This window comes from Pecten maximus, chromosome 14 (genome assembly GCF_902652985.1).
Source record: "Pecten maximus chromosome 14, xPecMax1.1, whole genome shotgun sequence".
NCBI lineage: Eukaryota > Metazoa > Mollusca > Bivalvia > Pectinida > Pectinidae > Pecten > Pecten maximus.
In genome coordinates, this window is record NC_047028.1 from 12,013,505 (window position 1) to 12,085,593 (window position 72,089).

A 72,089-nucleotide genomic window follows, 5' to 3' on the forward strand; every position below is an offset into this window, starting at 1 on the left:
GTCAGTCGCGGTAAATTTGAACAAGCATTCTGATTGGTTAAACAATATTTCTATAACCAATCAGAATGCTTGTTCAAATTTACCGCGACTGACACAACATGGCTACTCAAGGGGAAAATCTGCTATCAGTTTGCATAAAAAGTCCCGGGGCCGTCGATAGGGTGCTCGTATACATAAAGTAAGTGTATGTAATAGTTGTATTCGGTGATCTGATAAAGCGTACCTCTTGATTAACCCGTGGACTTCGTATTTAAAGCTATGTCCAATAGAGTCAAAGTGTGGTGACCCCGATACGTCAACTTGTCCGACTAAACAAAATCGAGGGGATTTTGAAGTTTCACGCCCGATTTCGTAAACTAATATCGAGAAATCGACAACATGTTAATGGCTTATTTTAAAGATTGACTATTTCTCTTCAATTTAAGTCCTACTTCGAAAAAATCCACCCAATACAACCGAAGCTACGGTACTTAGAAATAAATACATCAGATTTCAAGCCTGGGGGAGTTCAGAACCTTTCTCATTTATATGTACTCTATGTGTTATTATTTTATAAAACGAGTCAGGCACCTGTGAACACAACATACTAAATGTAGGCAAACGGGATTACACAGTACCAAGGTCAATTCATCAAAATGGCTCCAAAATACTTATTGAATCGAAAGTTGGCCCTGTAGTCTGAATAAAAATGCTATATACACAGCGATTCTTAGAACTCGATCGGAAAAGAATGAAGTGTGGGTTTTAGTCTCGAGGTCAAAATCTCGTCTTATATTGATTGCAAAGACTTACAAGGTTACAAGGAATGTGAGTTTATAGATATATCACTCATGAATATGGTTTGTATAGGTAAGTATCGACAGTCATTCCCTCTTCATGCATTATTGACCATTTTCTTTCTCCTCCCTTCAGACCAAGTGCCTTTTTTCACACTACCCTTTCTTAACGGGGCCTCCGCATCAAAGACAACCCCAATCTTTGGCTCAATCTCCAGTAGCTTTCACTTGGAGCGGTCAACGACACCATATTAGTAACAGGAAAGACTTAGTCAAACATACCCTGCCCGCGCTGGGTCTACGGATTAGCTACCTTTCTGAGCTAGTATGGTGACATTTTTTTTATATAAACATTGTAGACACCTTATGTTATTTTATGAGACCTACGAGCGACATTGCTCCTTGAACCACTGGTTGGTTGGATTGCATTATAAAGGAAGTACAGTTGTATCGTAGACAGCTGGTTGTCAAGGGTAGAGTAGATCGATTGTTAGCTATCATGAAGTTAGACTAATCGAATGAATAATTGATCCGAGGTAAACAGGATTTAGCACAGGGTCAGAGAGTCAGTAATATGGCCTCGCTGTTTGTCTGTTCACAAAAATGTATTGGCAGAGCATGATAACAATAAAAACAGATTGTCGAACGTGCAAGATTCTTCGAAATCATCATAATGAATTAACCACACTACAAAAACACGTACATAATCGCACATAATAATTCTACATCCGTTCAATTTTCCAGTTAATGCTATCCGTGGACACTTGAGTGCCAAACAGGGATTTGATATAAACAACACAGTTGAAACTAAAGCGAACAACATCGACATTATAAAATCTTAGTTGTATTCGAAATTTATTTCAGAAGAGTGAATAACTGAATGAAATCAGAAGAGTCTATCGTAAAGGGCTCCACTGTGACTGGTCATTGCAATGGGGACACATTTATCATTTGAGGTGGGGAGCCTGCTCATGTTGCTTTGGTTGCTGTTAATATTTGATGTTCTATTAATATATCTCAAGGATGGACCATGCGAGCGAGCCACATATCGCTGTTAGCTATAAATGCTGAAAATATTTAGATTTCAATAACTATTAAATTGTTTAGACTTTCAAAAGGGGTCCGAAATGAAGTCGTCCCTTCTCCAGGCCGGGGGCGTACTCCACTCAAGATGAAGTCGTCCCTTCTCCCAATCTAAAATTAGACTTGTTATTTCCGTTCCTCTCCGATACACTGCAATACAGTATTGCAGTGTATCGTAGAGTATCGTAGAGGAATGGAAATTACAAGTCTAATTTTAATTAGATTGTCCCTTCTCCAGGCCGGGGGCGTACTCCGTACAAGATGAAGTCGTCCCTTCTCCAGGCCGGGGGCGTACTCCGCTCAAGATGAAGTCGTCCCTTCTCCAGGCCGAGGGAGCACACTCCCCCCCCCCCCCCCCCCCCCCCCCCAATTTCAACAGCAACTCTTATAGAGGTAACTTTTCAATCATTCCAGAAAATATTTTATGAAATATGATATCACGGTATAATGTAATAATGAGTGCTATTGTACCAGTAATAGGGTAGTTATATGACAAGTGTTTTGTACATTGATAACAGTGTTATTATGTGAAAAAATTCTATTAGATACAATTATGAAACTGTTATGTTTTGGCTCACTAGGAATGTTCGAGGTCAGATCTGTCAATATCTGACAGCTAAGGACGGGAACCGTGTCAGTTAGTTATGTAAGCGTGCTACCTAGTATCTACCAAAACAAGGCCAAGTCAGATTTCCACACAGATAGGCTACGTCAGTGTCTTACTTAGCTAAAAAGGCGGTTGGATTTGATTGGCTAATGGATTAGTGGGTTGCGTGCCATGAGATTGATATGATCAATGTTTGATGCGAGTCGACAGGAAAATCCAAATATACGTCACGTGATTGTTACGTAAAATCTATGTAGAGATTACTATCTTGGGGCGATTTGATCCCCGGTCATACATATTTTGTGTCAGTGTAAATAATCATTGAAATATCGACAGCTTAAATGGCACCGTAATGATATACAACTAGACAGTGGAGACTTGTTTGATGATAATTCAATTAATATTATTTTGAAAAATCACATTTGCCAAAAAACTATTGTTTTTTAACTGAAAAGACTCTAATACAAAAGTGTACATGGCAGAGGTATAGATTATGTGTTGTTAAAAGAAATATTTTCAGCGATAAACACCTTTTTACAGATATACATTTTTACTGTTATTCCCCTATTTTTGTGAGTATTTGCCCTTGTTCCTCTAAAATGGAAACTAGTGTGTTTCTTTAATCCCAAGTAGGAGAGAAAATAAGTTAAGGCTTCCTTTCATCAAAGAATTAACTTTTTCCGAACATAACATGAACAACATTTCCAAGCTCATACCAGTTTTAGAAGGTTTTTTCTCTAAGGACTCGTATCGCACGTGTGTTTACTAGATAACAAGGTGATCACAAAATATATGCAACATGCTAACATAGTGTGTTATGTACTACGAGGCGACTTATGTGACAATATGATGCGACTAATGAGATACTAAAAGGAGACTAATGTGGGACTATAATGCTGTGACTAATCTATCCCGAACTATTACAGCATTTCTAAGTTTCAACGGAGTCGAAAATAAAAAGTGGAACGTTCGATTTCGAGTTCTACCATTAATCCGAACATCAATAAGTGTTTCTATCAGCGGGAACAAGATTCTTATTTACGTATCGTCTAAAGAGCGCCGACCACATAACCTCAGGTGAGGAGGGCCGCGATAGCTCAGTCGGTTAGAGCGCCGACCACGTAACCTCAGGTGAGGGGACCGTGATAGCTCAGTCGGTTAGAGCTCCGGCTACATAACCTCAGGTGAGGGGACTGTAATAGCTCAGTCGGTTAGAGCGCCGGCCACGTAATCTCAGGTGAGGGGACTGTGATAGCTCAGTCGGTTAGAGCGCCGGCCACATAACCTCAGGTGAGGGGACCGCGATAGCTCAGTCGGTTAGAGCGCCGGCCACATAACCTCAGGTAAAGGTCCGAGGTGCGTGTTTCGACGCTCCCTAACCGTGTCGATTTGTGTTGCTAGGAAAGGACTAAATATTTTACCCTAATTGTCCTGGATGGCATGCGACGGGTCCCCCCATATACATGTATATGTTGTTCAATTAGGTAGTCACTAACCACTACAAGGATACCCCGCCTCAAATTGACCCTGGCTGTTCACGGGGCAATAAACCCAACAAACAGACAAAAACATCTGTAAGATGGCCTTGATCGTAATATATTCGTGACGGATAAGAATAATTCGAACTTTCACAAATCCAAATTATGCATATCGAGTTTTCTTTTAAAATTGCTGTCAGTTAATCGCATTTGAAAATCAGAAATGGTAACTAAGCCATAATTTATCACCACCCAGGCAGGTTCAGAATTAATCCTGTCTTAGCTGACACGTTCAATCGTACATCATATAGATCATTTGTAGTAGTCTCAGAGTGAGTTTTTTTTTGTTTTTGTTTTTATTTTTTGTTTTTATTTGTTTGTTTTTTATTTTTTTGTTTTTTATTTTTTTGTTTTTGTTTTTGTTTTTTAAATTTCCAACATTTGCTGTAAAGTACGTACTGGGTATCATTTCTTTAGTCCATCTCAAAACCCACAGTTTATTTTTTCTTGGTACGTAATCTTTACAGCCAAGCTACTTTCTCTGTATCCTTCAATGGCAGTGGTACATACGTATACATACCTGTCCAACAGAGACCTTTCTCTTATTCGTCTTATGGGGTTGTTTTTTTTATCCAAGTTTTGTGAGGTACAAATGTAAACACACCTTATTCAGCTGAACAGTATATAGATCCAATGGTTGAGAGTTGAATCACACAGCTTGTGCAGTTGTATCCGAAGTTCGTGTAGGTAAACACTAATTAAACATTTGTATATCCGAGGTTTTTAATCCATAAAATCCTGTTCCTCTAACATCCTTACATCGGACCATTACACTCTAACACGGAGAACCAGTATCCTGGCTTAGTCCCAGATTTTCCAAAACAATTCTCGGACAGAAACAACTGTTTACGTCCTACAGACCATCCGACAGTCGATACACTTCTCAAACAGAAACAGATAATTGGAAGGCGTTAACTTAGCTGTGCTACTTATCCTTAATAATGCAAACGGTATCCTCTAGACCTTTTCTATAAATAAACAGTAATTATATCTTCATTGAGTCATGCACTTCGAAAATAAATTAATGTTTATTCACGATCACGTGACTGTTAATTAAATTTGTCTAAATTGTCACCGGTGTAGTTTGAGTATTGTCGATGTATGTATGTGAGTCCGTCTGGCAATGTTGGGGCAAAGACTTAAAGATCAACCTATTGTACGACCAATATACAGGTACTTAAGGGATCTCATGACTGTCTACTGCAGTATCAATACGTGTAATGGGGTAGGCATTGGCGTACACTATAGTCACCCTGACGTCGTGACAGTGCCGAGAACATGGAGGAATGCCAGGAGGGACATGCCAGCTAGTCGATCAGATCTACCAGCCACGACAAAAGGAGTCTTACATTGGGGGAACCAGAGAGCTTAAATTTGAGAAGCTTCTGTTTAAACAAATACTGAAATGGTGCGTATAAATTAAACCCTTGTTGACAAACATGAAACCTCCTAGCCTTCTTATACTGAGATTTAACAATATACCGAAATTAGCTGCCTATTAGTTTCGTGTACACCACGAGCTCATTGCCATCTACGTCAATGTAAGGTTAATTTTCAGTGTTTTAAGTAAACATATCGTGTGTGAGGACTTTGGAACGGCACGTCAAACTAAGGGAGATAACTCATTAAGTACCTCGGTATAATGACCATTAAAATGATTTACAACACTTCACTATTTGAAGTTTTTGTTAATAAGCGTTTTATTTCGAGCTTATCTCCTCGTCTCCATTGATCACTGAATAAGAAAATTGTACCATTAAAAAACCTATTATTATAAATACGGAATTGGATATCTCATAAAAATAAAGGTTCGAAGCGATGTTCATCATAATTAGGTCCTGTTTATAAAACAGAATTACCTGACAATGATAATGCACGATAATTTAGTCATAACCGTTCAATATGGACATGAGCTGTCCAATATCACAAAATATTAAAATTCCACCAAGCAAGCCCACGCCGTTCGGAACTCTTCTTCAGTAGTCAAATCAATAACGAAGTAACTGACTGACAATATTGAACTTATCGGACGAGGACACCTTCCATGGGTGTCCATTCCGCCATCAAGGAGCACGGATCACCAAACAACCACAAACATCTTATTAGAAGCATGAATTACATCATAAAGACAAACCTGTAACTAGTTATAGGCGACCCCGCCACACCACTAGGAAGTCCTTTCAGGATGGAGCAACTCAAGTCGCGGACGAAATTTTCAGACAAGTTAGTGTAAGGAGGACCATCTGAACAGGAATAATGAAACAGTCTATCACCGTATAGCATCTGCCGACATGCCAACTAAACAATAACTAGGTCAATACGGCTGTCCTAGGACCAATAACTAGGTCAATATGGCTGTCCTCGGACCAATAACTAGGTCAATATGACTGTCCCCGGACCAATAACTAGGTCAAAAAGGCTGTCTTAGCAGCAATAACTAGGCCAATGGGCAATCTTCGGATCAATAACTAGGTCAATACGTCTGTCCTCGGACCAACAACTCGTGGTCAATACGTCTGTCCTCGGACCAACAACTAGGTCAATACGTCTGTCCTCTGACCAACAACTAGGTCAATACGTCTGTCCTCAGACCAACAACTAGGTCAATACAGCTATCCTCGGACCAATAACTCGTGGTCAATACGTCTGTCCTCGGACCAATAACTCGTGGTCAATACGTCTGTCCTTGGACCAATAACTCGTGGTCAGTACGGCTGTCCTCGGACCAACAACTAGGTCAATACGTCTGTCCTCAGACCAATAACTAGGTCAATACAACTGTCCTCGGACCAATAACTCGTGGTCAATACGTCTGTCCTCGGACCAACAACTAGGTCAATACGTCTGTCCTCGGACCAACAACTAGGTCAATACGTCTGTCCTCGGTCCAATAACTGGGTCAATACGGCTGTTTTCGGACCAACAACTAGGTCAATACTGAAAAAGTAAGGTAATTATACCATAGTGCATCTTATCACGCATCTTCTCGATCGATAGCGTGTTTGTATCGCCGAGTCTGACGATAACCTCCCGTAATACCAGAGTGATCGTTTGTCTGGTACAAAACAGTAGAGTTGTCCAATCAAATCAACACCGGTGGCCAAAGTTATTACAGCATAATAAGTTAATTGCTCATTCGTAATTCTTTAATTATCCTATTTTATCCGCTTATCAGCATCTTCTCCTAAAGCACGAGGTATCAAACGAAATCCATGTTAAAACGACAGGTTTTCAAAGCCATCAAGTCAGTTACATTTGTTAACTTCTCTTTTTGTTATTTTCTCGTTTAAGTCAGTTGTCAAGGTTACAAAGTACGTGTAAAAAAACAGAAGTGACGTCAATTATAACAAACAAAAATGACCAGATATTTACTGATAAACATCATACGTTTATGACCTACGATGCTTCTCCTCCATTTAACGCGATGTTTCTATAGACCCAGTCCTCCAACCATATTTCACATTGGAGTACTCTGTAAATAAGGTTTATAACCACCGGCCTTCTGTGTTTTCACTGCTCTTTTTATCTTCAAGATCTCTTAATGCAAATCCGAAACGTGCAGAATCAAAACCATATTTTTAGTTATTATTTCTGACGTCAGCTCCATTAGTTCCAATACACGTAATCTTAAATTGTGTGACAGTGGTGGGCAGCCAAGAATCATTAAGTATGCTCAGATAAAATTGTTTCGCCAACATTAATGGAAGGCGATAGTCATGAAAATAGCACATGAATGATAAACAAGTTTCGGGATGACAGCGGTCGTATAATAGCTAGATTGGTGTCCCGTAAACGCCATATGTAATCTTAGTACGGGTAATACACACGAGCATACGGTTAATATGATATACACGTGTCTGCAGCTGGTGTTTAACTAATATGATATACACGTGTCTGCAGCTGGTGTTTAACTGAGTGTGTGTAATTCGAGAAAAAAAAATAATGTTACATGTATGCAGGTGTAGTGTTGATATTTCAATATCCAACTCTTTTGTTGGTTACGTTTAAAACTAATGCAAATTAGAAAAAAAAAAAAACCCACACAAACTGTTCTGTTTGTGTACATTTGAATTTCAAATGTATATTTCCAAACTGCTGTGTACCATATTAGCATTGTAAGACAATCATTAAAGACGCTAATTATGTGTGAGTTGTTCTGTTCGAACTTGTATTGGTCCTGAACGATAACTTGACAAACTATTATGGATAGAAGTTCTGGTTTTTGAACTATGAATGGCTATCGTATCCGAGACCAGAGTTACGGTGTACATTATATCCGAGACCAGAGTTACGGTGTACATTATATCCGAGACCAGAGTTATGTTGTACATTGTATCCGAGACCAGAGTTACGTGTACATTGTATCCGAGACCAGAGTTACGTGTACATTGTATCCGAGACCAGAGTTACGTTGTACATTGTATCCGAGACCAGAGTTACGTGTACATTGTATCCGAGACCAGAGTTACGTTGTACATTGTATCCGAGACCAGAGTTACGTGTACATTGTATCCGAGACCAGAGTTACGTGTACATTGTATCCGAGACCAGAGTTACGTGTACATTGTATCCGAGACCAGAGTTACGTGTACATTGTATCCGAGACCAGAGTTACGTGTACATTGTATCCGAGACCAGAGATACGTTGTACATTGTATCCGAGACCAGAGTTACGTGTACATTGTATCCGAGACCAGAGTTACGTTGTACATTGTATCCGAGACCAGAGTTACGTTGTACATTGTATCCGAGACCAGAGTTACGTGTACATTGTATCCGAGACCAGAGTTACGTGTACATTGTATCCGAGACCAGAGTTACGTGTACATTGTATCCGAGACCAGAGTTACGTTGTACATTGTATCCGAGACCAGAGTTACGTGTACATTATATCCGAGACCAGAGTTACGTGTATATTGTATCTGAGACCAGAGTTACGTGTACATTGTATCCGAGACCAGAGTTACGTGTACATTGTATCCGAGACCAGAGATACGTTGTACATTGTATCCGAGACCAGAGTTACGTGTACATTGTATCCGAGACCAGAGTTACGTTGTACATTGTATCCGAGACCAGAGTTACGTGTACATTGTATCCGAGACCAGAGTTACGTGTACATTGTATCCGAGACCAGAGTTACGTGTACATGGTATCCGAGACCAGAGTTACGTGTACATTGTATCCGAGACCAGAGTTACGTGTACAATGTATCCGAGACCAGAGTTACGTGTACATTGTATCCGAGACCAGAGTTACGTGTACATTGTATCCGAGACCAGAGTTACGTGTACATTGTATCCGAGACCAGAGTTACGTGTACATTGTATCCGAGACCAGAGTTACGTGTACATTGTATCCGAGACCAGAGTTACGTGTACATTATATCCGAGACCAGAGTTACGTGTATATTGTATCTGAGACCAGAGTTACGTGTACATTGTATCCGAGACTAGAGTTACGTTGTACATTATATCCGAGACCAGAGTTACGTGTACATTGTATCCGAGACCAGAGTTACGTGTACATTGTATCCGAGACCAGAGTTACGTGTATATTGTATCCGAGACCAGAGTTATGTGTACATTGTATCCGAGACCAGAGTTACGTGTACAATGTATCCGAGACCAGAGTTACGTGTACATTGTATCCGAGACCAGAGTTACGTGTACATTGTATCCGAGACCAGAGTTACGTGTACATTGTATCCGAGACTAGAGTTACGTTGTACATTATATCCGAGACCAGAGTTACGTGTACATTGTATCCGAGACCAGAGTTACGTGTACATTGTATCCGAGACCAGAGTTACGTGTATATTGTATCCGAGACCAGAGTTACGTGTACATTGTATCCGAGACCAGAGTTACGTGTATATTGTATCCGAGACCAGAGTTACGTGTACATTGTATCCGAGACCAGAGTTACGTGTACATTGTATCCGAGACCAGAGTTACGTGTATATTGTATCCGAGACCAGAGTTACGTGTACATTGTATCCGAGACCAGAGTTACGTGTACATTATATCCGAGACCAGAGTTACGTGTATATTGTATCTGAGACCAGAGTTACGTGTACATTGTATCCGAGACCAGAGTTACGTGTACATTGTATCCGAGACCAGAGTTACGTGTACATTATATCCGAGACCAGAGTTACGTGTATATTGTATCTGAGACCAGAGTTACGTGTACATTATATCCGAGACCAGAGTTATGTTGTACATTGTATCCGAGACCAGAGTTACGTGTACATTGTATCCGAGACCAGAGTTACGTTGTACATTGTATCCGAGACCAGAGTTACGTGTACATTGTATCCGAGACCAGAGTTACGTTGTACATTGAATCCGAGACCAGAGTTACGTGTATATTGTATCCGAGACCAGAGATACGTTGTACATTGTATCCGAGACCAGAGTTACGTTGTACATTATATCCGAGACCAGAGTTACGTTGTACATTATATCCGAGACCAGAGATACGTTGTACATTGTATCCGAGACCAGAGTTACGTGTACATTATATCCGAGACCAGAGTTATGTTGTAAATTGTATCCGAGACTAGAGTTACGTGTACATTGTTTATATATTTGTCATAACACCTGTTTATTGTATCCCTATTTACCTGTACTTTACCTGATAGAATCATTCACTAATTAACATTATCTACACTTTTGGCGTACGTCCACACGCTGTCTGAAGTTTCCGATATCCACGGTTATTGTCGGCAGGCTCTGGTAGGTCTGGAACATGAGATCGGGAACCGCACGCTATGTACGTAAGCTGGACGCCATGCCGAGCATGACCGACTACAATATATAAGCTTTTGTAAACAATTGTCAAGTTACTTTTTCTATCAGCGCATATGTTCCCAACTTGAAATTTTGGAATTGAACTGATCCAAAATCTAAATCAATATTTTAAAGACGGAGGATTCAATCTAATTTGGCAAACACTCCGTCAGATGTTGTTTGGATCCTTGAACAATTCATTCAAATGTAAAACGTAGTTTCTGTGTTATGACGAACAACTTACAACTTCCCTGTGAAATAGTCCGAGCTACAGTATTACTAGCAACTATGAGAAATATCCCGTGTTATGACTTACAACTTCCCCGTGAAATAGTCCGAGCTATTACTAACAACTATGTAAAATATCCCGTGCTATTACTAACAACTATGTAAAATATCCCGTGCTATTACTAACAACTATGTAAAATATCCCGTGCTATTACTAACAACTATGTAAAATATCCCGTGCTATTACTAACAACTATGTGAACTTGTATTCGGGGCTATGATAACAGTTCCGTGATATAGCTATTGTCAATAACTCCGTAAAGTAATGATAAGTATTTATATATTTTGTGTTTTTAGACACAACAAACATATCCACATTCTGTCGCGAATATCGTGAAAAGCTCCCTGTAAAATAAGAAGAGATTTGGCGGAATCGGACAACTCTATAAAATAATCCGAACTTTGGCGGTTGGGACAACTCTCTAAAATAATCTGATCTTTGGTAGGTCGGACAACTCTGTAAGATAACCAGAGCTTTGGTGGGTCGGAATTCTCTGTAAAATAATCTGATCCATGGTGGAATCGGACAACTCTGTAAAATAGCATGATCTTTGGCGGAATCGGACAACTCTGTAAAATCACATGATCTTTGGCGGAATCGGACAACTCTGTAAAATCACCCGACTTAGTTCCGCGGTTGTTGTAAATAGTTTGGAGGCGTTGTCTCCTCGAGACTTTTATGCCCAGAGTAATTCCGATCAGCCACCATTGCTGAAGAATCATATTAGCTGCTATTGTTTAGTAAGATTAATGATATACTATTGGTGAGTGTCGACGAGGAAAATCTATAAATCTATAAATCAAGCTTAACAAGCTACATATATTACTCAGTACCCCTGGGTCAGGACCTTTGTACTTAGTACGAGCAGGACTGTTCTCTAAAAAGAGAATTACAAACCGTAAATATGTGATATTAAGTACCTCCGTAGGTTAAAACTAGATATCACTTTCTGTTACTTTATTACACGACCGTTCTGCGCAGAACCGGAAACGGTTTGTTTTAACCATTATGTAACTGGCACCACATTGTTGGGTTACACCCACCATATATATTTTTGCTGTATTTAATAAGAATCTTAGCATGTGCGTCAATTCGATTCACTTCAAATTGATTATTTTTACTAACTGTTGCCAGATATATAGAATACATGGTCAGTGTCTTAAAATATAAGCTGTATTTTTGGCTCGGGACAGAAAGGCGAGCCACTTTTGTCTTTCTTATTTCTTTACCCTCGACAAAATACAGCTTATATTTTAAGACACTGCACTATGTATTCTCTATATATTTCCAAAAGGACACGGGTGTTAACGCTGTATTCACAGAAAGCTATATTCTATAAAATATTGACAAAACACATGATACATATACAATATCCATACACCAGAACAGAAATAACGCAGGTTTTAAAATGAGTAAATTAATTCGTTGGAATCCATTTAAAGGGTAAATGACATCTCTCAGGGTAAGTTTTAAAGCAGTCCTAGCGATAATGTAAAATATGTACCTGTAGAGATCGAATATAGAACTATACACAGCCGTACTGGTTCATATCCCACATGTACGGACTAAGGACGTGCCATCAACCTAATTAAAAAAACTTGCCCGTGTCGAATATGGGTACTGCATTTTGTGTATAACTGCTGTGACAACAGGCGAGGACTCAACACCTGGTTAATGGGACATCAAACATGTATTTCTCTCATGTAACCTCAATATCGAATTATATTTCTAAATAGAAAATATCGAACTTATATAATTGTACAATACTATTTGTACCTGGAATTCAACCAACACTTCAATACAATTAATTCGATAGTTAATGATACAGTTTTAGATATAATCATTTTATAAATTTTAAGATTTGATGATTTTAAAATGTCTACTTCTACATTCATTCTGTACTTCATTCGCTACTCCGAAAAATTACCAGAAAATTGATGTTGCTCTCAACACAAGCTAAAATAAGAAAAAAATATCAAACTTACTTTGGCAGTGTCTTTCTTTGTTGTATTTTCGACCGCTCAGCGTTCTCAACCCGTTTTATGTAGAAGTATATAATTTACCTGTATGATACCTGTGTAGCAATGCACCTTTCCAGCTAAGCAACGTTCGATAAACTTATTTGTGATAGGTGACGAGAAATATCGATTTCTCTATCGTCTCTCCAACTTGGTAAAGACAGAAAGCTAACCCAGACCGGAAATGACGTAATCGATAGACCACAATCCATTATGTTTGAAGAACACTTAACTTGCTAATACGTTCAAACAGCCTTCTGTTCTGATCCTGGATATCCTGGATATTCCTGATGGCGGATTAGCTTGTACACTAGAGATACTGGAGGATGATGTTGATATTTCCGGGAGCGAACACCAGACCGAGATGATAGCTCGGATGACTGTATGGCATCAATAGAAACAGTACTATAAAATGACGTATGTTGTGCCTCACATCGTGTCACCCCAGAAAGTCCAGCGTTTGTCCTTAAAACGTCGTGGTCGTCATGATAACCCATCAGGATTTTATAGGAGCATGATAAACGACGAATGTATACATGGCACTCGACAGAAACAAGGATGAATTGTATAACGGTTATATAAATGTAAACTCACTCATGGCATTTGTTGTTGTTTGTTGGAAGTGTTTGTTGTTTGTTGGAAGTGCTTAGTGTTTGTTGGAAGTGTTTAGTGTTTGTTGGAAGTGTTTAGTGTTTGTTGGAAGTGTTTAGTGAGTTTTGGAAGTGTTTAGTGAGTATTTGAAATGTTTAGTGAGTGTTTAGAGAACTTAATCGAATCACTTGTACTTCCTGTGTGATGAGAGTTTTCGATTGACAACAAAGTTAATTGTAAAATGTAATGTTGGAACATCCCTGTTCTATCGACGAAACCAAAAATAACTTGGGCTTGTCCGGGATTCGAACCGGGACCTCTCGCACCCAAAGCGAGAATCATACCCCTAGACCAACAAGCCACTTAAAAATTAATATTCATTTAAACTTAATTAACTCTAAGATTACAAATATATTAACTGTGCAATATGTATATTTCTTAGGATTGACAAAATAAATCATATATAGCATGCCAGAGGAGAGGACCTGTTTACCGATAACGATACCATTGCCACGTGTTAAATACATATAAGGGAGGTAACTAGTACTTTTTACTTTTGGATTTAAAACAATATTGTTCAAAATCCATGATTGCGAAAATGGAAAATTGCATTATCATAAAAAAAAAAGAAAAAAAAATGAAAAGAAAGAAAATGAAGCTGTCCAATAAAAGAGTTTTAAACGGGTTGCTTTTAAATTTTGTGATGAGTCTTTAAGATTTATTGAAAGTGTCTGACTATTCAGCTATTACATATGGCGTGGGAAGTTTATTCTTATCGACAGGTGTATGAGCCGGTTCAGCACCATTTATCATATGGATGTATCGAATTAATGAATTAACTAACAAAAACTTTAAGAGATACAATTCTATTGTTTTCTTGCAGTTGTCTTCTTTACTTCTTTCAATTCTTAAGTTGACCAGCAATCATTTGATCAAAACACAAGGAAAACGATTTTGTTCAGATACACAAAGGAATCGTCGTTGCTCACATATTTTTTACATCTACACGCACTTGGAACTTTAACACTGTGTCCGCCAATACAGCCGTGATCAACCCAGGTGTATTTTATATTATTTGTATTTAATGATTCGATCGAAATGACACATGTCTTTAATTTGTAGATGAAGAAGTGGGATGATGATGATGCCCCCCCCCCTAACCTTATTTCCAGTTGAAATGTAAAAAACAAATTCTTTTGCGTTTATTACTGTACAAACAAAACTAATCTCCACATATCTGGTACACGTATCATTTCTGATAGGCTATCGTTATAATTACAAAAACCAAAAATTTAATGGGCTTGTCCGGGATTTGAACCCGGGACCTCTCGCACCCAAAGCGAGAATCATACCCCTAGACCAACAAGCCACTTACACAAAACGTGTTCAGTAGGATGATATATAGCTGAGACTACAAATATTTTAACTACATTAAAACTTACGTTTATGATAAAATATGTCATAAATCTATTAAAAAGTAAAGGGAGTATAAAACATGTACTTCGTATTGGGTGACAGTAATGTCTACAACATAACGATATAGTCAGATTATAGGCCAGTGTCCGGTTTGCCACGTTTACACATGATGCGAGAAGGGAGGTAACTCGTACAATCTCGAAATAGACAATTCATTTAACTGTCCCAGACCACCAGGGGATTTATTTGATATCAGATTCCTATGTTCGTGTTTATAACATGCATAGCCTTATTCGTGATATGATATGTATATCTTTATTCATAGGAAAGCATTCAAATATAATACATATGTGACAATAAAATAATAAGAACATAAACTTACACAATACTAGTACAATAAGAAGAGTATTAATTATTTCATCTAGGAATTCCAATATACACACACAAATTATATTTACCGCGATTTTTTTTAACCCTTGTTAAATTCTATGTTTGGGAGTGCGCAATGAAGGAAAAGACATTTTTGACCATCATTTATGAGAACGACACGAATTGATGACTGAATTGGAACATTCTACATTTTGTATAATATGTCAATAAGAATATAATGGAAATTGATAACACAAAGCGATCAAAATTAAACATCATATCTTTATATGTATTTTAGCTTTTTGTTATCCCTGACTTCTTAAATTGACCATATCTTTGGGAAATCAATACTCGTACTTGGAACATGGCGACTGTATCCGCCAATACAGCCGTGATCGTATAGTGGTTAGTACTTCGCGTTGTGGCCGCGACAACCCAGGTTCGAATCCTGGTCACGGCAGCGAGCTGTGGCAGTCGCTGTTACGGCACGGCGGATTGTTTTTGTCAATTTTCATTGATATTTTTTCTACTAGATGATTCAACTAATAATTCATAACTTCGTCAAGTCTGCTATGATAGTGACACACTTTTCATGACAAAACTGGTCTTTTTTATCATATACATGTAATATGTCTACGCCATAAATACCATCTTCAATAATTTGACATGCTAATTGCCTCTATAGAGTCGTAACCTATCAAATTATTGAACTCTTAATTAATTAACAGTATTCTATAATTTTGATGTTGATAGAAAAAAACAGGTATGTCGAAAAATTGACCCCAGCTAACATGAAATGACGATATTTTGTGCTGTAGTAACCATAAATTACATTTATTGTACAGTTTATCCAGGGGGCGGTCATGGGTATGGAATGCGGTCACTGGCACGGGATGTGTGTTTTTTTTTTGTTTTTTTTTGTTGATGAGAAATGCCATTATACATGTAAATTAACTGTGTGTATCACCATTATATCTATATGTTTGTTTTTTCTTTATTCATATTTGTTCTTCCAATAAGGTTTTCCCCTCATCAATTAGGATTAAACATTTCTATCTTTTTATTAGATATTAAATTTCATGTACATTTGTAGGGTACTTAGGATTTGTATACATTTGTCGTGCTATTATGTGTTATGAATACTTATAGTCAATAGACATATATGTTTTTCTCCTTTTTCATCTGAGCATTATTATTGTTACATTCTTTACACTATTATAGTGTCGCCCCGAACACATATCGGATCCTCATGCATCTTCTCTTATATTTCCTCCAAATATCTTTTTCCAGTCGTCCTGGTTTTTCCTTTGTTCTATTTCTGTTCCTAATACGTCTTTGCTTTCTCTTTTCTCAAATTTCTGTTATCTCTCTATCTCTTCCTCTTCCTCTTATGAATATGTAGCTTCCTCTGGCCACCTTCACACGTATTTCTCTAGTTATTATTTTTATCCTCCTTAGTGGGTTGTTGCACTGATACGTGGAGGTGTTCCATTGGTACCTTTTACTGTAAAACACATGGTATTGGTAAACGTGTAACGTACCTCAAAAATAAGCATCATCGTGGTTGAGGAAAATAGTTTGAATATTGGCGGTAAAATGTCGATCCATGCGAGATGAGAATGTTGGATTGAAAGAGTTGTATTTGCCTTTATAATAAGTGCGAGTATGGAAGTTGACGATCTTTGGTTGTAAGAGTATCTCATTTAAGTATTGAATCATACCTTGACAGTAGTTAAGTCTTAATAGACACGCTGTTGTAGTTTATATCTCCGGTAAACACGTCTCGTATGGCGGCCGCCATCATGTTTTTCTATAGCGTATGTGAACCGGAAGTGACGTAAAAGTGCGGGAGTTTCAAACATAGTATGCGCGAGGGCGCATTCGATAAGGGTATAAAAGGCAGAAATTTTCGGCATCTTTACCACTCTGTCAGACGACCACTCTATCAGACATTTCTATCAGACGACCACTCTATCAGAACCATTCTTAAACAGAAGTAATGGCTTCATTTGACCCATTGGTGAGTTTGGTCATAATCTAAAACGAATATTTTATCCAGATTCGGAATTAAGATAAATCATATTTCTATAGTCTTGGAGCAAATGTTCCAAATCTGGAACACTGTATATTTCAATACTAATACTATATAACAGGAGATGCTGTGGATTTCTAAAGTACTTCAACTCATGAAGTTGTGTGAATGCTGGACGTAGTATTTTGTACATATTATAAATTATAAACTTGATCCAATTAAATATTGAACTTTATTTCAACTCTTTGTTCTTTGTACTGTGGTAGAGTTGACACAAAAGGATCCATAATTTATGTAACAAATGGTGCAGCAACCGAAACGTTACAAACGGTTATACTTTACCGGCAAGTGTGATTCTTTTTTGATTTGTTTAAAACAGCTGTGTATTCAAGTGTACTTTTCGTTTATCTAACATGTATGCAAGTCTTTGTGAAGCAGAACAGTATAGTTTTTCTTTTATTACTTAAATTTGTGCTGTCATGTGATGACTTTGACAGTCGTGTAATTACTGTAAGTAATTCTACACCTCCTTATTCAAGTAGATATCAAAATCAAACTGTTAACTTTGACCATTTAAAAAAGTGTATTAATTCACTAATTATGTTTGTGTTTTTATGCTTTCGAAATACCCAGATTTAGACTTTCTGTTATATTGTAATCAAGAAATGCCTTTGAATATTAATTATGAAGTATTCTTATGTGTTCAACATTTCATAAAGGACAGTAACAGGTTTTAAGAAGTCAATCGATTTATATTTTAAAGTAAAACGTGTATCCATTGTGTCTTAAATGAGAATGTTTATCCTTATAACTTGTTTGTTATATGCGTTATACGTTATTGAATGTATGCCATTAATGCTTGTGTTATTTTGTACATTTGTTTTTCTTTTTTATTGCCCATCCATTAATTATCTCTCTCTCCCTCTCCCCCATATCTCTTCCCCTCACTCTCACTCTCTCTCTCTCTCTCTCCATCTTTCTATAAAAGTATATATCTATTAATCAATACTAAATATGTATTTTATAGCATTTTGTAATTATTTATATGGCATTGTGTTAGGAGAGGGCGTTTATAAGTTGTAATAACTTGTGCCCAATCCTGTTGTAAATTTGTTACAATAAAATACGTTTAAACTAAACAGTTTATCCGAGTCGTATCCAAAAATGTAGCGGGCTTGTCCGGGATTCGAACCCGGGACCTCTCGCACCCAAAGCGAGAATCATACCCCTAGACCAACAAGCCACTTCTGTAAAGATGTGTTCAGTTAATGACCCTAAAAACTATAGACCTATAACAATTGTCAGTTGTCTTGGTAAGTTATTTACATGTATATTGAATGAAAGACTCCAAAGGTACTCCGAAGAACATAATGTTATATCGGAAAACCAAGCTGGCTTCCGAAGGAAGTACTCTACTCTTTAAATTTCCTTACAAACATGATGAAAAAAAAAGCTTTATTGTGTATTCATAGACTTTGAGAAAGCATTTGATAAAGTTTGGAGAGCAGGCCTGTGGAATAAGTTATTAATTAATAATGTGAATGGTAAGATGTACACTGTTATATATAATATGTACCAAGGAATTAAGTCTAAAATTAACTTAATGGTCAAAAATCAAGATTTTCCCCGTGCAACATCGGATTGAGACAAGGGGAAAACTTGGCACCTTTTCTTTTTAGCATATATCTCAATGACGTAGAAGATTTTTAGCTCAAAATAATATTAAAGGCATTGAAAGTCTTAGCAATAAATTTGAAATGGAACTTCGTATATATATCAAACTTTTTATCCTACTATATGCAGACGACACGATTTTATTTTCTGATAATCCTACTGATCTACAAAATCAGCTTGATATATTTAGTGAATACTGTACTCGATGGAAATTAAGAGTTAATAGTGATAAAACAAAATGTATGGTGTTTTCCAAAGGAAGATTTGTCAATACACATGTCTTCAAATTCGAAAATGTCGTAATTGAATGTGTGAACAAATTTACGTATCTTGGTACAGTATTTTCAAAGACATCTTCATTTAATGATGCCAAGAGTCAGAATATTAAAAAAAACCTCAATTGCGATGTATGATGTTTTGAAAAAAGGAAGAAAGTTGAATTTATCGACCAGGTGTATTTTTGAATTGTTTGAAAAAACAGTGAAACCAATTTTGTTAAACGGTTGTGAGATATGGGGTTTTACAAATATACAATCAATTGAGCGTTTTTATTTAAAATTTTGTAAATTACTATTAGGTTTGAAAAAAAGTACACCAAGTTACATGGTACACTGTATATGGCGAACTGGGTACAAACCCACTTGTAATTGACATAAAAATAAAGATGATTAATTATTGGTTAAATATGATTATATCAAAAGAAAGTAAATTGAATGTTGTAATGTATAATATGTTATATCATGTATTTATTAATGAACATAGAGTTGTTCCATACTTAAGTTTTATACAAAATATTTTAAATGATTGTGGTCTGATGTATATATGGAATTCTCAATTCCATAATAATTTGAACCCACAATGGGTTAAAGCTCAAGTTAAGCAGATATTGTGTGATCAATTTTTACAAAAATGGAATATTGACCTTTTTAATTCATCGATGTCAGTCTGTTATAGAATAAATAAAAAAGAGTGTAATTTTGAAAAATATTTTGATATATCAAGTGACAACGACAGAATTTTGATGTGTTGATTTAGAACAAGTAATCATAAACTCATTGTGGAAACTGGTAGATGGAATAATGTAAATTATCAAAATAGAATTTGTCCTTATTGTGATACCAATGACATCGGTGATGAATTTCATTATCTATTAAAATGCCCATTTTTGACTTTGGAAAGAAAATTATATATTAATAAATACTATTATACGATACCAAATATTATAAAATTTTCACAGCTAATGAACTCTACAAATATCAAAACATTAAGAAATTTATGTAAATTTATCAAAGTTCTGTTTAAAAAAGTTATATAATTTGTCCTCCTTATATATTGTAGTTGTTGAATGTTGTAAATATGTTTCTCTATACATTGTATTTGTTGAATGTTGTAAATATGTTTCTCTATACATTGTATTTGTTGAATGTTGTAAATATCCTCTCTCCATACATTGTATTTGTTGAATGTTGTAAATATCCTCTCTCCATACATTGTATTTGTTGAATGTTGTAAATATCCTCTCTTCATACATTGTATTTGTTGAATGTTGTAAATATGTTTCTCTATACATTGTATTTGTTGAATGTTGTAAATATGTTTCTCTATACATTGAACTTTTGTAAAGAGATTGAATAAAGAAAGTTGAATAAAGAAAGTTGAAAGGTAAGTTCTATAAAGTCCGTAACTGGTTAACATCATTAGAGTGTGAACAGGTGATAAACATTTAAGGAATATGTAGCATGTCTCGGAATCTAGCAGCATTATAAGGGAGGTAACTCGAACATACGTACGCTATGTATAACTAGTATACGTACAGATTTTTAACTCCATGTTAATTATTTCGTTACACATAACGATCCATGTTCAAGTTCTTTATTATCGTTGAGTCTTCCGACTTATCGATATCACACTTAATATGGATTATCATAACAATGTCACGACAATAAAAGATAAATAAAAAAGGTAGATAGATAATTACATGACAGAAACAATACAAAACTAATCAAGGTAATAAAGTATTAGCCGCTTATCAATCTAAACATGTTTGACTTTTTAAAATGATAACCTATCAAACATTTACTACGTGTATCACAATAACATGGGCATTTAAGTATAAAATGAACTTCATCTTATTCTTTCTATATTATTTTGTTATGCTCTGACGTCTTTATTACATGATTTTAAAATCCAATATCAGAGTTTATAATCTTTATTCAATACTTGGATATTTCCAATTAAGCTCTAATTAAACCGTTTCATCACAAGTATTTTTACGTACAGCGTTAACTGTTAATAAAAGGTAGTATGTATTTTTAGATCAGATCACAAGCCCATTCTGATTTATATTTTGTAAACATTTTGATTTATCTAATTAGCTGTGTGGTATTTATCAATTAAGAACATCTACAGGCATAATGTTGGTGAGTTATTTATTAAAATCAAAATCGACACCAAAAGTGAATCGAATTCATTTCAATATAATTTTGATTAACATTTATCATAATCATTATTGTTCAATGTTTAAACTAAAAGTAGCACATGTAAATGAAATTGATTGCATCATAATGATGAAAGAGTACAAATTATACGTAGTATGGTCGATGTTTATCCGCCAATACAGCCGTGATCGTATAGTGGTTAGTACTTCGCGTTGTGGCCGCGACAACCCAGGTTCGAATCCTGGTCACGGCAGCGAGCTGTGGCAGTCGCTGTTACGGCACGGCGGATTATTTTTGTCAATTAAAAAAAATCTTTTATATAATCTATTAAATATTTTTCTGCTAAATGCTTCAAATAATAAATTACAACTTCATCAAGTAAATTCGCCTGCTATGATAGTGAATTACTTTTCACTACATTACTGGTCTTCTCTATCATACAATATGGCTATTCTAAAAATTCCGCCAGAAGATCATGACATAAAGACATTGTGACGTCATAACTCTCTAAAAATGAAAAACCAAACAGTCTGAGCCGAAATCGCATGTATTGTCAGGAAAATAATGTCAGAGTTTCGTTTCTTTTCTCGTGATAATCAGCGATAACTAGAATATTTCACCAGTATGTAATATAAAATTTTTAAAAGTCGTCAATAATTTGATATGCCAATTGCCTAGAGTCGTAACCTATTAAGTTATTGAACACGTTCATAAACTCCGTGTTATACACCCGAGTACAAATATATTTATAGAAATTAAAACATAGCATGGCGTAACAGTATTTACATCAATATGATATTGAAAACGAGGTGTGAAGTATTGATGGCAATTTTACAATTCACCAAACACCGGTGTCAATAACTTATTCATACCAATAGTTCTACAGTGGCCCGAGATAACACGTATCCCGAGGTGTGTAAATGAATGGGAATAACAGGTATGTCGAAAAATTGACCTCCGCTAACATTCTTCTGAAAAAGAAGTGTTACATTTATTGAAGGTGTACATGGTTGATATCGTTGGTAAGGACGATATTTTGTTCTGTAGTAACCATAAGTTACATTTATTGTACAGTTTATTGGAGTCGTATCCAAAATTGTAGCTGGCTTGTCCGGGATTCGAACCAGGAACTTCTCGCACCCAAAGCGAGAATCATGTACTGTCTTCCTTAAAAAAGTTATGTAACTTTATCAAAAAAATCAATTTCGTATGTTCCCCGGAGTAGATATTTTAATTCAAATATAAATTTACATCTTTATGATACTTTCATCCCTCTGTATATCCACGCATGGTCAAATAAAATGAAATGAAATGTACATAATGCTCTACTAGTCTCGCATTCCCCAGACTCTCGTCCTCGCTCGAGACTCAAACGAGAGGCAGTCTCGAGCGAGGGACGAGAGTCTGGGGACTGCGAGACTAAACGCTCTACATACACATAAGTACACTACATATAAAGTGTATCTGTAATGTTGAGATCAAAGATCAGGTCAATAGATTGTGATTTACTTCAAAATGCATATTCTGAGGAAAAACGTTATTGTCATTCTGTAAGTATTGTGGTACTTACCAAATAACAACTAATCTAACAAAATATTTTGCTGGTATCACTGAACAACGTGCACGTGGTTTTCCCAGACTGAAAAGACCGGTCTATTATTAGAACGTCGTTACTGTATCCGACAATACAGCCGTGATAGTATAGTGGTTAGTACTTCGCGTTGTGGCCGCGACAACCCAGGTTCGAATCCTGGTCACGGCAGCGAGCTGTGGCAGTCGCTATTACGGCACGGCGGATTGTTTTTTTTTCTTAATTCTTATTTTCTTCCTATATATTTACCAGACAACTTATTAAAATGCAGAAACCGACATGATTGTTTCTTTTTTATAGATGTATATGATATAATGATGTGGTATAAAGAACACTTCAGATCTGAAAGCGTCAGTTGTCAGGGGCAAGTTCCTATGTATGATTCGTACGACATCTACAATGTATAACAGCGTTGGATGGGGACCATACTGCATTTACAAGTAAAATTATATATAAAACTCCAATGACAAAACACATAAACACCTAACCATATAATGTAATCAGTTAAGTGTATTGGAATTGTGAAAAAAATATCAACGTCATTATTTTATTCGCAAGAGTGAACGACAAAGTCCCTAACACTGGTGAAAACACTGTTCAAATGACAAGAACTAGGGCTCGCTACTCCCGTACCATTATCATGATCGGAGACAAAATGAAACACCTTAGCCAACAACACCACATTCAGACTATAGACTCGGACGGTCCCACATGTGTCGGGTCCAGTCGGAGATGTCGGTTTCCGTTATGGGTGGATGAAGTCGAACCGGAAATTGTCGGGAAAACGTCATCCACAGATGCGTCAAAATCTGCAAACAGACTTCCGGGCTGTTGTTGGACGGCTATTCTCTCTCGTATCACACTGAATAGGTGATCAAAGTTCGGCCGACATGGATTGAGGGGAGGAGCCGTGGACGTGTCTTTAGACTCGATATCGTGTTGCATGTTGACGTATTTCCGGTAGGTGAGAATTTCGAGTTGATCTAAGGCGTATTTCCTTGTCCTGATCATGGTCAGCAGGCTCTTGGCATCTGTGGCAGTCTTGATGTTCGTGAACCGTCTGTGGTATAACGTTCCCTTACGTCGGACGTCCGCCTCGGCTTCTTCTGTCACTAGAATGTCAATTTTGTTTTATAGTGGGTTATTGCTGCCTCATCCACAGGTATCTACACATTTGGTTAGTGTTTATAGAAAAAAAACATCAGTCCCTACTTCTAATACATCAACAATATATTGCATTCGAAAAACCAGAAATGGAAGGGAGCTTCGATTCACTTTGAATTTCAGTTCAATATCAAATGCACACAAACTTCAGTAAAGTACTTGGGTTTAAAATTCTTAAATATCAACACTTGTTATTTTTTTGTGGTCCTAACGGAACACCATAGTGATAAGATATCGTGTGGTGACTTGGTAACAACAGCTACATGTTAACGACATATATGTCAACATTACGTGTAATGTAAATGTTTGTTTATATTACCCGAAATCTTACCGTTTGGAAACATGGATATAAGCTCTAATTTCTTGAACTGAACTTCCTCGTCCAGAGCGATCTCCCTAACATCTATATGTTTGAGCATGCGCATCACCTCCTTTATTTCAGCGTCGATCTGGAGAATCTCGCGCTGTTTCCGGTCCAACTTCAACTCTTTCTTGCTGAAAACGGTTTGAAATGAAAACACTTCAACTATAGCTGTAAAGGTTTCAATTATTTTCTGCTACAATTTACCTTCATTATTCTATGTTTTGTTTTGTTTCTTTTGTGTTTTTTTTTGTTTCATTTGGACAGCTGAAATGTTCATGTATCTTTGCACTCGATATTTACTTTTTAGTTTAAAACTTACACATTAACCACAATTACAGGTTTTTAATTATTTTTATGAAAGTGTTCCATTTTGATACTGATCCAATAGGAGACCTCCTATTGAACTCCTAAAAATAAAACAAAACAACTGTAGCAATAAAACCTTATCGACTTGTACTGGTGAATTTTACCTCTTCCGCCTTAGAAGTGAGCTCAGTTTCCGCCGTTTACGTCTACAGTCGACACTCTCTGATGTGACATCAGATGACGAGTCGTGACAGGACCCGTCTGTAGTAGAACTCGTCTTCGCCGAATCAGATCGACCTGTCTTTGTTGGGACCGTGCCAGCTGATTCACTCGAGGTAATAGAACTCATGTTCATAACATCTACATCGCCACTGGCAATCCGGTTTGAATGCTGCCGAAGTAGCCTCCGTATGAGGGACATCGTCCCAAGGGAGACAATCACTAAAGTAATTGTTCCACTGATAACGTAAAACTGAATCCTCATGAAGCGTTTTGACACTTCATATTCCAGAAAAAATAATCAGACGTTGTTGATCCGTCGTCAAGTTGTTTATGGGGTTCGACGTCAAGTGACGTCACATACAATAGCACTTCCGGTGATTGTTACGTCAAGTAAAAAGGGAGGTAAGGCATTTTAAAACAAGAAATGTACATTTGATGATGACAACATATTAATTTTGTTAATAAACGACAGCATGGGTAAAACATCCCCCCTTACTCAGACTGCTTGTATAGTGTGGAACGAAACTACGTCTTGACAATTTGACAGCTGACTTGGATTTCGCCCATCGCCGAATAGTGAATGGTCATCAGGACTTTTTTCATTTAACTCTTTACTTGGCAAAAGAAACCGACGACTTCGAAAACTCGCACAGAGAAAGCTATTTGTGTTAAATAAACAAAAAATATGCTTAAATGTTAAGCATATACCCGTTTATTTCTACACTATGACGTATGTTCGTGTAGGCAAACTGGACTGGACTGAACGGCGATGGCCAGGTAGCAGTAAATGGTAAGAGTTCGGAAGGCACGGTTCGCTCGTTGCATTTTTTCTCTCCTTTTACATTTGGCGTCCAATCAAATACCCACGAAGGGTGATAGAGTGTCTTGTGTGTATTTCCGGGTTGTAGGAGGGGGTATTTAGTGGAACTTAACGGGCTGAGCGTCGGTGGTCAGGCATCTTCGCTAGCCAATAGCTGAAATGGTTACAGCGTTAATAAAAAAATCGGAGGTCCCGAGTTCGAGTCTCGGTCGTTGCATTTTTTCCAATCCTATAACTTAGGTACACTTGTACACCATGACATCGCAGTGACACTAGACAAAACGTATACACACTTGTAACCATAGCATCAGAATGTGCATCACGTCTACACTGATATAACTAAACAAACCTGTACATCATAGCACATATACATACATTATGGTATGATATCTACCAACGTGATTATGTGTGTTGTACGTCAGTATGATTTGGGTGTGTTGTGCGTAAGCCTGATTTTGTGTGTTGTACGTCAGCATGATTTTGTGTGTTGTACGCCAGCATGATTTTGTGTGATATACGTCAGCATGATTTTGTGTCTTTACGTCAGCATGATTTTGTGTGTTGTACGTCAGCATAATTTTGTGTATTGTACGTCAGCATGCTTTTTTGTGTTGTATGTCAGCATGCTTTTGTGTGTTGTACGTCAGCATGATTTTGTGGGATTTACGTCAGTATGATTTTGTGTGTTGTACGTCAGCATGATTTTGTGGGATTTGCGTCAGTATGATTTTGTGTGTTGTACGTCAGCATGATTTTGTGTGTTGTACGTCAGCATGGTTTTGTGCCAGTACGTCAGAATGATTTTTGTGTGTTGTACGTCAGCGCGATTTTGTGTGTTGTACGTCAGCATGATTTTGTGTGATGTACGTCAGCATGATTTTGTGTGATGTACGTAAGCATGATTTTGTGTCCGTTCGTCAGCATGATTTTGTGTCTTTACGTCAGCATGATTTCCTGTTAACCAGTAATATGATTGACTAGGAGTTCCTCTTGTTTGATAGTGGATGTTATTATGAGAATTTTTGTCGATATCTTTTGTGTTGTTGTTGCGGACTTTTCATCACGGATACAATGGCTGTTTTATGCATGGCAGCAGAACTGACAAGAAGTCTATAAAATATGTACAATACCCTACATAAAATGGTCGCTGAAAGGCTGACGGGCGCGATCCCTCAATACCTATCTGTGGGCGAGTGTCGCTTCATGTCTCCGTATGAAAAGCCAGACTTATAACCAAGTCTCTGATCAACTTTTAAACTCAGAGACCGAGGACAAAACAAAAGAGAGATATTCCCTTAGCTGTCATTAAACGAATATGGAGAGAGATGGTCTATTGTTAGAACCTGATACATAAAGCACGTGCTCTATACCTAGTTACTGTAATTAAATTAAGGTTTTGTTCTTTTTATAAAACATGCTTTATCCCACTTTGTGTTCAGCTCATATGCTGATATGGCCTATGGAAGCATTGTTAACGCCAATTCCGTGTTATAGAAGTGAAATAATTTGTTCTTTATTGTGTACTTGATTGTATCGATATTTGTTATATTTAATTATACATTAGGAGTTAGATAAAAGTGAACCTGTCGTATTATTTGGTTCTAACTACTACATCTAATGAGTTCCACCAGGTAACAGAGAGGATGTGTTTTTTTATCGAAAATGTTCATTTAGGCTAATCGAACGCCCTGGTAAGTAGGCTAATCGAACGCCCTGGTACGGCGTGTGGCACGCTGATGAAAATATTGAGCAGGACCCAGTTGTTCAAAAGGTGACTAGTTATCACTTGATTAAAGAAAACCTCATTTTTACTTTTTCAAAAACATGTGGGCGTATTCCTTGAAACATGTAGGAAGAGACTGAAGATTACTGTAGTTTTTTTTTAAACTTTGTTAAGTTAGTTCTACCAGAAAAAATTCTATCGGGATTTTGAAATTGTTGTTCAACTACGATTAGCCTAATCACCTTTTGAACATACTTGGTCCAGTATCAAGACCTCTGAACATTTCCAGCCACAGAGAACTGCATACGTTGAAGACAGCTGAATCAGAAACAATGGTTTCTAGAGCAACAGCGGTAAGTGATTTTGCTGATTTTTATCCCAAAATGCAAACATGTGAAAAACATAAGTATTAACAATTTTAAGGCAAATATCATTTTTGTATAAAACTATGATCGCACGAAGACCTTAACACGTGTATTATATCATCCGGAAATACTGATGTCAGTTTTTTCGTAATCAACAAATATTAACGCCGATCTTTTGTTTCAGGTTTTTACCTAGATAAATAAATGATAATAATAAAAAAAAATGTAAATATAAATAATAAAATGTAAACAGATGTTTATCTGTTATCCAAATTGCATTCATATCGACTGTATACCAGCATCTGGTAACAGTTCATCAACCATTGGATGACTGTCTAATTGTATTCATATTGACAGTAATCTTAAAATCAGATATCTGTAGTTGTACGACCGTGATATCCTATCAGATATCTGTAGTTGTACGGACATGCTTTCCTATCAGATATCTGTAGTTGTGCGGACGTGATTTCCTATCAAATATATGTAGTTGTGCGGACGTGATATCCTATCAGATATCTGTAGTTGTACGGACGTGTTTCCCTATCAGATATCTGTAGTTGTGCGGACATGATTTCCTATCAGATATCTGTAGTTGTGCGGACGTGATATCCTATCATATATCTGTAGTTGTGCGGACGTGATATCCTATCAGATATCTGTAGTTGTGCGGACATGATTTCCTATCAGATATCTGTAGTTGTACGGACGTGTTTCCCTATCAGATATCTGTAGTTGTACGGACGTGATTTCCTATCAAATAACTGTAGTTGTACGGACGTGATTTCCTATCAGATATCTGTAGTTGTACGGACGTGATTTCGTATCAGATATCTGTAGTTGTACGGACGTGATATCCTATCAGATATCTGTAGTTGTACGGACGTGATTTCCTATCAGATATCTGTAGTTGTACGGACGTGATTTCGTATCAGATATCTGTAGTTGTACGGAAACGATTTCCTATCAGATATCTGTAGTTGTACGGACATGCTTCCCTATCAGATATCTGTAGTTGTACGGACATGCTTCCCTATCAGATATCTGTAGTTGTACGGACGTGTTAACCTATCAGATATCTGTAGTTGTACGGACGTGATTTCCTATCAGATATCTGTAGTTGTACGGACGTGATTTCATATCAAATATCTGTAGTTATACGGACAATGATTTCCTATCAGATATCTAGTTGTAAGGACGTGATTTCCTATCAGATATATGTAGATATCGATAGTATGATGGATGGTTTTTCTTTCTGAAATCTCCAATTGTACAGACTGTAGCGAGTGATTCTGGAGGTTCCATCCTCGATGTGTAGATAATGTTAGATTTTCCTGTCATTATCATTATTTAATTCAATATATCTTGTATAGAACGTCATCACAAAAGGTATTCATTTTACGCTGGGTTTCCTGATAATGATAAAATCGACATCGGTGTACTGAGTAGCGCTTAAATTGTCGCTGATGCTTAAAACGTGCTTTGTATTATAGTAGTATTAAACTATTGTTTACAATTTTATTAGACTTAATATCGTTACCGACCATAGACGTTAATATGACTTCATTGTTCCTCAGAATAAAGGACCATTGAAGTTTGAATGCACAATTCTGTTTTGGCGGATGGGATTTGAATAGGAACTCGTTATTGTGTCGGAAGTATACATGCGTGTCAATCGGCGCTCAAGAATAAATCGAAATTAAGGATGACAATATTGCGTGCGCATGTCCTATTCTGGCCACGTCGATGGGACACGAAGTTCCTCTCTGCGTTTGTTTCTTACAGAGCGCCGGCGCTTGATTCTCAACGTTTTCGCCATTCGCGTTAAAAGCCTAGTTCGAGGTTGTTATGATATCCACGGCGAGGCTGTAATAGTCCCCGCTGTTATCATACATCATTTTCATGTGACATACCTGTCAATAACTGACGAACCATGAAATTGACATGTAATCAATTTCTGTTGTTTAATGTTGTTGTTCAATATAATTCAAACCATCTGTGTCTATAAAAAGTCTTATTTGAAAGTCCCATATTGATGTGTAATATGTGACTTTAAGTAGAAAGTAAAGTACAAACTCCCATCGCGCCAATGACCTACACAGCTTGCGATGTTCGAATACAGATTGTCCTGACCACAACACTTATGAACAGGCTGGAATATCATGAAAATCCTTAGATGTTCTTCATTTATTAAACTTTATTATCCATTCTAAAAGATTTGATTAAATTTCTTTCCATTACACAGTTACATGCAACAGCGTTCAAAATTGGATTGTATCTGTGTATCCTTCCGTCCTCTCCTCCCCGGCTTCCTCCATTGTTCCTTTCTCTCCCCCTCCTTCCGTCCTCTCCTCCCCGGCTTCCTCCATTGTTCTTTTCTCTCCCCCTTCCTTCCGTCCCCTCTTCCCCGGCTTCCTCCATTCTTCCTTCCCTCCCCCTCCTCTTTCCGTCCTCTCCTCCCCGGCTTCCTCCATTGTTCCTTTCTCTCTCTCTCCCCCACTCCCCTCCTTCCTTTCTCTCCTCCCCTCCTTCCTCCATTGTTCCTTTTCTCTCTCTCCCCTCCCCTCCTTCCTCCATTGTTCCTTTTTCTCTCTCTCCCCCTCCACTCCTTCCTTTCTCTCCTCCCCGACTTCCTCCATTGTTCCTTTCTCTCTCTCTCCCTCCCCTCTTCCTTCTCTCTCCCTTTCCTCCTTCTTTTCTTTTCTTCCCCATTTCCTTCCTTCCCTCTTCCCGCTTCTCCATTTTCCTTTCTCCTCCCTCCTCCTTCCGTCCTTTCCTCCCCGGCTTCTCCATTGTTCTTATTCTCTCCTCTCTCGTCCCTCCTCCCCGCTCTTCCATTTTTCCTTCCTTCCCCCTCCTCCTTCTTTCGCCTCTTCTCCCCGCTTCCTCCATTGTTTCCTTTCTCTTCTCTCTCTCCCCTCCCCTCCTTCCGTTCCTCTCTCTCCCGCTGTTCCTCCATTGTTCCTTTCCCTCTCCCCCCCCCTCCTTCCTTTCCTCCCCCTGCTTCATGTTCCTTCTCCTCTCCCCCCTCCTTCCTGTCCTTCTCTCCTCCTGTTTCCTCCATTGTTCCTTTCTCCTTTCCCCCTCTTCTTCTCCTCCCAGCTCTCCTTCCTTCCTCCTCCTCTTCCTCTCCCGCCCCCCTTCCGTCCTTGTTTCTTCTTATCTCCCCTTCCTTTTCCTTCTCTCCTCCCCGCTTCCTCCATTTCCTTTCCTCCTCTCCCTCCCCTCTTCCTTTCTCTCCTCCCCGCTTCTCCTTGTTCCTTCCTCCCTCTCCTTCCTCCTTTCCTCCCCGGCTTCTCCTTTTCCTTTCCTCCTCACCCTCCTCCTTCCTTCGTCCCTTCTCCCCCGGCTTTCTCCATTTTCCTTTTCTCTCCATCTTCCTTCCTCCTCCCTCCTCCCCTCCTTTCCACTTCTCCTCCTCTCATTTCCTTTCTCTTCCTGTCCATCATCTTTAAACTTTCCATGTCTTATATCATCCTATCTTATCTCTATCACTATCGAGTGCTTTATTTTAATATATTATCATGTCTCCATCCCTCCTTGTTTGTCTTCCCTCCCCTTTCCTCAAGTTCTTATGATTCTTAAATCCGCCTCCTTTTTCATTTGCCACCATTTCCTAAAGTGTTTTTACTCTTCCCGTTAACACTAATATTTGTCCTTTCTCTCCTCCCTACTTCTCCATTGTTCTTCTCTCTCCTCCCTCCCCTCTTTCCTTTTCTCCTCCCCGGCTTCTTCCATTTTTCCTTCCTTCCCCCTCCTCCTTCCGTCCTCTCCTCCCCGGCTTCCTCCATTGTTCCTTTCTCTCTCTCTCCCTCCCCTCTTTCCTTTTCTCCTCCCCGGCTTCTTCCATTTTTCCTTCCCTCCCCCTCCTCCTTCCGTCCTCTCCTCCCCTCCTTCCTCCATTGTTCCTTTCTCTCTCTCTCCCCCCCTCCTTCCTTTCTCTCCTCCCCGATTTCCTCCATTGTTCCTTTCTCTCTCTCCCCCTTCCTTCCTTCCTTGCTGTCCTCCCCGACTCCCTCCATTGTTCCTTTCTCTCTCTCCCCCTCCCCTCTTTCCGTCCTCTCCTCCTCGGCTTCCTCCATTGTTCTTTTCTCTCCCCCTTCCTTCCTTTCTCTCCTCCCCGGCTTCCTCCATTCCCCCCCCCCCCTCCTTCCGTCCTCTCCTCCCCGGCTTCCTCCGTTGTTCCTCCCCTCCTCCTTCCGTCCTTTCCTCCCCGGCTTCCTCCGTTGTCCCCCCCCCTCCTCCTTCCGTCCCCTCCTCCCCGGCTTTCCCCATTCTTCCTTTCTCTCTCTCCCCCTCCCCTCCTTCCGTCCCCTCCTTCCCGGCTTCCTCCATTCTTCCTTTCTCTCCTGTCCATCTACCTCTAAACTTTCCAAGGATGTCTGAATGGATGTAATCGTATCTATAATCAATAAGCAACTAAATGGAGATGAGTTTATTTTAAAGTGAATAGTGTAATTATTGTTGGGATCACTGAAGGTTAAATGTGTATCTACCCAAATTGACCGAAAAGAGTGTAGAATTATTGGAAGAAAATACAGCATTCACAATGGCCAAACAAATGTGTTAAGATGCTGGTATAACATATTTTTGCGTCAAAAATCAACATGATGTATTACTTTCAAAGATAACTTCTCACAATGCGTTCAGTGGTCCCTAAAGTTATAAATATATAAAAAAAAATCCGCTGCCGTGACCAGGATTCGAACCTGGGTTGTCGCGGCCACAACGCGAAGTACTAACCACTATACTATCACGGCTGTATTGGCGGGTAAATATCGACCATTCTACGTATAAGTTGTACTCTTTCATCATTATGATGCAATCAATTTCATTTACACGTGCTACTTTTAGTTTAAATGTTGAACAATAATAATTGTTATAAATGTTAATCAAAATAATATTGAAATGAATTCGATTGGCTTTTTGTGTTGGTTTTGATTTTAATAAATAACTCACCAAAATGTTCTTAATTGATAAACACCACACAGCTAATTGAATAAATCAAAATGTTTACAAAATATAATTCCGATTGGGCTGGTGATTTGATCTAAAATACGTACATGTACTACCTTTAATTAACAGTAAACGCTGTACGTAAAAATACTTTTGATGAAATGGTTTATTTAGAGCTTACATGTATTTGGAAATATCCAAGTATTGGATACAGATTATAAACTCTGATATTGGATTGAAAATCATGTAATAAAGACGTCAGACCATAAAAAATATTCTAGAAAGAATAAGATGAAGTTCATTTTATACTTAAATGCCCATGTTATTCTGATACACGTAAGAAATGTTTGATAGGTTATCATTTTAAAAAGCCAGGCATGTTTAGATTGATAAGCGGCTAATACTTTATTACCTTGATTAGTTATGTATTGTTTCTGTCATGTAATTATCTATCTACCTATTTTTATTTATCTTTTATTGTCATGACATTGTTATGAGAGGATCGTTATGTGTAACGAAATAATTAACTTGGAGTTAAAAATCTTGATTTTGTGACCGTTCGTCAGCATGATTTTGTGTCCTTTCGTCAGCATGATTATAAGTGTTGTACGTCAGCACGATTTTGTGTGTTGTACGTCAGCACGATTTTGTGTGTTGTACGTCAGCATGATTTTGTGTGATGTACTTCCTGTCCTCCCCAGCTTCCTCCATTGTTCCTTTTCCCCCCTCCTCCTTCCGTCCCCTCCTCCCCGGCTTCCTCCATTGTTCCTTTCTCTCTCTCTCTCCCCCCTCCCCTCCTTCCGTCCTCTCCTCCCCGGCTTTCTCCATTGTTCCTTTCTCTCTCTCCCCCTCCCCTCCTTCCTTTCTCTCATCCCCATCTTCCTCCATTGTTCCTTTCTCTATCTCCCCCCTCCTCTTTCCGTCCCCTCCTCCCCGTCTTTCCCCATTCTTCCTTTCTCTCTCTCCCCTCCTTCCTTTCTCTCCTCCCGGCTTCCCCCATTCTTCCTTTCTCTCTCTCCCCCCTCCACTCCTTCCGTCCTTTCCTCCCCGGCTTCCTCCATTGTTCCTTTCTCTCTCTCTCCCCCCCTCCCCTCCTTCCGTCCTCTCCTCCCTGACTTCCCCAATTGTTCCTTTCTCTCTCTCCCCCTCCCCTCCTTCCTTTCTCTCATCTCCATCTTCCTCCATTGTTCCTTTCTCTATCTCCCCCCCTCCTCCTTCCGTCCCCTCCTCCCCGTTTCCCCATTCTTCCTTTCTCTCTCTCTCTCTCTCTCCCCTCCTTCCTTTCTCTCCTCCCCGGCTTCCTCCATTGTTACTTCCCACCTCCTCCTTCCGTCCCCTCCTCCCCGTCTTCCTACATTCTTCCTTTCTCTCCTGTCCATCTACCTCTAAACTTTCCAAGGATGTCTGAATGGATGTAATCGTATCTATAATCAATAAACAACTAAATGGAGATGAGTTTATTTTAAAGTGAATAGTGTAGTTTTTGTTGGGATCACTGAAGGTTAAATTTGTGTCTACCCAAATTGACCGAAAAGAGTGTAGAATTATTGGAAGAAAATACAGCATTCACAATGGCCAAACAAATGTGTTAAGATGCTGGTATAAAATATTTTTGCGTCAAAAATCAACATGATGTATTACTTTCAAAGATAACTTCTCACAATGCGTTCAGTGGTCCCTAAAGTTATAAATGTATATATATAAAAAAAAAAACCGCTGCCGTGACCAGGATTCGAACCTGGGTTGTCGCGGCCACAACGCGAAGTACTAACCACTATACTATCACGGCTGTATTGGCGGGTAAATATCGACCATTCTACGTATAAGTTGTACTCTTTCATCATTATGATGCAATCAATTTCATTTACACGTGCTACTTTTAGTTTAATTTTTTAACAATAATGATTATTATAAATGTTAATCAAAATAATATTGAAATGAATTCGATTGGCTTTTTGTGTGGGTTTTATTTTAATAAATAACTCACCAAAATGTTCCTAATTGATAAACACCACACAGCTAATTGAATAAATCAAAATGTTTACAAAATATAATTCAGAATGGGGTTGTGATTTGATCTAAAAATACATACTACCTTTTATTAACAGTAAACGCTGTTCGTGAAAACACTTGTGATGAAATGGTTTAATTAGAGCTTAATTGGAAATATCCAAGTATTGGACTCGGATATTGGATAGTTATGTATTGTTTCTGTCACGTGATTATCTATCTACCTATTTTTATTTATCTTTTATTGTCATGACATTGTTATGAGAGGATCGTTATGTGTAACGAAATAATTAACTTGGAGTTAAAAATCTTGATTTTGTGACCGTTCGTCAGCATGATTTTGTGTCTTTACGTCAGCATGATTTTGTGTCTTTACGTCAGCATGATTTTGTGACCGTTCGTCAGCACGATTTTGTGTGTTGTACGTCAGCATGATTTTGTGTCCTTTCGTCAGCATCTCTCTCCCCCTCCACTCCTTCCGTCCCCTCCTCCCCGTCTTCCTCCATTGTTCCTTTCTCTCTCTCTCTCCCCTCCCTCCTCCCTTTCTCTCCTCCCCGACTTCCTCCATTGTTCCTTTCTCTCTCTCCCCCTCCCCTCCTTCCTTTCTCTCCTCCCCGGCTTCCTCCATTGTTCCTTCCCCCTCCTCCTTACTTCCCCTCCTCCCCAGCTTCATCCATTCTTCCTTTCTCTCTCTCCCCCTCCACTCCTTCCGTCCCCTCCTTCCCGGCTTCCTCCATTGTTACTTCCCACCTCCTCCTTACGTCCCCTCCTCCCCGGCTTCCTCCATTGTTACTTCCCCCCTCCTCCTTACGTCCCCTCCTCCCCGGCTTCCTCCATTCTTCCTTTCTCTCTCTCCCCCTCCCCTCCTTCCGTCCCCTTCTCCCCGTCTTCCTCCATTCTTCCTTTCTCTCCTGTCCATCTACCTCTAAACTTTCCAAGGATGTCTGAATGGATGTAATCGTATCTATAATCAATAAATAACTAAATGGAGATGAGTTTATTTTAAAGTGAATAGTGTAATTATTGTTGGGATCACTGCTGGTTAAATGTGTATCTACCCAAATTGACCGAAAAGAGTGTAGAATTATTGGAAGAAAATCAATAGGATGTATTATTTTCAAAGATAACTTCTCACAATACTTTCAGTGGTCCCTAAAGTTATAAATATATATAAAAAAAATCCGCTGCCGTGACCAGGATTCGAACCTGGGTTGTCGCGGCCACAACGCGAAGTACTAACCACTATACTATCACGGCTGTATTGGCGGGTAAATATCGACCATTCTACGTATAATTTGTACTCTTTCATCATTATGATGCAATCAATTTCAGTTACAAGAACTAAAGCTAATTTAAATATTGAACAATAATGACTATGATAAATGTTAATCAAAATAATATTGGAATGAATTTGATTCATTGTTGGTGTGAATTTTGATTTTAATAAATAACTCATCAAAATTATACCTGTAGATGTTCTTAATTGATAAATACCACACAGCTAATTGAATAAATCAAAATGTTTACAAAATATAATTCAGATTGGGCTTGTAATTTGATCTAAAAATACGTACATGTACTACCTTTAATTAACAGTAAACGCTGTACGTAAAAATACTTGTGATGAAATGGTTTAATTAGAGCTTAATTGGAAATATCCAAGTATTGAATACAGATTATAAACTCTGATATTGGATTTTAAAATCACGTAATAAAGACGTCAGAGCATAACAAAATAATATAGAATAAATAAAATGAAGTTCATTTTATACTTAAATGCCCATGTTATTCTGATACACGTAAGAAATGTTTGATAGGTTATCATTTTAAAAAGTCAAGCATGTTTAGATTGATAAGCGACTAATACTTTATTACCTTGATTCGTTTTGTATTGTCTCTGTCATGTAATTATCTATCTACCTATTTTTATTTATCTTTTATTGTCATGACATTGTTATGAGAGGATCGTTATGTGTAACGAAATAATTAACTTGGAGTTAAAAATCTTGATTTTGTGTCTTTACATTAGCATGATTTTGTGTGATGTACGTCAGCATGATTTTGTGAGATGTACGTCAGCATGATTTTGTGTCCGTTCGTCGGCATGATTTTGTGTGTTGTACGTCAGCATGATTTTGTGTGTTGTACGTCAGCATGATTTTGTGTGATGTACGTCCTCTCCTCCCCGGCTTCCCCCATTGTTCCTTCTCCCCCCCCCCCCCCCCCCCGCCTCCTTCCTTTATCTCCTCCCCGGCTTCCTTCATTGTTCCTCCCCCTCCTTCCTTTCTCTCCTTCCCTCCTTCCTCCAGTGTTCCTTTCTCTCTCTCTCTCTCCCTCCCCTCCTTCCTTCCTATCCTCCCCTCCTTCCTCCATTGTTCTTTTCTCTCTCCTCCCTCCCCTCCTTCCTTTCCTCCCCGGCTTCCTCCATTGTTCCTTCCCCCCTCCTCCTTACGTCCTCTCCTCTCCGACTTCCTCCATTGTTCCTTTCTCTCCTCCCCGGCTTCCTCCATTGTTCCTTTCTCTCTCTCCCCCCTTCCCTCCTTCCGTCCTCTCCTCCCCTCCTTCCTCCATTCTTCCTTTCTCTCCTGTCCATCTACCTCTAAACTTTCCACGGATGTCTGAATGGATGTAATCGTATCTATAATCAATAAGCAACTAAATTGAGATGAGTTTATTTTAAAGTGAATAGTGTAGTTATTGTTGGGATCACTGATGGTTAAATGTGTATCTACCCAAATTGACCGAAAAGAGTGTAGAATTATTGTAAGAAAATACAGCATTCACAAATGTGTTAAGATGCTGGTATGAAATATTTTTGCGTTAAAAATCAATATGATGTATTACTTTCAAAGATAACTTCTCACAATGCGCTCAGTAGTCCCTAAAGTTATAAATATATAAAAAAAAATCCGCTGCCGTGACCAGGATTCGAACCTGGGTTGTCGCGGCCACAACGCGAAGTACTAACCACTATACTATCACGGCTGTATTGGCGGGTAAATATCGACCATTCTACGTATTAAGTTGTACTCTTTCATCATTATGATGCAATCAATTTCATTTACACGTGCTACTTTTAGTTTAAATGTTTAACAATAATGATTGTTATAAATGTTAATCAAAATAATATTGAAATGAATTCGATTGGCTTTTTGTGTTGGTTTTGATTTTAATAAATAACTCACCAAAATGTTCTTAATTGATAAACACCACACAGCTAATTGAATAAATCAAAATGTTTATAAAATATAATTCAGAGTGGGGTTGTGATTTGATCTAAAAATACGTACTACCTTTTATTAACAGTAAATGCTGTACGTGAAAACACTTGTGATGAAATGGTTTAATTAGAGCTTAATTGGAAATATCCAGGTATTGGACAAAGATTATAAACTCGGATATTGGGATTTTAAAATCATGTAATACAGACGTCAGAGCATAACAAAATAATCGAAAGAATAAGATGAAGTTCACTTTATGCTTAAATGCCCATGTTATTCTGATACACGTAAGAAATGTTTGATAGGTTATCATTTTAAAAAGTCAAGCATGTTTAGATTGATAAGCGACTAATACTTTATTACCTTGATTAGTTTTGTATTGTCTCTGTCATGTAATTATCTATCTACCTATTCATCTTTTATTATCATGCCATTGTTATGAGAGGATCGTTATGTGTAACGAAATAATTAACATGGAGTTAAAAATCTTAAGCATATAGCGTGCTGTACATACACCCCCCCCCCCCCCCCCCCCTCCCACACACACACACACACACCATACGTAAATCCAGTACAGTTATTGTTATTACGTTGTTTTGAAATATAATTATATTCAATACATTATAGGGCACAATGTAAGACAGCTTTCATAATACTTCACTAATTGTAATTTATAAATAAAAAATATATCAAATATTATGAAAAATTACCACAAACATGAAATATAAACAACGTTTTATGTAAAATAAAATTTAAAAAATCAATCCGCCGTGCCGTAATAGCGACTGACACAGCTCGCTGCCGTGACCAGGATTCGAACCTGGGTTGTCGCGGCCACAACGCGAAGTACTAACCACTATACGATCACGGCTGTATTGGCGGATACAGAAGAACCGTAAAAGAATTGTACTCTTTCACCATTATGATGAAATCAATTTATTTACAAGAACTACAGTTAATTAAAATGTTGAACAATAATGAGTATGATAAATGTTAATCAAAATAATATTGGAATGAATTTGATTCATTTTTGGTGTCGATTTCGTTTTTAATAAATAACTCACCAAAATTATGCCTGTAGATTTTCTTCATTTATAAAAACCACACAGCTAATTAAATAAATCATTTTTTTTTTTACAAAATATAATTCAGAATAATAGGTAGGCGATGCTGGGCATGTGATCCAATCTAAAAATACATACATGTACTACTTTTTATAAACAATTAACGGTGTACGTAAGAATGTGTACGTATAAATACCCATGCTATTCTGATAAACGTAAGAAATGTTATTATTTTAAAAAGCCAAGCATGTTTAAAGTGATACTATTATTTAAAGGACAAATATCAAAAGAATTAAAAAAAATGGTCAAATAAATCAAAGCAGCTGATGCAAAAATTCTTTAGTTTAGTTTAAATCAGTTTTATTGCAGATAAAAGCGAATGGATTGGACAAAGTTATTCAGCTTACTTACGTCCTTTCCGTTGCAAGGGTGAATATACAAAATTTCCACGCAACAGATTATTTTTACTGATACTGTATTATAACGAAAACCGGAATAAAGATAGAAAGGAGATGTGGAGTTGAGTTTTGTAAGATGAAGGATATTTATGTGGTGGTATCTGGTCTTGTCGACGTAAGTTATTTTCTTTTGTTCTTTAATAACTTTTTTTTTTGTAATTATCTTTTTATTCAGTTTTTCAATGCAATATACATTATATTTTCATATTATGCTTGCTCACACGTGCACATATACATGAAATATAGGAACAAAATACTTACAAATCATCTAATTCACACACACAAAACACCCAGCTCACAAAAGCTATATTGAAGTACACACATGAAACAGCATCATACACACATACACCAGACACACACAGACCCACCCTCCCATGCATGTACCCCTATATATATATTTCAAAAAGCATGTATAGCATGTATATTCGAACACGCACGTCCCCCCCCCCCCCCCCCCCACCCCACCCCCCACAAAACACCCTCACACACCACACACCCTCACACACATTGATATCAGCATGTATATTTTCACAATCAAGATTGTTTACATACGAATACCTAACCTACACAAACACTTTTTACCAGCAAATTTTACAAGTTACAACATACAGACATTCATGGATCGAAATTTCAGTATTTTGTTATCTTTCAATTGGGAAAAACGAAGTGACATCATGATTAAGTACATTGCATTGATTTTGTAAAAAAAAAAGAAAGAAGAGGAAGTGACTAGAGATTATACTAAGAAAGAGGACTGTAATCACAAAAGATAAAGGAGAGAAAGTATAAGAGAGAAAGAGAAACTAAAAGAAGGAAAAGGTTTGGGCGAGATGGAGGAACTCTATGTAGGCAACAAACAATACTGGAACATATAATAATTTAAAAGCATTTTTTTCCCCCGGCCAATGAGAAAAAAACTGTCAAATTAAGAAAACGACAAAAGGATATAAAATGAAATATATAACAATGGATAAAATAAAGTATGACACATTATAGTTTAACTAATTTATCCCATTTCCTCCACTCATTTTCAAATTTATATTTAGCTGTTTCACCTTTGCCAATTGCAATGTATTTTTGAATCATGTAATTATCTTTTATAATATTGACAAGAGCAATAATGTTTAATGAATTGTGTAAGCATCTAGTTCTATAAATATATTGTTTAATAGTAATTATAATTTCATTATCTACTCTATTACTGGGAAGGTAATTTTCATGCAGAATGCCAAAAAGAAAAGATTTCTTATTCACTGAAAATGGGATCAAAAGAGCTTCTAATAACTTTTAATAACTTGATTAGTTATGTATTGTTTCTGCCATATATTTATCTATCTACCTTTTTATGATGTCATTGTTATTATAATGTGTCTATATTACGTGATATATATAAGTCGGAAGACTCGGAGATAATAAGGCACTTTGGTTCGGTATGTGTAAATAATCAACATGGAGTTAAACTCTAACGTATAAAGTGTTGTACATATACCCCCTCCCCCCGTCCCCTGGTATACGTAAAATAAAATTTCCGTATTTTGAGCGTAGCGGTCACACACGTGTTGATTTTTATACATGATATGTTTGTGACTAAATGTATTATCCGTCTGATTTTCAAGTTAAGTGTTGTTAGTTGACGGTTATGGCAGTCATTGGAGAAAGTTCGTATTGTGTAGTAATGTGTAATAGAATGAGATGGTATGTGTATGATGATGATGATGATGATGATGAACTGTATTGCCGTGTATATCCATCGCTAGGTTACAATAATCATTATTGAATTTATTCATATGGAGCAGGTGCTCGGGGGAATACGGTATTATGCTTTCATAATGCTTCACTACTAGAGGTAATATATAAATTGAAAATATATAAAATATTGTGCAGAAATTTCAGCAAAGATGAAAAACAAGCATAGCTACATTTGTATATGCAAAACAAATTTAAAAATAAAAAAAAAATAATCCACCGTGCCGTAACAGCGACTGACACAGCTCGCTGCCGTGACCAGGATTCGAACCTGGGTTGTCGCGGCCACAACGCGAAGTACTAACCACTATACGATCACGGCTGTATTGGCGGATGTTACTTCAGCAAACAATAAATGTATTTAAAACTGGACCGCTAGATATCAATGTCACGTGACATACAGCAGCTAGGCTAAGAATAGGCATATATGGTGTTGATTTATGTACCATGTCATTTCTACTGTTAACATTTTATTATGTAAACTTTAGGGTATTCAGTCAGACATTTCAGAAACTAAATAAATAGTCACTTTAACCGCGTGGAACACAGATCAATATACCGGTGTTGTAGAACAGAGCTCCTCGCTGTCGCCGGCGATTTATTTATAGAACATGCCAACGACGCTTGGTTTAAAACGTAAATTAGTACCGTTATTGTACAAAATAGTTTTGTTGTTTTCAGTGGTGGTATTGGTGTATGCTGAGGTTAGCTTTGGCGTCAAGCTATCGGTGGTAAACTACTATACACGGTACAGAGGTCCGAGTTTAAATAGCTAAACTGTACTTTCACTTTCCATATACTGACGCATGCCTTACGTTCTTATCGCCTATTTTTGTCTTGCGTAAGTTACTTCCAAGCTAGGCCTATACCTTCTACGAAACTAGGCAAGTACCCATTACCATTAACCAGAGACAAATACCCATCAGACAGTGCACTCGATACACTTACATGTATCTACACGGCCAGGTCCACTCAAACACAAATGGCAGAATATTAATTAGGTCACTATATATATACAATGTATATATACTGGAACAGTGCACAGGGACTAGACTCTTAACTGCTAACCTACGGTTAACATATATAATACAGAATATATACATTGGTCATTTTCTACGTGAATCTGTACATTTTGTATATATTTGACTTAAGTTTTTAAACTGATGCCTTCGGGGAGGGAGATATGTACAATGTGTATGATACAGATGATCACACAGAGGTGCTGCATACATTGGACATGTGAGTTAATGGTGCTTTCATAATCATAATAATCAAGTTGAGAATGATCTGTCTTAAAGAAGCATTTCAATATTCTAGTGTGAACAATTTATACAATGAAATAGGTCATCAAACTTACTTAAAGAATCGAATACATTACTATTGTGTAATTCTACACAATCTCACAGAATCACGTGATATTCAAAATCACAGAAAAACTTCATTTCCTTATAAAGAAATAAAAATACATCTTTGTGAAAATCTTCAGAAAAATCTTTTGTTAGGAAAATTTAATAATCATTTTTATCATCCTGTAAGGTTGATACTAAATAATATACTTCATCCGTGTAACAAAACAGACCCTTATGTGATGTCCGTTCCCAGCCACCGTAGCCCCGACTTTTCAAAATAAGAACAACATTTAGTTCGAACGCAATCATATTTCGTTCCCACGCAATAATATTTCAATCTAGCGCAAAAAGAATTCGTTCCCACACAATAACATATTTATATGATGTCCGTTCCCAGCCACCGTAGCCCTGGCTTAAAAACAACAACAACAAAACAACAAAAAACCAAAACAAAAAGATACAAAAACCATTACAATTTTGTTTTTTAAATCTTTGACCTGACACACAAACCTCTCCTTTGTCTGACCCCATTTCTCATACTCTCAATCCTTTAATCATACCCAGGTTACCTTATTTCTATAGTTAATATTTTTGATGTTGTCGTCACTATCAATTTTTGTACAGTCTGGTGTAGGTTCTCGATACGACTAAAGCGTGCGCGGTCTGCTGTATACATCTTTATTTTTCAAAATGTATTACTGCCTTTGTGCATATGTGTATAGTGTAGCCAATTCAACTTTCAATAAGTCTAAAGATACATGTTTGATATCAACATTCTCCTTAAGATACGAGTGTCAACTCAATTCATATTGATCCCTTATGTAATCAGACTGACTACCAGCCTCTAAGTAAAGATTAAAAAGTGTTGGTATATTAGCTCATCCGTCCTATTTCAAAACTTAGAATCAGGCTGGTCTTTAAATGATTAGAATAAAAAGTATTGTTCTAGTCTTACATTCAACTTCTAAAATAGCGGGCCAATTTTTAATAACAAATTAACTACTCGATAAAAGGAGAATTCAATAGATATTTGACATTTCAGAGTTATAAATACTCGATTAGATAATTGATTGATTTGTGCTGTTCGTTACTTGTACACGCTGTGATTAATAAGTAAAAGAAATACTGTTTTATCAAAAGGAAATCAGAATTTATCTTAATACAATAATCTTAATCGCCACAATTATTTATGTAGTATAAATACAATAGGATGGTCCGATGGCACAGTGGTAACACACCTGTCTTTCATCTAGGCGGCCGGGGTTCGATTCCCCGAGCGGACGAGGAAAAGTATTGGGTCACCTGCCCGACCACAGATAGAAAGATAGATATGGATTTTCTCCGGGTGATCCGGGTTCCTCACAAAGTATGACCCTTTGCGCGCTTCAATCCGGGCCAACAAGAGTGATTAATATAAGTTGATTCAGCTTTTTTTTAATGTTGTAAGATAAATAGAGTCTACAATACAATGTACAATACCCGGTGTATAATTTGTTTCCCAATATTCAAAATGACTTGTTCTGTGGCTTGCTTTTAGACACGTGTTCCTCCTGCCGGTCACCGTCCCCTTCCGCCCCGGCCATCTCCCGCCGTTTCTACCCTCCCCCTTCTGCCCCCTGCCCTTCTCATCCCCAACCCTCCCAATATCTTTCCTCAGAGACCATACACTAAAAGTGTCAGTCCATTAATGTCAACAATGGTTTTCTCTAACCTCCGGAGCGGAGTGGTTACACTTCCTTATTGATCCGGCTGCCAAATATTAGGATAGGATTTCTACCTTTGGAATCATCCGTGCTTCAGCTTGGGTCCTTTTGAAAACAGATTTGTTCAGGCAAGGTCGATCTTCGCCTTTATTCGCTTGAAGTGAAGTTGTTAGGCTGCCTTTTATCCTTCTAAGTCCAAATTAATTTCAAGCCATTGCAATATGGCGCCTAAGTGAACACCTACCCTTGGTTTCCCGCCATCGACAGCTGAGCCAGGGACTCCAGTTATTGAAAGTAAACAATGTCTTTTCATCGGTTTTCTTTGCTTTTCTAGATGTTTAGATCCGCCATTTTCGGCACCGAAAATTTCATTTCCGCAAATAGAGAACGTTTTAGAAAAGCAGACAATGAAGGAAGCTGGAAGCAGAAATAGTTCTTGGACATTCTACACGACACCAGCATAATTCATGCACGTGAAAAAGGCATTGAACGGACGGATATCGAGCGGTAGGTTGTTTCACTGCCTGAGGGCACCAAACAGCAATCCTTTTCAATTCATTTTCCAGAGATTCTGATGCATTTATTGCCATTTTTTACTGCCTTTTTTCTTGTTTTCATGCTGGCGAATAAACTCTCTCCTCTCGTAAAGTCAGCGATAACGGTAACGAACGAGGAGTTAGGAACGAAACGAGCAAGACATGATGTTATGATAGCAAACGAGGTGACACGAGCGGAATTAGCTGTTTATCCCATTACGGTAAAGAACATAGATATACGAACACGGAATACTAGATGTATGAAATAAAAAAACAAACATTTATAGTTTATAACATATAGTGTACATAACCACAGTCTCGTTATTCCGACACACTCCGTCACATAACGTAGCCGGATAATAGAGAAACAGCCGAACAGGCAAGGGAGGAATATGTCATTGAAACTCCAACAGGATTGGTGATGACTGACTGTATTAGTGATGACTGACTGTATTAGTGATGACTGACTGTATTAGTGATGACTGACAGGATTAGTGATGACTGACAGGATTAGTGATGACTGACTGTATTAGTGATGACTGACAGGATTAGTGATGACTGACTGTATTAGTGATGACTGACTGTGTTAGTGATGACTGACTGTATTAGTGATGACTGACTGTATTAGTGATGACTGACTGTGTTAGTGATGACTGACTGTGTTAGTGATGACTGACTGTATTAGTGATGACTGACTGTATTAGTGATGACTGACTGCATTAGTGATGACTGACTGTGTTAGTGATGACTGACTGTATTAGTGATGACTGACAGGATTAGTGATGACTGACTGTGTTAGTGATGACTGACTGTATTAGTGATGACTGACTGTGTTAGTGATGACTGACTGTATTAGTGATGACTGACAGGATTAGTGATGACTGACTGTATTAGTGATGACTGACTGTATTAGTGATGACTGACTGTATTAGTGATGACTGACTGGATTAGTGATGACTGACTGTATTAGTGATGACTGACTGTATTAGTGATGACTGACAGGATAAGTGATGACTGACAGGATTAGTGATGACTGACTGTGTTAGTGATGACTGACTGTATTAGTGATGACTGACTGTATTAGTGATGACTGACTGTATTAGTGATGACTGACTGTATTAGTGATGACTGACTGGATTAGTGATGACTGACTGTATTAGTGATGACTGACTGTATTAGTGATGACTGACAGGATAAATGATGACTGACAGGATTAGTGATGACTGACTGTATTAGTGATGACTGACTGTATTAGTGATGACTGACTGTATTAGTGATGACTGACTGTATTAGTGATGACTGACTGTATTAGTGATGACTGACAGGATTAGTGATGACTGACAGGATTAGTGATGCCTGACTGTATCACTGATGACTGACTGTATTAGTGATGACTGACAGGATTAGTGATGACTGACAGGAGTAGTGATGACTGACAGGATTAGTGATGACTGACAGGATTAGTGATGACTTACTGGATTAGTGATGACTGACAGGATTAGTGATGACTGACAGGATTAGTGATGACTGACTGGATTAGTGATGACTTACTGGATTAGTGATGACTGACTCTATTAGTGATGACTGACTCTATTAGTGATGACTGACTGTATTAGTGATGATTGACAGGATTAGTGATGACTGACTGTATTAGTGATGACTGACTGTATTAGTGATGACTGACTGGATTAGTGATGACTGACTGGAGTGATGACTGACTGTATTATTTATGACTGACTGTATTAGTGATGACTGACTGGATTAGTGATGACTGACAGGATTAGTGATGACTGACTGTATTAGTGATGACTGACAGGATTAGTGATGACTGACTGTATTAGTGATGACTGACTGTATTAGTGATGACTGACTGTATTAGTGATGACTGACTGGATTAGTGATGACTGACTGTATTAGTGATGACTGACTGTGTTAGTGATGACTGACTGTATTAGTGATGACTGACAGGATTAGTGATGACTGACTGTGTTAGTGATGACTGACTGCATTAGTGATGACTGACTGTGTTAGTGATGACTGACTGTATTAGTGATGACTGACAGGATTAGTGATGACTGACTGTGTTAGTGATGACTGACTGTATTAGTGATGACTGACTGTGTTAGTGATGACTGACTGTATTAGTGATGACTGACAGGATTAGTGATGACTGACTGTATTAGTGATGACTGACTGTATTAGTGATGACTGACTGTATTAGTGATGACTGACTGGATTAGTGATGACTGACTGTATTAGTGATGACTGACTGTATTAGTGATGACTGACAGGATAAGTGATGACTGACAGGATTAGTGATGACTGACTGTATTAGTGATGACTGACTGTATTAGTGATGACTGACAGGATAAGTGATGACTGACAGGATTAGTGATGACTGACTGTATTAGTGATGACTGACTGTATTAGTGATGACTGACTGTGTTAGTGATGACTGACTGTATTAGTGATGACTGACTGTATTAGTGATGACTGACTGTATTAGTGATGACTGACTGTATTAGTGATGACTGACAGGATAAGTGATGACTGACAGGATTAGTGATGACTGACTGTATTAGTGATGACTGACTGTATTAGTGATGACTGACAGGATAAGTGATGACTGACAGGATTAGTGATGACTGACTGTATTAGTGATGACTGACTGTATTAGTGATGACTGACTGTGTTAGTGATGACTGACTGTGTTAGTGATGACTGACTGTGTTAGTGATGACTGACTGTGTTAGTGATGACTGACTGTGTTAGTGATGACTGACTGTGTTAGTGATGACTGACTGTATTAGTGATGACTGACTGTATTAGTGATGCCTGACTGTATTAGTGATGACTGACTGTATTAATGATGACTGACAGGATTAGTGATGACTGACTGGATTAGTGATGACTGACTGTGTTAGTGATGACTGACTGTGTTAGTGATGACTGACTGTATTAGTGATGACTGACTGTGTTAGTGATGACTGACTGTATTAGTGATGACTGACTGTATTAGTGATGACTGACTGTGTTAGTGATGACTGACTGTGTTAGTGATGACTGACTGTATTAGTGATGACTGACTGGATTAGTGATGACTGACTGTATTAGTGATGACTGACTGTATTAGTGATGACTGACTGTATTAGTGATGACTGACTGTGTTAGTGATGACTGACTGTATTAGTGATGACTGACTGTATTAGTGATGACTGACTGTGTTAGTGATGACTGACTGTGTTAGTGATGACTGACTGTATTAGTGATGACTGACTGGATTAGTGATGACTGACTGTATTAGTGATGACTGACTGTATTAGTGATGACTGACTGTATTAGTGATGACTGACAGGAGTAGTGATGACTGACTGTATTAGTGATGACTGACAGGATTAGTGATGACTGACTGTATTAGTGATGACTGACTGTATTAGTGATGACTGACTGTATTAGTGATGACTGACTGTATTAGTGATGACTGACTGTATTAGTGATGACTGACTGTATTAGTGATGACTGACAGGATTAGTGATGACTGACAGGATTAGTGATGCCTGACTGTATCACTGATGACTGACTGTATTAGTGATGACTGACAGGATTAGTGATGACTGACAGGAGTAGTGATGACTGACAGGATTAGTGATGACTGACAGGATTAGTGATGACTTACTGGATTAGTGATGACTGACAGGATTAGTGATGACTGACAGGATTAGTGATGACTGACTGGATTAGTGATGACTTACTGGATTAGTGATGACTGACTCTATTAGTGATGACTGACTCTATTAGTGATGACTGACTGTATTAGTGATGATTGACAGGATTAGTGATGACTGACTGTATTAGTGATGACTGACTGTATTAGTGATGACTGACTGGATTAGTGATGACTGACTGGAGTGATGACTGACTGTATTATTTATGACTGACTGTATTAGTGATGACTGACTGGATTAGTGATGACTGACAGGATTAGTGATGACTGACTGTATTAGTGATGACTGACAGGATTAGTGATGACTGACTGTATTAGTGATGACTGACTGTATTAGTGATGACTTACTGTATTAGTGATGACTGACAGGATTAGTGATGACTGACTGTATTAGTGATGACTTACTGTATTAGTGATGACTGACAGGATTAGTGATGACTGACTGTATTAGTGATAACTGACTGTATTAGTGATGGCTGACAGGATTAGTGATGACTGACTGTATTAGTGATGACTGACTGGATTAGTGATGACTGACTGGATTAGTGATGACTGACTGTGTTAGTGATGACTTACTGTATTAGTGATGACTGACTGTATTAGTGATGACTGACTGTATTAGTGATGACTGACAGGATTAGTGATGACTGACTGTATTAGTGATGACTTACTGTATTAGTGATGACTGACAGGATTAGTGATGACTGACTGTATTAGTGATAACTGACTGTATTAGTGATGGCTGACTGTATTAGTGATGACTGACTGTATTAGTGATGACTGACTGGATTAGTGATGACTGACTGGATTAGTGATGACTTACTGGATTAGTGATGACTGACTGTATTAGTGATGACTGACTGTATTAGTGATGACTTACTGTATTAGTGATGACTGACAGGATTAGTGATGACTTACTGTATTAGTGATGACTGACTGTATTAGTAATGACTGACTGTATTAGTGATGACTGACTGTATTAGTGATGACTGACTGTATTAGTGATGACTTACTGGATTAGTGATGACTGACTGTGTTAGTGATGACTGACTGTATTAGTGATGACTGACTGTATTAGTGATGACTGACTGTATTAGTGATGACTGACAGTATTAGTGATGACTGACTGTATTAGTGATGACTGACTGTATTAGTGATGACTGACTGTATTAGTGATGACTGACAGTATTAGTGATGACTGACTGGATCAGTGATGACTGACTGGATTAGTGATGACTGACTGTATTAGTGATGACTGACTGTATTAGTGATGACTGACTGTATTAGCGATGACTGACTGGATTAGTGATGACTGACTGTATTAGTGATGACTGACTGTATTAGTGATGACTGACTGTGTTAGTGATGACTGACTGTATTAGTGATGACTGACAGGATTAGTGATGACTGACTGTGTTAGTGATGACTGACTGGATTAGTGATGACTGACTGTATTAGTGATGACTGACTGTATTCGTGATGACTGACTGTATTAGTGATGACTGACTGGATTAGTGATGACTGACTGTATTAGTGATGACTGACTGGATTAGTAATGACTGACTGTATTAGTGATGACTGACTGTATCAGTGATGACTGACTGTATTAGTGATGACTGACAGGATTAGTGATGACTGACTGTATTAGTGATGACTGACAGGATTAGTGCTGACTGACTGTATTAGTGATGACTGACTGGATTAGTGATGACTGACAGTATTAGTGATGACTGACTGTATTCGTGATGACTGACTGTATTAGTGATGACTGACTGGATTAGTGATGACTGACTGTATTAGTGATGACTGACTGTATTCGTGATGACTGACTGTATTAGTGATGACTGACTGGATTAGTGATGACTGACTGTATTAGTGATGACTGACTGGATTAGTGATGACTGACTGTATTAGTGATGACTGACTGTATTCGTGATGACTGACTGTATTAGTGATGACTGACTGGATTAGTGATGACTGACTGTATTAGTGATGACTGACTGGATTAGTGATGACTGACTGTATTCGTGATGACTGACTGTATTAGTGATGACTGACTGGATTAGTGATGACTGACTGTATTAGTGATGACTGACTGGATTAGTGATGACTGACTGTATTAGTGATGACTGACTGGATTAGTGATGACTGACTGTATTAGTGATGACTGACAGGATTATTGATGACTGACTGTATTAGTGATGACTGACTGGATTAGTGATGACTGACTGGATTAGTGATGACTGACTGTATTAGTGATGACTGACAGGATTAGTGATGACTGACTGTATTAGTGATGACTGACTGGATTAGTGATGACTGACAGGATTAGTGATGACTGACTGTATTAGTGATGACTGACTGTATTAGTGATGACTGACCGGATTAGTGATGACTGACTGTATTAGTGATGACTGACTGTATTAGTGATGGCTGACTGTATTATTGATGACTGACTGGATTAGTGATGGCTGACAGGATTATTGATGACCGACTGTATCAGTGATGAGTGACTGTATTAGTGATGACTGACAGGATAAGTGATGACTGACTGTATTAGTGATGACTGACTGTATTAGTGATGACTGACTGTATTAGTGATGACTGACAGGATTAGTGATGACTGACTGTATTAGTGATGACTGACTGTATTAGTGATGACTGACAGGATTAGTGATGACTGACTGTATTAGTGATGACTGACTGTATTAGTGATGACTGACAGGATTAGTGATGACTGACTGTATTAGTGATGACTGACTGTATTAGTGATGACTGACTGTATTAGTGATGACTGACTGTATTAGTGGTTGGATATTATGATTAATGATACCTGGTATTTGGGACGAGTTTTATAAAGTTAAACTGATGATATAAATAAATTTTATTAAATATATTTATCAATCGTCTAACAGTTATCTATTATAGATGTGTATACTTTATATATCACAAAATCTGATCATCATGATCATCATGAACTGATACAACATGTTAAATTGAAAGCGCAGAATATATTCTAGGAGTCATCATATTTAAGTACTTAACAGATAAAAATACCGACAGGTCCAAACAGAAGCTTTGGTTTCGAGAGCATACTTTATCAAATGTCGGGACGGCTTTTTATCCTGATTGAAAATACTTAAGAATGAATCAATCAATGTCTTCTCAGTTTATCCCACGTGACTTCACTGCGATCGGTCCGTTAAAAAATAACAAACACCGGTACCTATCATATCAATTGTTCGTCTATAAATATTTCATATTATTGTTAGATGTTAAAGCAGATACTTAAAACCGTTACTATTTTTTGCGCCTAATTTGATCTCATTAAGGAAACACAATTGACCACGCGCTGCGCGGACATATGGTGATGCCAAGCGTTTGCGTGACTGCGACAAATGAAAGTAGGCGCGTAGTGATTTTTGCAAGATGGCGCATTGTGACAATCTGAAGTACAGTAATTAGTGTTAGGGGTCACAGAGGGACTCCGGAGAGTACGGTCGGTCACGAGTATCTAATTATGACATCAACATCAGATAATTCCCTTTAATTCCCCGTGAATAGGGGTGATAGCCACAGACACGCGCCCTGACTGGAAGTCCGCGTACACTTGGTAAACTCAGGTCTATGAGGGTGTAAGGGGGTATATATAATGTACAGGTAAGTCTAATTAATGGACAAAGTTCATCATATACACGTGTGAGGGTGGGTATGTGTGTGTGTGACGATTAGCAACTCGAAGACATGAAATATTTGCTGTAAATAAACTGTGTCGAAGATATCTCTGTAAATGTAACGAATTGCATCGGGAGTCGAACCCTAGACCTTCGAACTCTAGACGGGCGCTCTAACCATTTGAACGTCCAGTTCCGTTACACTGACGCCCCTTGCACGTGTACAGTGTGGGACACGAAGTCATGATTTCCTATGATGTTCACCAATTAAACATCAATTCTCTTTTTTGGGAAGTCCTGACGTTGTCGGTAGCAGCTATAGATATTTCTCTATTGGCAAAACTCGGTGATGTAATTCATATAGGCCCGGACAGAGAAAATGTTCTTCGTCATGTTATGTACACGTGACATGGGCTGCTCCTGCCAGAACTCTGTACGGAGTTATCTCCCTGTGAGCTTTTTGAATTCAATATTGTAGTAATAAGTTAACACTCCTGTTATTTAACGAAATTTCTGTCAAACAATTTGCTTTATAAATTCGACCGAGAAACCCCTTTGACAAACCTCGCCATATTTCTCGCCAGTAAATGTAACAACCCCGTGCTGAGCCTTATAATCGTCACTTTCAGTCACTGAACCAGACGATCTTTCTCCTAATAGTATTAATTTAACTCTTAATTGCGAATCTTTACAAAAGGGAAGAGATTTTGATCTATGTGCAGGCTTACAAAAGATTTTCTCTACGTCCATAGTCATTGACAAAAGCTTTCCCCTGAATTCCCCTATCACGCTCGCCGAACCCCCGTAATATTACTTAGATTCTTTTGAAACGAAATTGTATTTCATGGAAAGCTTTAGATGGTACCATTCATGCTATACTGCTGTAAGACCCACTACGTCTTACTTATAATAGGAGCACCATGATTTATGGGCCTTAGTTTAATGCGGAAACTATACAGGCATTGGAGAGGGATGATCGGGACCCATTGTAACCCGCTCAGTCGACGACGCGACTCTCCGATCTGCACAATTGTGTTTATCGGATTAATAAATTTTCAACGTTTAATTATGAGATTGTCTATTCAGGCTCAAACAACCAGCACAGATAGGGGGATGACGCCCTTTCTTTTCATGATCCCGATTCAAAAAGAAAAACTTGCAATACACGTCGATAAATGGGGCCTGTTGATAGCAGTGTTGTCACTCATGAGGTTCCGGATTTACGAGGACAAGGACCTATACTATAGGGTTGTGGTAGTCAAATGATTATCGACGTACTTACCAGGTTCATAGGGATAACACTTCATTTTTGTTGCAACTACAGTTTTCGTCCGATTTTCCTAGAGATTGTTGGTAACTAAAACACCATACATCGATGTTCTAAATCAATGTTTACAAAAATTCTAAATGACTTCAATGAAAACTTGTGACCTTAGCTATTGACTTGTGACCCTAGCTGTGGACACGTGACCTTAGGAGTTGGCATGTGACCTTAGCTAATGTCATATGACCTTTACTGTTGACACGTGACCTTTTCATGCTGCCAATCAAAGTCCTACAATGACTCCGACCATTTCTCGAATATACAAATGAAGAAGTCCACCAATTAAAATACATTTAACGTGATTTTTGTTTTACATTCAATTTAAGACCGCTGATTTTTAGTGAATTATTTTACTATGAAATGATGCTCATTAATCAAGTATTTTCTAATCGCAACACACGCCACAAAACGTGTAGTTTCCCGCGCTTATTACTTTGTCATGGCGATGATGGCATGCCTTGATTATTATACGGATAGCAAAATTGACATCGTGTACGGCTTTGTTGTTTTCTTGTATAGTTCTGTACGCGTCGTTTTTGATGCAATTGTGTTGTTACGTTTGGTGTCATTGTGTTGTTACGTTTGATGCCATTGTGTTGTTAGGTTTGATGTCATTGTGTTGTTAGGTTTGATGTCATTGTGTTGTTAGGTTTGATGCCATTGTGTTTTTATGTTTGATGCCGTTGTTTTGTTTCGTTTGATGCCATTTTGTTATTACGTTTGATGTCATTGTGTTGTTACGTTTGATGTCATTGTGTTGTTACGTTTGATGTCATTGTGTTGTTACGTTTGATGTCATTGTGTTGTTAGGTTTGATGTCATTGTGTTGTTAGGTTTGATGTCATTGTGTTGTTAGGTTTGATGCCATTGTGTTACGTTTGATGCCAATGTGTTGTTACTTTTTATGTCATTGTGTTACGTTTGATGTCATTGTGTTGTTAGGTTTTATGTCATTGTGTTGTTATGTTTGATGCCATTGTGTTGTTACGTTTGATGTCATTGTGTTGTTAGGTTTGATGTCATTGTGTTGTTAGGTTTGATGTCATTGTGTTGTTAGGTTTGATGCCAATGTGTTGTTACGTTTGATGTCATTGTGTTGTTAGGTTTGATGTCATTGTGTTTTTATGTTTGATGCCATTGTGTTGTTAGGTTTGATGCCATTGTGTTGTTATGTTTGATGTCATTGTGTTGTTAGGTTTGATGTCATTGTGTTGTTAGGTTTGATGTCATTGTGTTGTTAGGTTTGATGTCATTGTTTTGTTAGGTTTGATGTCATTGTGTTGTTATGTTTGATGCCATTGTGTTGTTAAGTTTAATGTCATTGTGTTGTTAGGTTTGATGTCATTGTGTTGTTAGGTTTGATGTCATTGTTTTGTTAGGTTTGATGTCATTGTGTTGTTATGTTTGATGCCATTGTGTTGTTAAATTTAATGTCATTGTGTTGTTATGTTTGATGTCATTGTGTTGTTATGTTTGATGCCATTGTGTTGTTACGTTTGATGTCATTGTGTTGTTACGTTTGATGTCATTGTGTTGTTAGGTTTGATGTCATTGTGTTGTTAGGTTTGATGTCATTGTGTTGTTACGTTTGATGTCATTGTGTTGTTACGTTTGATGTCATTGTGTTGTTAGGTTTGATGTCATTGTGTTGTTAGGTTTGATGTCATTGTGTTGTTAGGTTTGATGTCATTGTGTTGTTAGGTTTGATGTCATTGTGTTGTTACGTTTGATGTCATTGTGTTGTTAGGTTTGATGTCATTGTGTTGTTAGGTTTGATGTCATTGTGTTGTTACATTTGATGGCATTGTGTTGTTACATTTGATGCCATTGTGTTGTTAGGTTTGATGTCATTGTGTTGTTAGGTTTGATGTCATTGTGTTGTTAGGTTTGATGTCATTATGTTGTTACGTTTGATGTCATTGTGTTGTTAGGTTTGATGTCATTGTGTTGTTACGTTTGATGTCATTGTGTTGTTAGGTTTGATGTCATTGTGTTGTTAGGTTTGATGCCATTGTGTTGTTATGTTTGATGCCATTGTGTTGCTATGTTTTGTCTGTACATTTGTATACCGTACAGAACTAGCGGTATTCAACAGCAAAATGGCATCCTTTTAGTTCAAAAGGCATATAATTGCTTTACTAAAGGATTAGATTGGAGAGTTTTCCAGTTATACTGCGCATGTCAGTAATATTGGAGTATCATAGATAGACTGTTTACATTGGTCCTCAAAGTATAATCCAATCCCCCATGTTTACTATGAATGCGAAGTGAAAAGAGACCATTTTGCCCAGTATTACAATGGAAACACATTGTTACATTTAACGGAATTTCTATGTCACGTGTTGCGTTTCTTTTCGGATACAAGATAAAGTCCTAGTGTATTGTAGAAGTTAGAACCTTTTGACGGTTCACCAATCTCCATGTGAAGCTTATAGATTTCTGAGTGATTAATCTGCGTTGATTACACGGACTTAATAGTGAAGTGTATAGTGCCCGCTATTTGTATGTACAGAGGTAGCCGTATTGTAAACCAGCACAATTGCGTCTCTTTTATGTTAGAGAAACCTTTTCATATTTAATGAAAATTTGTTCTATAAAGATCTTCTACTGTATTTATTAAATTCAATAGGCTATGCTTGCCGCTTTTCTCGTTATACAATACCCATAAATAGACTGGTATAATACATATTCAGGTTGGCACAAATTAAAGGTATAAACGAAACAATATAGACTTGTTTTCGAGCTCAATGCTTAATAAATCGTCTTTGTGGCACAAACTGTTTTATATTCTGTTGTGAAGTGTAGGCTTTCATTGCCTGTCGCTATTGGTCTGACGAGGACTACAGATACAGAGGAGTTCGGTCTCCGGACGGAAGGATTCGTGTTTCATTTTTGTAACTTAGTATTAACTACCGACTTCCGACGGAAACGTGAAACTGTTTCAAAGTTGAGGGGCTTTGATGTCCTAGAATTATTTCCGGGTTTCTATGTCCGACTTCATACTGCGGTTTTAGACGTTTTCTGTTGAGTTGTGAAGTTGGAACTGACGCCTTCGATATGACATGCTTAATATTGGTTATGTTAACAAGGACTAGATTTGCAATTTTATAACATCATATCTAAAATGATATCTTCAATTATGTTTATCGGAGAAGTAAATAGAGAATGCTTTGAGCAGTCATGCTGGACGGGTACCTGCCGTGATGCAGATTTTGACCTTGTTTCACTTTTGACTACAGATTCGTCGTAATGACTTCAACGATAAATTCAAAGAGCATGTTGTTGACTTTCAATGCAACCAAAATGATCAATCTGGGGCGTCAAAATAGCTGGGGAAATACCAAAGTTCTATATTTAAGGACAAAAGAAACACAGATCTACATCAATTACACAACAGCGTCAACATCAAGGAAATTTATTCACTATTATCGAAATAAATAGACAACAGGATCCATGTGCAAAAAGGAACCTAAAAACAAAAAACAGAAAAGGAAAAACTTGGACTTAACTTATCTCTCTGTTGGTACTATTTGACTTAACACAAACTGATATTGGTACGGGGCTGAGGATTAATTTCCTTCACGAGAGAGGGACTCCTTCCCCCACAAAGGTAAGTTACCTTAACGTTGGTCGTATGTTACCTTACACTGTCGGAATGACCTAACTGTAAGGGCGTGGTCAGCCTTGTTTGAATGTGGTCGTACAATCTATCCAGTTATCTTTATTAGCCCCAAACCCGCCACCCCGATATTGCTGTTCTCTGGTACAATTACATCTATTTTGATAACAAACAAATTGCCCATTTCACATCTTGGGAAATAAATAAATCACATTTTATTCGTAAAATGCAGCTTTGTTTTCAAAATATTCTAAAATAAAATCATCGATTAAATGTTCATTAAATATTTTTTTGTATTATCAAAGAATTAATCAGTTTAGATAATTTCAATCATTTCAGTAAGCAATTTAAATGAGATTAAAGATGTCAGAAAAATCATTTTGACGCGCAAGAGTATGTGAGTAGGTCTGGTTACGCCACTAGACCAGGCTCTGTACGAAACAGACATCTAACTAGACCAGGCTCTGTACGAAACAGACATCTACATTGTAACTAGGCCAGGCTCTGTACGAAACAGACATCAAACTAGACCAGACTCTGTACGAAACATACATCTAACAAGGCCAGGCTCTGTACGAAACAGACATCAAACTAGACCAGGCTCTGTACGAAACAGATATCTAACTAGTCCAGGTTCTGTAAGAAACAGACATCTAACTAGGCCTACCAGTAGCTACACCATCCAAATGTCCCAAGCCAACCAAATGACGCCACTTACCACCTAGTTACACCATCCGCATTTCCCCAGTCAACAAGAGAGCGCCACCTATCGCCAAGTGACGCTATCAGTATGACTCATGTCAACAAGAGAGCGCCACCTATCGCCAAGTGACGCTATCAGTATGACTCATGTCAACAAGAGAGCGCCACCTATCGCCAAGTGACACTATCCGTATGTCTCATGTCAACGAGAGAGCGCCACCTACCGCCAAATGACACAATCCGTATGTCTACTGTCAACAAGATAGCGCCCCCTATCGCCTAGTGACACTATCGGTATGTCCCTAGTGAACAAGTGAACATCTTCTGGCAGTATAACTTTTTGTTTGTCCCAAGTAAAAAAGATAGCACCACCTACCGGTAGGATAATCATCCGTATTCCCCCGGTCAAAAAGATGGCGCCGCCTACAGGTAATCTAACCATACGTATCTCCCAGTCAACAAGATGGCGCCACCTTCCGGTAGTGAAACCCTCCATATGTCCCAGTCAAAAAGATGGCGCCACCTACCGGTAGTGAAACCATCCATAAGCTCCAGTCAAAAAGATGGCGCCACCTACCGGTAGTGAAACCATCCATATGACCCAGTCAATAAGATGGCGCCACCTACCGGTAGTGAAACCATCCATATGACCCAGTCAATAAGATGGCGCCATCTACCGGTAGTGAAACCATACATATGCCCCAGTCAATAAGGTGGCGCCACCTACCGGTAGTGAAACCATCCATATGTCCCCAGTCAACAAAAACGCACCATATACCGACTAATGACATCATCCATTATATCGTCTATTCAATGCTTGGGAACACAAAGAGGGTCACATTTGCTGCAAACTGTAAAGGCATTGATTTTTAAATATTTGATCACTTTGTAACAAAAGCTAACGATTTTGAATTTAAAACATGCTCCATTATTAAATAGCAGAGGTATACGACTGTCTGATCGTTTGATAATTTAATCATGGCGTAAAATTATGAAAACTAAAATATCGATTTATATTTTAGTCCATCAATTTAACAATGAGAAATGATGATAGGGAATGCACTTGAGTATAAGCTTTGTTTGTGTGTAACTGGTGGTTACGGCTTACAGCTGGGTATAGCAGGGCACTGACAGTTCCCACCAATATGTCACAATCTGGAAACAGGCGAATAACGAAACTCCGAGAATGGCTGAGGACAAGATTGTACAGTATAACACGGTGGTCGGCCATTGTCTCGCTCGTGAGGGCTCTAACGAGACAAAAGTGCCTCGCTAACGCGACATGAAAATCGCGTCGCGTTTTCGTATTGTCGATTTGATTTTGACACGTTGTGGCGTTGGCGATATATCTAAAATAAGACACCATGCTATTACAGCATTCTCATCCAGACATGATCTTCATCAGTAAAATCCTATACGTAATACAAGTTTCCTGTCTGTAACTAGTGTTTGGTTTTACTGATATATTGGTGTATTAGCGTCCTACAGTTAAGGTTATTATATATTGCGTTCGATTTTCCTTAACTCTACGCATACGCTATATTTTGAACGTTTTTGAACCAAAGTGACGCTTCGGAATTTAGTCACTCAGATGTCAACACTTCTTGGCCTACAGGAAAGTCGAAATCTCAGTGATTCTAAGCGTGTTTTAGTGATTATGTAATAAAACAAGTATATCATTGGTGTCTGTTCAGTAGTCCAGAATGTTTGATCCTCGGTACTGGTAATCAACCGATGTTGCCTTCGGCTGAAATAGAACATCGGTCGATTACCAGTACATTGTACCTCGTGTAAAAATATTCTGGACTATTGCAGACACCCATGATATATTTGAATAATATATCACATCAGAGTATTTGATATTACTGAGATATGTCCGTCCTAAAATTAATACTATATATATCAAAGTATTTGATATTACTGACATGTCTGAGTCCTACAATTAATACTGCCCTGCAGGTAGGGCGTAAGAATTGTACCTGCTGCCCCCATTGCATGATCGTAAGAGGCGACTAAACTTGGGATCTTATATTTTCTTTTCTTTCGGAACAACTTTCTTCTTCCTAATGTCTCCCTTGACAATGCCTCACTTTTGGTCTTTAGTTGAGCGTTCGCCGCTGTGAGGAAGGCTTTGGGTTCTGTCCCCAAGCCGAGACATACCAGAGTCTTTAAAAAAATTGTAGTTGCTACTCCTGCTTAGCGCTCAGCATATTTGGAGTGGGACGACTGGTTCGCCCGTTGTCAGTATAATGTGACCGGGTGGGGTGTGCTGCTGGGTGTCTTCGGCAGTATGCTCCAGTGAGGTAGCACTATAAATCGGTAAAAGTTCCGGCCTATCACAAGGAGACTTAACACGAACATACCGCAGCCTCCCAAAACACACATACGCATTCAACACACGCATGCATGTCGCACGCACGGGAGGCCGTCCTTAAATGACCTTAGCTGTTAATAGGACGTAAAACAAAATAAACCAAAACCTACAATTAATACTATATATATCAGAGTATTTGATATAACTGAGATATGTCCGTCCTACAATTAATACTATATATATCAGAGTATTTAATATAACTGAGATATGTCCGTCCTACACAATTAGTACTATATATCAGAGTATTTGATATTACTGACATGTCTCGGTCCTACAATTAATACTATATATCAGAGTATTTGATATTACTGACATGTCTCGGTCCTACAATTAATACTATATAATATCGTAGTATTTGATATTACTGACATGTCTCGGTCCTACAATTAATACTATATATCAGAGTATTTGATATTACTAACATGTCTCGGTCCTACAATTAATACTATATATCAGAGTATTTGATATTACTGACATGTCTCGGTCCTACAATTAATACTATATATATCAGAGTATTTGATATTACTGACATGTCTCGGTCCTACAATTAATACTATATAATATCGGAGTGTATCCACCCTAGCAGTACGAGACTGTGCGTTTCTGTCAGAGTTGTTGTAAGGCGAGATTGCCGCGAGGAAGCCTCAACATAAATGTCGGGTTAGCTTGGTAATATCAAAGTGAGGTTTCGTCGCCAGTAATTAATCAAATACACCTTTTAATTAAAGGTTTTTATAAACGCAATACGTGTTATTAACAATTAACTTAATTAAGATATAATCGAGAAAGTTATTATGTCCGTATAATGGTTCGGATTTTCTCATTAAGCTGAGTCGGTGCGCGTCCGTCCTACCCGAGTTACCGTATTGTCGCCGGGACGGTAAGTGTTACAATATAGCTATTTAAGAACCACAGAGGCGTAAACTCAATACAAGCAGCATTTCATTTCAATAGCTGTTTCTTTCCCTTTCTTGTATTAAAATGTTCGCTTTTTCAGCCTGAATACAACCCTCAGGATTACAGACTCCATTGTCTATTGTAAGTAAATAAAAGGGCCATACAAACTCACTGGAGACATGCTTCTGTTTTTCACTCTGGTGTTGGGTTGATAAAATTCGGGTATAAAGTGATATTTATCGTCTCGTAGTTGTGATGTTATCACAGAGAGAGCTCGAGTTCTGGTGTTAAATCTATCCTTGACTAGTGCGAAAGTACTACAGGGACGTGAACAGAGAGCTGTGGCACGCGGTTCGAACCTGCGTTGTGATGTTTGTGAGATGTCTCGACAGCTCTACAGTTGGGGACGTGTACACAGTTTTTGGTACACGTGTACGCGGTTCGAACCTGCTTTGTGATGTTTGTGAGATGTTTGTAAGATGTCTTAACAGCTCTACAGTTGGGGACGTGTTCAGAAAGCTTTGGTACACGTGTACGCGGGTGGAATCTCCATCGGGAAGTTACTATACTTGAGGATGTCAATTACGTTCTTTCACACGGATATGTGCTGAATCTGTTTGAGTTAAGTGGTAGAAATAACGGTCACCACAAACAGTATTCCAGTTATGCTGGACGGACGTTCTTGTGTTCCATAGAGGTATGCGATTTTGTTTCTTAGATAATAACATGACGTGTCAATATTTTCATGTTAGTAATACCGTCTGTAATTAATACCGGCTGTAACTAATACCGTCTGTAACTAATACCGTCTGTAACTAAAAATAGATGTAACTGATACCGGCTGTAACTAATATCCGCTGTAACTAATACCGACTGTAACACATACCGGCTGTAACTAATACCGACTGTAACTAATACCGGCTGTAAATAATACCGGCTGTAACTAATACCGACTGTAACTAATACCGGCTGTAAATAATACCGGCTGTAATTAATACAGACTGTAATTAATACTGGCTGTAACTAATACCGGCTTTAACTAATACCGTCTGTAACTAATACCCGCTGTAACTAATACCCGCTGTAACTAATACCGGCTGTAACTAATACCCGACTGTAACTAATACCAGCTGTAACTAATACAATCTGTAACTAATACCGGCTGTAACTAATATCCGCTGTAACTAATACCGTCTGTAACTAACATCGGCTGTAAATAATACCCGACTGTAACTAATACCCGACTGTAACTAATACCGGCTGTAACTAATACCGGCTGTAACTAATACCCGACTGTAACTAATACCGGCTGTAATTAATACCAGCTGTAACTAACATCGGCTGTAACTAATATCCGCTGTAACTAATACCAACTGTAATTAATACTGTCTGTAACTAATACCAACTGTAATTAATACTGTCTGTAACTAATACCGTCTGTAACTAATATCCGCTGTAACTAATACAGTCTGTAACTGATACCGTCTGTAACTAATATCCGCTGTAACTAATACCTTCTGTAACTAATACCCGCTGTAACTAATACCCGCTGTAACTAATACCCGCTGTAACTAATCTCCGACTGTAACTAATACCGGCTGTAACTAATACCAGCTGTAACTAACATCGGCTGAAACTAATATCCGCTGTAACTAATACCGTCTGTAACTAACATCGGCTGTAAATAATATCCGCTGTAACTAATACCAACTGTAATTAATACTGTCTGTAACTAATACCGTCTGTAACTAATACAGTCTGTAACTGATACCGTATGTAACTAATATTCGCTGTAACTAATACCTTCTGTAACTAATACCCGCTGTAACTAATACCCGCTGTAACTAATCTCCGACTGTAACTAATACCGGCTGTAACTAATACCGTCTGTAACTAATACAGACTGTAACTGATACCGTATGTAACTAATACCCGCTGTAACTAATACCCGCTGTAACTAATACCCGCTGTAAATAATACCCGCTGTAACTAATACCCGCTGTAACTAATACCGGCTGTAACTAATCTCCGACTGTTACTAATATCCGCTGTAACTAATACCGTCTGTAACTAATACCCGCTGTAACTAATACCTTCTGTAACTAATACCCGACTGTAACTAATTTCCGCTGTAACTAATACCGGCTGTAACTAATATCCGCTGTAACTAATACCGTCTGTAACTAATACCGACTGTAACTAATACCCGCTGTAACTAACATCGGCTGTAACTAATACCCGACTGTAACTAATATCCGCTGTAACTAATACCTTCTGTAACTAATACCCGACTGTAACTAATATCGGCTGTAACTAATATCGGCTGTAACTAATACCGTCTGTAACTAATACCCGCTGTAACTAATACCTTCTGTAACTAATACCCGACTGTAACTAATATCCGCTGTAACTAATACCGGCTGTAACTAATACCGTCTGTAACTAATACCCGCTGTAACTAATACCGTCTGTAACTAATACCCGCTGTAACTAATACCGTCTGTAACTAATACCGACTGTAACTAATACCCGCTGTAACTAACATCGGCTGTAACTAATATCCGCTGTAACTTATACCCGCTGTAACTTATACCCGCTGTAACTAATACCGTCTGTAACTAATACCGTCTGTAACTAATACCGGCTGTAACTAATACCCGACTGTAACTAACATCGGCTGTAACTAATACCGGCTGTAACTAATACCGGATGTAACTAATACCCGCTGTAACTAATACCCGCTGTAACTAATACCCGCTGTAACTAATACCCGACTGTAACTAACATCGGCTGTAACTAGTATCCACTGTAACTAATACCGTCTGTAACTAAACATTTGTGTAGGTTTTAGACAAATGTTAAATATTTCTGTTTTAGTTCAGACGTACCCCAGCCATCAGTTGTACCCTTGAGTTGCTCTATACTGATGAAGTTAAACTGTGTGAGCACTACGGATTAAAACAATTCTACATTTGTCAAAACAGGATTGACTACAATCTAGGTGAGTTTTTGCTTTTTATAAGTGTAATCATTTTCCAATCGGCAGCATTTCATGTCAAACTAGGTTGTTGGTTTTCTAAATTTGGACATATTTTTGTCCTTGATGAAGCGTTGATAAAATCTTTATCAAGTTCAAGGCTCTATATTTCCATAGGTCATTTACCTATCAGGTGGGTAAGATAATGGATATCTTATTTAAGTATTGTGTCATCAGATAGATATTTAGATATAGAATTGTGTTTAGATATTCGCAAACAATTGTGTAACGTGTATAGTTAAAAAAAAAGTCAATGGGACAATATGATCTGGCGAACGTTACTTTTTCTTTGTTATTACCAGTCTTCACAACAGCTTTGACCACGTGATGACGAATATCGCCTAGGTAAAATATTACCGAAATACCACACAGCTGTGAGACCAAGGCTCGCTACATGGAACTTACCTCGATCGCATTCTGGTACAATTTAACAGAAGTAATTCGATCAATTGTTAGTATGTACCATGTCCAACCATGGGTGTTGCTGTTGACATGTGATTTGATAAGCTGCCTGTTAATTTCGACAAAACATGCGTAAAATGTCAGTTTTAGAAGAACACTGTAAGCTCATATGGACCACATCATTGCACACAATAACCATGTCATGCTCACGGGCGTGTAAAGCAGGTAGTGCGCGACCGAATTTGACTTTATAAAAGCATAAACATTGATTCTATTTTGACCTTAAAATGTAAATGGCGGCTGTGAATAATATCAAACAAATATGGCTTATATAGAGAGGAATTGACGATTGTCCCTCGTTATCATTGTGCGTTAATGTTCTACAATATCTGTTTAAATTAACACACAACAACAATGATGACTTGCGGTTTACAGGCTCGTTAAATATCACTGGTTATGTTGTTTACATGAAACTTAACATGTGCATACCTAATTTCAAAAAGAAAAAAAAAAGAAAACTTTCAAAATGATTTCATATACATTGTATCTACTTCTGTTGGCCTTTTTGGAAGTCCAACACGTTTAATTTGAATATGTGCGCAGGTGACCGAAAATATAGAGAGGAAATATTACTTTTTACAATTTGATTTGAGGAGTATTAAACTGATTAAAAACTAGGGTGTTGATTGACCTAGTTTATAAATAGATTATTCCACCATCACCATGTACGTGTACAAAACGTGACCAGATCTGCATGTTAAACAGAGAATTACGAGGCCGTGCACGCCTCGGGTACCCACAGAGTGATACTATCTGGGGACAGTCACAATACAAGTCATCAATAAAAAATCAAAATAACAACAAAGCTGGCGTATTACTGAGTACGAACAAACAACGTACTTTCTATAAATATTCTGTAATATCTCGCTTGTTAATAATACATTGGTATTTCTATAGGATGTCTGTCCTAGGTACAAAACACTCGCCTTGTTTTCGACATCACAGAGAAAATTAGATCATCCAACCAATTGACTAACCTGACGCCGTTGATGGGAAAATGTGTGCATTATATCTCGATATGCTACAAATGACGACAACAAGTTGGGAAAATGTTTAGATTCTCAGTAGTAAAATCCCGAAAGTTAAGGAACACATTGCTAAATCGACATTTCAAGATGATCAGGCAACTAGACGCCTGATAAATTCAATAATTCGATAAACCACGTGCCTATAGGCGAGTTGTATGTAAAATCATTTGAACAAGTGTCCAACGAATTCCATATGAAATAGACACGAGTGTAAGATTCTGTAAAACTCTCCAGTTATAAGATAGGAACATTTCGACTCCATACAGTTTGTTAATCCCTATAGAAACAATAACGTGACGTCACATATGAAAATCGTGAACAGTGAACATGGGATTTGAGATTAAACATCTCCAACCAAATCCACAAGAGATGATCGTTGATCCAAAACAGCCCGACCAAATTTTTAAGAGATGATCGTTGATCCAAAACAGCCCGACCAAATCCTTAAGAGATGATGGCTGACAAAACAACGTCTCAGACCAATAACTCGAGAGACGATGGATGATCTAATCTTCCCCGGCCGAATCCTTAAGATATGATGGTTGATCAAAAACATCTTCTATCCAAAACATTCCCGATCAATTCCTCACGAGACGATGGTTGATCCAAAATATCCCCGACCGATTCTTCTTGAGATGATGGTTGATCCAATTCTGACGACATGATCGTTGATCAAAAATATCTCCAACCACTTCCTCACGAGGCGATATTTAATCAAATTCCTCAGGAGATCATGGTTGATCTAAAACATCACTGATCAAATCCTAATGAGATGATCGTCACTGTTTACAGGAAGTAGACGTACCTACACTGTTTACAGGAAGTAGACGTACCTACACTGTGTACAGGAAGTAGACGTACTACATTGTGTACAGGAAGTAGACGTACCTACATTGTGTACAGGAAGTAGATGTACCTACACTGTGTACAGGAAGTAGAGGTACCTACACTGTGTACAGGAAGTAGATGTACCTACACTGTGTACAGGAAGTTGACGTACCTACACTGTGTACAGGAAGTTGACGTACTACATTGTGTACAGGAAGTAGACGTACCTACACTGTGTACAGGAAGTAGAGGTACCTACACTGTGTACAGGAAGTTAACGTACTACATTGTGTACAGGAAGTAGACGTACCTACACTGTGTACAGGAAGTAGAGGTACCTACACTGTGTACAGGAAGTTAACGTACTACATTGTGTACAGGAAGTTGACGTACCTACACTGTGTACAGGAAGTTGACGTACCTACACTGTGTACAGGAAGTAGAGGTACCTACACTGTGTACAGGAAGTAGATGTACCTACACTGTGTACAGGAAGTTAACGTACTACATTGTGTACAGGAAGTTGACGTACCTACATTGTGTACAGGAAGTAGATGTACCTACACTGTGTACAGGAAGTTGACGTACCTACATTGTGTACAGGAAGTAGATGTACCTACACTGTGTACAGGAAGTTGACGTACCTACATTGTGTACAGGAAGTAGATGTACCTACACTGTGTACAGGAAGTTGACGTACTACATTGTGTACAGGAAGTTGACGTACCTACATTGTGTACAGGAAGTTGACGTACCTACACTGTGTACAGGAAGTTGACGTACCTACATTGTGTACAGGAAGTAGATGTACCTACACTGTGTACAGGAAGTTGACGTACCTACATTGTGTACAGGAAGTAGATGTACCTACACTGTGTACAGGAAGTAGATGTACCTACACTGTGTACAGGAAGTTGACGTACCTACATTGTGTACAGGAAGTAGATGTACCTACACTGTGTACAGGAAGTTGACGTACTACATTGTGTACAGGAAGTTGACGTACCTACATTGTGTACAGGAAGTAGATGTACCTACACTGTGTACAGGAAGTAGACGTACCTACATTGTGTACAGGAAGTAGATGTACCTACACTGTGTACAGGAAGTTGACGCACCTACATTGTGTACAGGAAGTAGATGTACCTACACTGTGTACAGGAAGTAAACGGACCTACACTGTGTACAGGAAGTAGACGCACCTACATTGTGTACAGGAAGTAGATGTACCTACACTGTGTACAGGAAGTAGACGGACCTACACTGTGTACAGGAAGTAGATGTACCTACACTGTGTACAGGAAGTAGACGGACCTACACTGTGTACAGGAAGTAGATGTACCTACACTGTGTACAGGAAGTAGATGTACCTACACTGTGTACAGGAAGTAGATGTACCTACACTGTGTACAGGAAGTAGATGTACCTACACTGTGTACAGGAAGTAGACGTACCTACACTGTGTACATGAAGTAGATGTACCTACACTGTGTACAGGAAGTAGACGTACCTACACTGTGTACAGGAAGTAGACGTACCTACACTGTGTACATGAAGTAGATGTACCTACACTGTGTACAGGAAGTAGACGTACCTACACTGTGTACAGGAAGAAGACGTACCTACACTGTGTACAGGAAGTAGATGTACCTACACTGTGTACAGGAAGTAGACGTACCTACACTGTGTACAGGAAGTAGATGTACCTACACTGTGTACAGGAAGTAGATGTACCTACACTGTGTACAGGAAGTAGACGTACCTACACTGTGTACAGGAAGTAGACGTACCTACACTGTGTACATGAAGTAGATGTACCTACACTGTGTACAGGAAGTAGACGTACCTACACTGTGTACAGGAATTAGACGTACCTACACTGTGTACAGGAAGTAGATGTACCTACACTGTGTACAGGAAGTAGACGTACCTACACTGTGTACAGGAAGTAGATGTACCTACACTGTGTACAGGACGTTGACGTGTTTACACTGTGTACAGGAAGTTGACGTACCTACACTGTGTACAGGAAGTAGACGTACCTACACTTATACAGGAAGTTGACATTGTGTGCATTGTGTACATGAATGATGCATTCGTACTTTATACAGGATTTAGAGGTTCTAAATATTCTGCATATAAGGCTGTGGGGTGTGAGTAGAATTTCATAGAATGCTAACATGGACATTTTATATACTTTTAGTCCAAAGTATCTCTTTTAAAACCCCAAAATATAAATAGGCTACATTAGAGGAACTAATTATTTACACACGCCCACTTACATCCTGTTATATATAAAACAAAAGTTTGCATAATTTGGGTTGATTTTATACGGATAAATAACTTAGAGAACACAGTTGATCTTACTTAGACTGTGGTATGTCTGTAGACTGTCCTCCAGTCATCGCTGAAAGGTGGAGAAGCTATTACCGATAACGCTGGTATTGAATACAGATATCGGCATTGGCCGTCCAAGTTTATGTCCTCAAAACGGTTTGCTTACCTCCTTGTGTCATTTCAGTGTCGCCAGACGACAGTACAAGCACTTAGATTATTCTATTATATTCATCGTAATTCTTCTTTACAAACGGAAGACAACTTGATTGCCAATGCGCATGCGTCAATCCTTTAGAAAAACGACTTCACAAACAAAATTAAAAGTCTTTTCAACATGTTTATCTTTGCTCAAATACAATATAACAAAACCATCAATTGAATTTCAAAGGTTTATTATAGAAGACTGTATTTAACCTTTTGGATAGATGTTGTTTGATTTATTACCTGATTTTAACAACGAGACACGAAACGTACTGCTCACTTGTGACCGCTCCATAACAGTATTTACACTGAACTCCAGGCTCGTGTTTGGTTCTAAACTTATCGTCAGCCTGTATTGTCCGGAACTAAAACGTCTTTTGTAGAGCGGATTGGGCCGGCCTGTTTAATAGTTATATAGAAAGGCCACAATACCACAGCATAATTGGCTGATTCAGTATGAGGACATTAAGACTCGTGTCAGCCCTGATACTTCTATTGACTGTATAAACTCCCAAAGTCACTCAATTTTACAACACAGTGTTGGCTCCACTTTATATAAGACTTCAATAGAACGTCGGTATATTACGTAGGACATGGACATAGTGTTACATATAGCCGGGCCGTGATGGACGGGACAGCATATATATATAGTATATATAAACAGTATTCTTGTTCTGTAACATCAGAACGTGCTAGATCACACGTGTCACGTGATCAACCTACTACAAAGGTAAGCCATTTAATTAGTGAGTCGCGAGCTATATCGGTATTTATCAGTATAAGTAAGATTCACATTCTGTTACATATGCTTTGTCTGACACTTTTTAACAAACATATATATTTTTATTAATTATGACTGTTAATTAGTATATAATTCATATAATTAATAAGATTTATAATAATTAAATCATTAGATTGGCGATCTAAGTATCTCTCTACCATGATAATTATTTGTTATGGTACAGTATGTAGGTCGCCCTCAGTTGATCAGGATTCTTCTCCAAATATAAAACTATAATCGTATAACATGTAACAAGTAAGTGACTGTCATGTTTTATTTTATTTCTATTTTCTCCATGAAAAGCACATAAGGTGTAAGATTTTTTGTTCAATATTACGTCGGTATTCAAACCTCCATTTAGATTGTTTTTTATACGACTTGGCAGTTAAATGTTTCTATACAATCACCTCTCTATTACAATCACCTCTCTATTACAATCACCTCCCTATTACAATCACCTCTCTATTACAATCACCTCTCTATTACAATCACATCTCTATACAATCACCTCTCTATTACAATCACCTCTCTATTACAATCACCTCTCTATTACAATCACATCTCTATTACAATCACCTCTCTATAACAATCACCTCTCTATTACAATCACCTCCCTATTACAATCACCTCTATTACAATCACCTCTCTATTACAATCACCTCTCTATTACAATCACCTCTCTATTACAATCACACCTCTATTACAATCACCTCCCTATTACAATCACCTCTCTATTACAATCACCTCTCTATTACAATCACCTCTCTATTACAATCACCTCTCTATACAATCACATCTCTATTACAATCACCTCCCTATTACAATCACCTCTCTATTACAATCACCTCTCTATTACAATCACCTCTATTACAATCACCTCTCTATTACAATCACCTCTCTATTACAATCACCTCTATTACAATCACCTCTCTATTACAATCACCTCTCTATTACAATCACCTCTCTATTACAATCACCTCTATTACAATCACCTCTCTATTACAATCACATCTCTATTACAATCACCTCTCTATTACAATCACCTCTATTACAATCACCTCTCTATTACAATCACCTCTCTATTACAATCACCTCTATTACAATCACCTCTCTATTACAATCTCATCTCTATTACAATCACATCTCTATTACAACCACCTCTCTATTACAATCACCTCTCTATTACAATCACATCTCTATTACAATCAGCTCTCTATTACAATCACATCTCTATTACAATCACCTCTCTATTACAATGACCTCTATTACAATCACTCTCTATTACAATCACCTCTCTATTACAATCACCTCTCTATTACAATCACCTCTCTATTACAATCACCTCTCTATTACAATCACCTCTCTATTACAATCACATCTCTATTACAATCACCTCTCTATTACAATCACCTCTCTATTACAATCACCTCTCTATTACAATCACCTCTCTATTACAATCACCTCTCTATTACAATCACCTCTCTATTACAATCACCTCTCTATTACAATCACCTCTCTAGTACAATCACCTCTCTATTACAAGTCACCTCCCTATTACAATCACCTCTCTATTACAATCACCTCTCTATTACAATCACCTCTCTATTACAATCACCTCTCTATTACAATCACCTCCCTATTACAATCACCTCCCTATTACAATCACCTCTCTATTACAATCACCTCTATTACAATCACCTCTCTATTACAATCACCTCTCTATTACAATCACCTCTCTATACAATCACCTCTCTATTACAATCACCCTCTATTACAATCACATCTCTATTACAATCACCTCTCTATTACAATCACATCTCTATTACAATCACCTCTCTATTAACAATCACATCTCTATTACAATCACCTCTCTATTACAAT

General features: G+C 38.0%; 5 protein-coding genes and 12 non-coding genes across 17 annotated transcripts; 3 read left to right on the top strand and 14 right to left on the bottom strand.

The window, feature by feature from the left end:
- Positions 1–13,986: 13,986 nt before the first annotated feature.
- On the bottom strand, positions 13,987–14,057 carry Trnap-ugg. The gene has a single exon. It is a non-coding gene; the product is annotated as a tRNA-Pro (tRNA).
- Positions 14,058–14,993: 936 nt separating this feature from the next.
- Trnap-ugg lies at positions 14,994–15,065 on the bottom strand. Its single transcript has one exon. It is a non-coding gene; the product is annotated as a tRNA-Pro (tRNA).
- Positions 15,066–15,869: 804 nt separating this feature from the next.
- Trnah-gug lies at positions 15,870–15,941 on the top strand. Its single transcript has one exon. It is a non-coding gene; the product is annotated as a tRNA-His (tRNA).
- Positions 15,942–18,684: 2,743 nt separating this feature from the next.
- On the bottom strand, positions 18,685–18,756 carry Trnap-ugg. The gene has a single exon. It is a non-coding gene; the product is annotated as a tRNA-Pro (tRNA).
- A 3,050-nt stretch (positions 18,757–21,806) lies between these two features.
- On the top strand, positions 21,807–21,878 carry Trnah-gug. The gene has a single exon. It is a non-coding gene; the product is annotated as a tRNA-His (tRNA).
- On the bottom strand, positions 21,878–25,623 carry LOC117341676. Its single transcript, XM_033903541.1, has 3 exons — positions 25,215–25,623; positions 24,712–24,875; positions 21,878–24,328 (listed from the first exon to the last, which is right to left on the bottom strand). Exons 1-3 carry the CDS (start codon positions 25,532–25,534, stop codon positions 23,901–23,903), a joined length of 912 nt encoding a protein of 303 aa, XP_033759432.1. The 5' UTR covers positions 25,535–25,623; the 3' UTR covers positions 21,878–23,900.
- Positions 23,316–23,387, top strand: Trnah-gug. The gene has a single exon. It is a non-coding gene; the product is annotated as a tRNA-His (tRNA).
- A 4,799-nt stretch (positions 25,624–30,422) lies between the features above and the next one.
- LOC117341749 (spore wall protein 2-like) lies at positions 30,423–31,553 on the bottom strand. Its single transcript, XM_033903612.1, has one exon. It carries the CDS (start codon positions 31,551–31,553, stop codon positions 30,423–30,425), a length of 1,131 nt encoding a protein of 376 aa, XP_033759503.1.
- Positions 31,554–31,776: 223 nt separating this feature from the next.
- On the bottom strand, positions 31,777–32,259 carry LOC117341750 (octapeptide-repeat protein T2-like). The gene has a single exon (XM_033903613.1). It carries the CDS (start codon positions 32,257–32,259, stop codon positions 31,777–31,779), a length of 483 nt encoding a protein of 160 aa, XP_033759504.1.
- A 606-nt stretch (positions 32,260–32,865) lies between these two features.
- Positions 32,866–32,937, bottom strand: Trnah-gug. Its single transcript has one exon. It is a non-coding gene; the product is annotated as a tRNA-His (tRNA).
- An 832-nt stretch (positions 32,938–33,769) lies between these two features.
- LOC117341751 (octapeptide-repeat protein T2-like) lies at positions 33,770–35,771 on the bottom strand. The gene is made up of 2 exons (XM_033903614.1): positions 35,520–35,771; positions 33,770–34,537 (listed from the first exon to the last, which is right to left on the bottom strand). The coding sequence occupies exons 1-2, from the start codon at positions 35,769–35,771 to the stop codon at positions 33,770–33,772; spliced, it is 1,020 nt and encodes a 339-aa protein (XP_033759505.1).
- On the bottom strand, positions 34,851–34,922 carry Trnah-gug. Its single transcript has one exon. It is a non-coding gene; the product is annotated as a tRNA-His (tRNA).
- Positions 35,772–35,790: 19 nt separating the features above from the next.
- On the bottom strand, positions 35,791–37,653 carry LOC117341752 (eukaryotic translation initiation factor 3 subunit A-like). The gene is made up of 2 exons (XM_033903615.1): positions 37,374–37,653; positions 35,791–36,107 (listed from the first exon to the last, which is right to left on the bottom strand). The coding sequence occupies exons 1-2, from the start codon at positions 37,651–37,653 to the stop codon at positions 35,791–35,793; spliced, it is 597 nt and encodes a 198-aa protein (XP_033759506.1).
- On the bottom strand, positions 36,329–36,400 carry Trnah-gug. Its single transcript has one exon. It is a non-coding gene; the product is annotated as a tRNA-His (tRNA).
- Positions 37,654–38,056: 403 nt separating the features above from the next.
- Positions 38,057–38,128, bottom strand: Trnah-gug. Its single transcript has one exon. It is a non-coding gene; the product is annotated as a tRNA-His (tRNA).
- Positions 38,129–39,163: 1,035 nt separating this feature from the next.
- Positions 39,164–39,235, bottom strand: Trnah-gug. The gene has a single exon. It is a non-coding gene; the product is annotated as a tRNA-His (tRNA).
- Positions 39,236–41,882: 2,647 nt separating this feature from the next.
- Trnah-gug lies at positions 41,883–41,954 on the bottom strand. Its single transcript has one exon. It is a non-coding gene; the product is annotated as a tRNA-His (tRNA).
- Positions 41,955–72,089: the final 30,135 nt, after the last annotated feature.

Excerpts from the sequence above, each read along its gene's own strand:
- LOC117341676 (XM_033903541.1), bottom strand. The coding sequence starts at position 25,534 with ATGAGGATTCAGTTTTACGTTATCAGTGGAACAATTACTTTAGTGATT. Across the intron at positions 24,876-25,214 it reads TCACTTCTAAGGCGGAAGAG|CAAGAAAGAGTTGAAGTTGG; the intron begins GTAAAATTCACC and ends AACCGTTTTCAG. Across the intron at positions 24,329-24,711 it reads TATATCCATGTTTCCAAACG|TGACAGAAGAAGCCGAGGCG; the intron begins GTAAGATTTCGG and ends TTGACATTCTAG.
- LOC117341752 (XM_033903615.1), bottom strand. The coding sequence starts at position 37,653 with ATGGAGGAAGCCGGGGAGGAGAGAAAGGAACAATGGAGGAAGTCGGAG. Across the intron at positions 36,108-37,373 it reads GGAGGAGATAAAGGAAGGAG|ATACGATTACATCCATTCAG; the intron begins GCGGGGGGGGGG and ends TATTGATTATAG.
- LOC117341751 (XM_033903614.1), bottom strand. The coding sequence starts at position 35,771 with ATGGAGGAAGCCGGGGAGGAGAGAAAGGAAGGAGGGGAGGGGGAGAGA. Across the intron at positions 34,538-35,519 it reads GGTCACAAAATCATGCTGAC|ACATCCTTGGAAAGTTTAGA; the intron begins GTAAAGACACAA and ends ACATCCATTCAG.
- LOC117341749 (XM_033903612.1), bottom strand. The coding sequence starts at position 31,553 with ATGGAGAGAAAAGGAAAATGGAGAAAGCCGGGGGAGAAGGGACGAAGG.
- LOC117341750 (XM_033903613.1), bottom strand. The coding sequence starts at position 32,259 with ATGGAGGAAGCCGAGGAGGAGAGGACGGAAAGAGGGGAGGGGGAGAGA.